Raw genomic sequence first — 60948 nt, 5'->3', positions numbered from 1 at the left:
ATTGATGCTGGGCTGGGTAATGTGCGTCAATCTGTTATTATATATCGATTCATGCGTTACGAATTTTTGAATTATCTTTTACTTTAAATATTCAAATTTTAATTATTTAATTTACACACAAAAAAAACTATCTCCGATCGAACTGAAGGGAATGGAGTAAACAAAATCGTGATGCTGTGGCAAACGAACAGATTATTTAGCTCAAGACTTGATTCGTCCCGTTATCGTTGCCATCCTCCTCAGTTCGCTTTCTTCACTCAAGTGATGCGTTGAATTGCTGTTAGTTGTGCAGAAATTACAAACATGTTTGGAAACAGCACCGCGATTTACTCCTACAGAATTCTTCCGCTGCTAATAATACTGCTCACGATCTCCACATCTGTTCGTCCAGAGGATGCGGGGCAAGCTGTAAATTTAGGATTTGGTTTGGAGCTGATTCTCGCCAAATTGGAACAGTTAGAACTCAAGTGAGTACATACATGCGCTTCGACCTTTATCAGCGCTGACGGTGTGATTCGGGGATTTTTTTTATACTCTTCCCCACAGAATGATTACGCTGGAAGTGCAGAATCGGAATCTCACGGAGCAGTTGACTAGAGCGTTAGCCGCTCCCAAACAATGCGCGGAAGAACCGGTTAAAGTTGTCCAAGTGAAGGAAAAACCACCGGCGGCAGTGGCTGTGGCGGTAAAAAATGAGAACGAAAATGCTGTGAGAAACGAGGAGGAGCAACCGGAGATTGACGAAAGTGAACTTTACACCTCGTGTTCTGAAGTTCCGGCCAAAACATCGGCCATATATCTCATCAAACCGTCCGAAAAAAGGAAGCCATTCAACGCGTCTTGTGTAACGAATTATTTCGGAGATGGGTGGACTTTCATACAGCATCGAATGAATGGTTCGGTGGAATTTTACAGGAATTGGAAAGATTACAAAAATGGGTTTGGCAGTCTGGAGGGAGAATTTTGGTATGGCTTGGATAAAATACATTTGCTGACAAGTACTCGGAAACACGAGATATATTTTGAACTAGTAGATCACAAGGGTCTATTGAAGACCGCCAGGTATAATCTGTTTGAAATCAGCAGTGAAGAGGAAGGATATGCAATTAAACAGTTGGGCGCATTTAGTGGAAACGCTGGTGACGCGTTGGGATATCACAAAGGTATGAAGTTCAGCACATATGACCGTGATAATGATGAATTCACAACGAATTGCGCTAAAAAGTACCGTGGAGCGTGGTGGTACAAATCGTGTTACAAAAGGTTGGTAAACTGGAAGAATTCTTCAAATATTTTATCGGCATTTATTTTGCAGCAATCTCAACGGCAGATACGTAAGCGGCCGCAACGATCAATCCATGTGTTGGAATACATTCAGCATGGCCAACGAAGGCTTGGCTATATCGAAGATCATGATCCGAGAACTTTGAGTCATTAGAATTTGTTCTTGGTTCGCCTTGAACTTGTCCTATGCCATATAAGGCGCTCGCTCACTTCCAAGTGGTTGTTACTTGAAGTGGTTATTGGCCGATCTTGAATAAAAAAAATAAAATAAAACCACGCTGTTGTATGTGATGGATGTGATGAAAAAAGAGGAAGAGTAAACCTCTTTTTTCATCACATCCTTCTCCGATATGCCTTCCTCAAACGCAAATCGTGAATAAAGACACCCATGTCTATACTCGCCAGCAGTCAATAGGGCTATGCTTCTTGCTTTTACTGAACACCTGAGGATTGTTGATCTGTTTGAAACCTTCGTGACTTCTTGTTTTTTTTTCTGTGGTTTAATCGAAATGGATGTTCAATCTTGAGGCGAACCAAAACGAGCAAAGTTTTGCGTTCGGCTGGGAGTCATTCTGGGGGACAGAAGATACTAATCGGAAATGTTTTCCGCATGCATAGCTGGATGTTTGAGTATTCTTCAATACCATCATAGAGAATTTTTACAAGATTCTGGGATAAAAAATTATAGGATGTTGTGTCCAAGACACGACCGCATTGTTCACGTAGAACTACGCTATAATTTAATTCAAGTCGCTTGCTTATAACTTCGGATATTATTTTATAATGCAACGAAAGCTTAGAAATAACTGTTTAGCAGAATGGTTTGGTCACCCTGAAATGCTTTTTGACATAGGACTATGTCTTTGATTTCTATATAGAGGGGTCACTCTACGAAAAATGTAACGATTCATTAAGAGTTTTCAAACCCATTGTTCACACCGCTGGGCATTAATTTCTCAATGTCGGTGTAATGGGCGAGAACCGATTACAGTGACAGAAGATGCAGTAGAATAAACAGAAAAAGAAAATCAGTAAGCTATTGAGTAATTCATTTCATGAGAATGTTATTGAAGTTTATTCAAATCGATACAATTTATTCAAATTCGACACAATTATACAATCGAAACAATTAAATATATATTTCAATTGCAATTTCGATATTAAGCTGTAAGTACCAAAAAAAGGAAATAAATCATTAAAATAATTAATAAAAAAAAAAAAGATTGGATGCAGGAAATACAGTAGGAGAGGATTCGAAGAAATTAGGAAAGGACCAGGGAAGATTAATATCGTTAGGAAGGAGGAAACTATTTGAGTGAGTATAGAAATCTGTAACGGAACCTGTAAAAAATCAATGAAATAAAAAATATATTACAGTTTTTGAGCTGCTCCAAAAGTTTGCTGTAAAATAAATAGTTCATCCGAACAATCTCAAAAATCAAATAACGAGATTTCGGTAACCTCCATCACGATGAGTAATAAATCGCTGGATCTGACCTCTACGCCTTGTACAAAATGCGGGCAAACTTCAACCCAAAACGAAGACATGATTGCCTGTGACAAGTGCGACAGCTGGTTTCATATACGCTGCGTAGGGATAACTGTGTTGCCTAAAAAGGATAAAAACTGGTTCTGTCCCGAAGCGCCATGCCAATTAGCCTTCCAGGAGTACCAGAACCGAAAGAAAACATTACGTTCCAAGAAGAATATGGACCTGCTGACAATGCCCCCATCCGTGGAAGAGAAGCTGAAAGCTATGGAAGCCGAACAGAAACGCTTGGAAGAGGAAATGGATGCAGAATGTTTAATACGAGAGAAGGAGATCGAAATGAATAATAAGTTGAAAGAGAGAAGAATGCGTAAGGAGCGTGAATTACGCGAAAAGGAGCTGAATTCAGTTAGAGAGCTTCGAGAGAAGGAAATGTAAGAAAAAAGAAGTCAATATGAGGCGGAGCTTCAGGAAAAAGGAGATCATCTTGGTCGAATGAGGGAAATGGAAGCAGAGTATCGTAAAAAAATGTCCAGCATTGAGAATCAATTAAAAGAGTTTGTAGTCATCGGGAAGCAGAAGGAACCTAGAGAGATAACCGAAGCTGTATCCCAAGCAGGCCCTAGTGCAACAAAGGACTCGCCGAAGAATCACCCTCGGCAGCACACATCAATTGGTCAACTGACGGAAAAGAATGTCAAGCGCCATTCGGAGAATGAACAAAATCCTATTAATGAAGAAGATTGTGACAAAGATGATATTGAAGATGAAATAAACACTAGCGATGAGGATGAGAAGAAGAGCGGGAATGAATCTCGAAACGGGTAGGGGCCCCATCATGCTGGACCGAGTAGAGCACAATTAAGTGCAAGAAACGGACTCACAAGAAAACTTCCTATCTTTTCTGGGAAGCCGGAAGAGTGGCCTCTGTTCTTCGGTGCCTACCAAGCGTCTAACGAAGCTTGCGGTTACTCCGATGTGGAGAACTTGGTAAGACTCCAAGACAGTCTGAAAGGTGCAGCTCTCGAATCTGTTCGTGGACAACTCCTTCTTCCCAAGTCTGTTCCAAGGGTCATCTCAAAGCTCCGTCAACTATATGGTCGCCCGGAACAGTTATTACAAAGCCATCTAGAAAGGGTTAAAAAGCTTGAACCTCCAAGAGCTGATAAGTTAGCTAGTTTCATTCCGTTTGGAAACGCAGTGGAACAGCTTTGTGAACATCTGGAAGCTGCAGATCTTACGTTTCATCTGGTGAATCCAATCCTCATTCAAGAGTTAGTCAATAAGCTTCCGGGTGGAGAAAAGCGACAGTGGGTGCAATACAAAAGAAAGAAGGATGAAGTAACCTTACGTACATTCACAGACTTCACCTCGAAAATCGTGTTTGATGCTTGCGAGGCAAATGTAAACTACGAGTATAAACCGGATACTAGGTCTACAACCGGGACAAGCGGTAAAAGCAAGCCGAAGGAGAAAGCAGCTCTATATAGTCACAGCGAGATGAACAGATCTTATTTTCCTGACCGAAAAAAACAGAAACCGTGTAGGGCGTGTCAGCGAGAAGACCATCGACTTCGATTCTGTCAAGATTTTAAATATTTGTCTTACGCGGATCGAATGAAAATTGTCACAAGATGGAAACTGTGCACGATATGTCTCAATGAGCACAGTGGGCAATGTCGATTTAAGATCCGTTGCAATGTAGGTGATTGCAGAGAATCTCACAATCCGTTGACTCATCCGATGGCTACCGTAGTCGCCATGAACACGCACATTAAACCCAGCTGCACGATGATGTTTCGCATGATTCCAGTGAAGATTCACTGTGGAGAGAGATCACTGAAGGTGTTAGCATTCTTGGACGAGGGAGCTTCCATCACACTAATAGAAAACGAGTTGGCAGATCGTTTGGGACTCGTTGGAGTGAAAGAAAAGCTTGTTCTAAACTGGACTGCAGACGTTTATAGAGTGGAGAAAAATTCAAGACGTATGAACCTTTGGACTTCTGCTGTTGGTGAAAAGAACCCTGAGAAAACTTTGCTACAGTCTGTGTACACTGTCGAAAAATTGAAATTGCCGCACCAAACTTTGAACGCTGACGAATTATCGGCACGGTACAATCACATGCGCGGATTACCAATTACATCATACGATGGTCGTCCAGGAATATTAATAGGGCTAGGCAACATCCACTCGTTTGCCCCCCTGGAAGCGAAGATCGGCACTACAAGCGAACCAATCGCTGTCCGCTGCAAACTCGGTTGGACAGTTTATGGGCCACGACGAGCAAATTCTGAGTCACGAGACAATTTACTAGGCTGCCACCGAGAGGTCTCCAAAGAAGAGCTTCATGATCTCTTAAAGAACCATTACGCACTCGAAGAATCTGTGGTGCGAGTGCGTCAAGAATCGACTGAGGACCAAAGGGCTCGCTCGATATTAGAGCAAACTACGAAACGCGTGGGTGAACGATTTGAGACAAGACTTATATGGAGAAAGGATGACGTTTTCTTTCCGGACAGTTATCCAATGGCATTGAAGCGGTTAAAGCAGCTAGAGAAAAGACTAGAGAAATCGCCGGAGTTGTATCAACATGTTCGGAACCAAGTCGAAGACTACGTTGCTAAAGAATATGCACATCTAGCCACCGAAGAAGAATTAACCAGTACAGATCGCAACAGAGTGTGGTTCCTTCCCCTGAACGTGGTTTTGAATCCGAAGAAACCTGGAAAAGTCCGGCTAATATGGGACGCAGCAGCAACCGTCCAAGGAGTCTCGCTAAATTCAATGCTACTGAAAGGGCCAGACCTTCTAGTGCCATTATTATCGGTACTGATCATCTTCCGCGAGAAGAGGATTGCATTCGGCGGTGACATCAGAGAGATGTATCACCAAATGAAAATTATATCCAAGGATAAATCAGCACAATGGTTCCTGTTTCGGAAGGACAGCAGTGAATCACCAAGAGTATTCGTCATGGACGTCGCTACGTTCGGTTCAACATGCTCCCCTGCATCAGCACAATACATAAAGAACCGGAATGCGGAGGAGCATGCAGTTCAATACCCGGAAGCGGCAGCGGCCATCATTACTCGACACTATGTTGATGATTATTTTGACAGCGTGGACACTGTCGAAGAAGCAGTAGAACGAGCGAAGCAGGTGAGGTTCATTCATAAACAAGGCGGTTTTGACATTCGAAATTGGGTGTCGAACTCGCCGGAAGTTCTCACTGCGTTGGGAGAAATTGAACCCGTGGAACCAGTCGTTTTCAACCAAGACAAACATACTTCTAATGAATGGGTACTCGGGATTATCTGGGATCAGGAGTTAGATGCCTTAGCCTTCTCCATAACACACCGTGCAGAAATTCAAGAGTATCTGTATGAGGGAAAGCGGCCTACAAAGAGAAATGTTTTATCCTGTGTAATGGGGCTTTTCGATCCCCTAGGATTACTTTGTCCATTCACAATTCATGGCAAGATACTCATTCAACACCTGTGGCGTAGCGGTTGCGAATGGGATCAAACAATTGATGAAAACTGCTGGGTCCAGTGGAAGCAATGGATAGGGTTGCTGCCTGATGTCGAAGCTTTACGGATTCCGCGATGTTATTTGGGTGATGCTGTATCTTCGATGGTGGATTCTCTCGAGTTACACATATTTACTGATGCGAGTGAACATGCTTATGGTTGCGTAGCATATTTGCGAACAGTTATCGATGGAGAGGTTAAGTGTAGTCTGATTATGTCTCGAGCAAAAGTGGCACCACTAAAACGCCAGTCAATCCCTAGACTAGAACTTTTGGCTGCTGTCCTTGGAGCTCGAATGAGCCAAACAATTTTGGGAGCAACTTCGTTGCAGATTGATCGCACTACATTGTGGACAGATTCTCGAACCGTGCTGTCCTGGGTCAAATCCGATCAATACAAATATAAACAGTTTGTTGCGTTTAGAGTTGGAGAAATTTTAGATTTAACCAACATGAGGGACTGGCGATGGGTGCCATCGAAACGAAATATTGCGGACGTGCTCACTAAGTGGGGTCGCGGTCCTCCATTACAAAGGAATTCGGAGTGGGTAGATGGTCCGACGATACTTTATCAATCGAGCTGTCAGTGGCCTTCTGCCGACCCAATCGATGAGACTAATGAGGAGGCTAGAGGATTATTGTCGTTCCATGAGGTGGTTGCCGTGGGCAAAATTTCTTGTTGGACAAAGTTACTGCGGGTTACCGCTACCGTTGTTCGATTTGTCACCAATTGTAGGCTCAGGAAAGCCGGGTTGCCAACCATTACTTCTCAGGCTACGGAGTATCAACGTTCAGTGTTGAAGGCAAAATTTCCAACTGTTCAACAGCCGCTTCAGCAAAATGAACTTCAACATGCAGAAAACATTTTATGGAAGCAATCACAATTTGATAGTTTTCCAGACGAAATGAGCGCACTCACAGAAAATCTTCAACATGAAACGGGACGCTCGCTGAGGAAGATCGAGAAGTCTAGCAGCCTGTATAAACTTTCTCCGACACTAGATGCAGAAGGTGTTCTGAGAGTTCGTGGTAGAATGGAAATAAATGAAGCAATTCCATTCGATAAAAGATTCCCGATTATACTATCGGGGAAACAAGAAATAACAAGAAAATTAATTATGCACTTACACGAAAAGTTTGGCCATGCAAACAGAGAGACTGTGTTCAACGAATTGCGTCAGAAATTCTGGATACCGAACGCGCGTGCAGCTATCCGACAGGTGTCCAAGGAATGCGTGTGGAGCAAGGTGAATCGATGTGAACCTTCTATACCGATGATGGCCCCATTACCCATTCAGCGCACTACACCTCACCTACGACCTTTCGGCGCAGTAGGAATAGATTATCTGGGACCGGTTGACGTAACGGTTGGCCGCAGAAATGAGAAACGATGGGTAGCGGTGTTTACGTGTATGGCTGTTAGAGCCGTACACTTGGATGTGGTCTATAGTCTGAGCACACAATCTTGTCTGATGGCGATCAAAAGATTCACGAGCAAACGAGGAGTCCCAGAACAAATATTTTCGGACAATGCTACGTGTTTCCATGGAGCAAATACCGTCATGAGAGGCGAAATAAACAAAATCAACCACGAGTGTGCACAGAAAATCATATCACCTGTTACATCGTGGCATTTCAACCCTCCCGGAACACCGCACATGGGCGGTGTTTGGGAACGGATGGTACGGTCCGTCAAAGAGGCTCTACGCACATTGGACGACGGACAAAGAATGACGGATGAGATTCTCGTAACGTCGTTAGCAGAAGCTGAGGACTTGATAAACTCCCGCCCGTTGACGTATATTCCACAAGAATCAGCCGACGAGGAAGCGTAACTCCGAACCACTTCATCCGTGGAACAACGACAAGTGAAGATGTACACCTGGATAACTCGGTTGAATTTTCTGAAACTCTTCGCAACGTCTATAAACGATCAAGGTATTTGGCCAATAAGTTTTGGGAACGCTGGTCAAAGGAGTACCTACCCACACTGAATCATCGTTCCAAATGGTTCGAAGAAAAAAAACCACTGGAAGTCGGAGATCTAGTGTTTGTTGTTGAGGGAAAGGATCGGAAAAATTGGAAACGAGGACTTGTACAGAAAGTAATCAAGGGAGCGGATGGAAGGATTCGTCAAGCGGAAATAGGAACAGCAGACGGCAAAGTATACAGGCGTGCTGCGGCAAACCTAGCGGTGTTAGAAGTCCAGTAAGGTAAATCCGGAACTCCAGGAAGATTGACCGGATGTAACGGGCAGGGGCGTGTTCACACCGCTGGGCATTAATTTCTCAATGTCGGTGTAATGGGCGAGAACCGATTACAGTGACAGAAGATGCAGTAGAATAAACAGAAAAAGAAAATCAGTAAGCTATTGAGTAATTCATTTCATGAGAATGTTATTGAAGTTTATTCAAATCGATACAATTTATTCAAATTCGACACAATTATACAATCGAAACAATTAAATATATATTTCAATTGCAATTTCGATATTAAGCTGTAAGTACCAAAAAAAGGAAATAAATCATTAAAATAATTAATAAAAAAAAATGATTGGATGCAGGAAATACAGTAGGAGAGGATTCGAAGAAATTAGGAAAGGACCAGGGAAGATTAATATCGTTAGGAAGGAGGAAACTATTTGAGTGAGTATAGAAATCTGTAACGGAACCTGTAAAAAATCAATGAAATAAAAAATATATTACAGTTTTTGAGCTGCTCCAAAAGTTTGCTGTAAAATAAATAGTTCATCCGAACACCCATAGACAGGAAAATTATCAAGCAATGTTTTGACGTAGGACTACGTCTTTCATTTCTATACCGAGGTGTAAAATCAAAGTTTCGAAAACGAAAGCGTTACGCCGGAGACCGAGATTTTGAGCGTTAATAGCTCCTAAACAACTGAACGAAATGGTATGATAAACACTTCATTCGAAAGATAAAATGTCTACGCGTTATATACTTGTTACTTTTTGATCCAAAAACTTGTTTCAATAGCCTTAAAATTGCTTTCAAAACAGGCTATTCAAATCACCAATCGGTATATAAGCGAGCGCCGCTCGGAAATCCACTCAGTTATAATTGAACAGCGATTGGAGCATGTTGTCGCTGTTGCGGTGAAGCTCTTCGTGTATCATGAAAGCGCGGATGAACGGTGCCACCAAGAGCCTGTTTGTGCACCTTAGGCCGGAAGGGAATCCATCAGGATGATGCCACAAACGGTTCCCCGGGAAGAGTTCGGAGCAGCTGCCACACACACACATACACGCGCGGAACTCTTTGTTTGGATGCCATTCAGCATCGAGAAAATTCCGGAAAGATTCAATCGTTGCTGAAAAATAATCTGCCAGTTCCTCTGGGAACTGAAAAATACATTCATGCGAAAGAGTTCATTTTAATGTTTTCTATCCATGTAACACTGCGACCAAATATTTTTCAATTAAGTGCTATTAACAGGTGGTTATCGAGTTAGCATTAACCATTGGTGGGCTTAGAGTATCGAGGAAAATCTGGAAAGAACTAATCGTTGCTGAAAAATAATCTGCCAGTTCCCCTGGGAATTGAAAAATACATTAATGTGAAAGAGTTTATTTTAATGTTTTCTATCCGTGTAACACTGCGACCAAATATTTTTCAATCAAGTGCTATAAACAGGTGGTTATCGAGTTAGCATTAACCACTGATGGGTTTCGAGTATCGGAGAGAATCTGGGAAGATGTTATTGTTGCTGAAAAATAATCTGCCAGTTCCCCTGGGAATTGAAAAATACATTCATGCTAAAGAGTTTATTTTAATGTTTTCTAACATATAACGCTGCGACCAAATACATTTGGTTTTGTGATTTTTCAATCAAGTGCAATTATCAGATGTTATTTTAACGTTTTCTATCCATATAATACTGCGACCAAATACAATTGGCTTAAAATACAATACAATTGGTTTTGTGATGTTTCAATCAAGTGCAATTAACAGGTGGTCATCGAGTTAGCACTAACCACTGGTGATGGACTTCGAGAAGAATCCGGAAAGATATCGCTGCTGCAAAATAATCTGCCAGTTCCCCTTGGCATTGAAAATAACATGCAAGCGAAAGAGTTTATTTTAATGTTTTCTAACCATATAACACTGCGACCAAATACATTTCGTTCTATGATTTTTCAATCAAGGGCAATTAGCAGGAAAGCTTCTGAAGATTATTCTTCCTCATCAGTAGGATATTTTCGTATCCAATATTGGATGCATAAAACCTTGTACCTCTAACATAACGCTTTCGTTTTTTTGGAAGTCCCCCGAATATTCATTTATTCTTCATTCAGAATGGATTCAGATTCAACTTCAAACAAATGATCACTGAATCAACGATAGTCCTACGTCACCATTGCGGTTATACCATAGATATAACCCACTTCCTGTTTTTGCTTATGAACAGTGAATATAGTAAAACGTTAACAATTTGACGATTAAAATGGGTATGTTTTCTTTCGATTGCACTAACCACTCGCTTCCCTCCCCGACGTAACGAGCAAGCTTTTTGGCTAAATTCGGGCGTTAGCTCACAATGTGAGTTGTGACACGCCCCGGGTGTCACCCTTAGAGGGGTGTCATGACCATCACAAGTATATTAAGGGCCCTATTATAGAAATCGAATCGAGGATTCAATACAATCACTATCACTATCACACCGAGTAAAATCTGGAATTATAGAAATCGAGGAAAACAGCTCGATTCGTTACTCTGCTCGAATGTCAGTGACGGTGCTGAAATATTTTGAAACGAGATTGAAATGTTTCACAAAGCACTATAGAAAGGACGCCAAATCTTTTTTTTGGGACATCTGCTATGAAAACTTCCAAGAGTGTTAATATGTTTAGGAGAAAACTGATATTCCCTCAACGAATGAAGCTTAATAGGCGTAATACATGCATGGATGTGTAATAAAAACGACATAATGGAACAATTTGTTTTACAAAAAAATATATATAATTAATAGAATGAATTCCACTTTTTTTGGCAAAACAATTTTTTGCAATAATTCTCTTGGCGTCAATAGCTTTATTGGGTCATCACCTGTGGCCCTAAATGCTTGTTGTGTGCTAGTGTTTTCTTTACCTTTCACCTCATGTCAATCCAAATCTGTAATTTGAAAAAAATTATTATTGTTTTGCAGGAATAAGCAATTTTAGGTAGGAAATTCGGTTGACAGTAATTCGAAGAATATGATCAAATTTACTTATGAAGTTATATGTGTCGTAGAAGAAACATTTACTTTCTGCCTGTGAAACAAATGAAAAGGTTTTCGGGAGCTAAATAAGAATACGCGTGGTCTTCTTGGTGGTTGAATATAGAACTGACTTTATTTTCAATATCACTAACATCCCAGATTCCTATATTTTCGAGCGGGTATAAGCACAGTGTCGACCGAGTGACGAAAAGTGCTACAAAAGTGCCGGAATTTTACCCCGCCTTGCCACCCGCAGGCAGCGCTGCCTATAATTTTAGCTATAATCGTACGCAATGAAAGAAACGGCATCACTGAGCGAGTATCCTTTCTCTTTCTCTCTGAACTGAACTGTCATTCAAAACAAAACAGAGAATTGATCGAGATGCAAACTGTGTAAGTATTCCGTTTAAATTCCAGCTATTCAATACTTATATGATATGGATTTCGTTTAATTTCCAGCTATTCAATAATGGAACACACAGCAACAGGAATTTGTCGTGATTTGCTGCAGTCAGGCTAAACATCATCTAAGAACAGATTCTCTACATGCCACCATCGGGTTCCTCCAAGGTTATTTGGAATTCAGGAGAATTGCAATGGAACAGGCATAAGACTGGCACAAGTTTTCAACACTAAGGGAATACGTGAAATTATACACTTCATAGCGTTATATGTGATCCGAAAAGTTTCTCATAGGTAACATTTTAGCCAATTATAAAGGATATTAGCGTCAGGTATTGATAATATCTCTTCTTGTGGAATTTGATTAAATTATATTTCTTTCAGTAGTGAAGATTTAAAAGTTAAATGACATTGGAAAGATCATCAGTCTTCAACTGGCACTGGACATAGGACAATCTTCTCCTATCTCTATAATAATATCACTATCTGTGAATATCAGGTTAGCTCTCAAAAATCATTGGAAGCTATTTAAACTATATACAAATAAAACAGCTATTAATGGTTACATATATTCAAAGTTTTGCTATATATCCATTTCTTTTTTTTTAATAATATTACTTGGTATTCCAATTTCTTTATAATATTCACCAAATCTTTCCACAGGTAGAATTCTCCAAACGCTGTCACCCTTCAACGAGAGGATCTCAATTCTCCAGTGTACATTTTCGGTCCTGTTATTAGACCCGTCGTTCATCATCTCATCGACGCTGTCGAATCAGTAAAATCGTTGCAGTGACTGAAAAGGGATTCATTCTATTGGAATAATTCAATCATTCATTCAGATCATTCAACTTCAAACTGCGTCAGGAAATTTCACTGGCTTCTGAAGGCTCAGACAAGCCGATCGGAAGTTTTTTACGTAGTTCATGAAAGAATACATTCCAAAACAGATGCAGTTTTAGTTGTGCATTTTGAGTGATTTTGTTAACCATTGAATTGTAAATTGTTATGTTAACACTGCAAACAAATTTTTATTCTCACAATGCCCAATATGAACAATTAATCAATCGAAGACTATTTCAGTGATTAATATGATATAGGGAAATAGCTAAGTGTATAACAGCCACTGTTGGCGTTAGGAATTATTTATCATTATAAGTAGTAATGTAATGTTTAGAAGTGTATGTTGAATAAAATTAAAGATTTTCCATCGATTACGATTTTCCACGATTTTTTCATTTTTAATTTTCATGAAAACAAATGCCGCCATAATAAGCGTCGAGTAGTTTTGCGTTTGGTCGACGTGGTGCCAGATTGGTACAGTGTTGGCTCGAAGTTGGTTGTCAAATACGAAGGATAGGTCGACAAAATCGTTGCAAAATGGCACGATATCGGCACCGTTGTCGACACCATTTTCTGGAACCAATTCGACACAACAAAGTAGAGTGGGATTTATCAGCCTGCGCAGGCGTTACCTGCGTTACGAACGGAGTCCGGCTCCGACTACACTGTAACAATGTTTAATATTAAAGGTAGACATAACAGTCGTCCCCTTTATTTTTTCTATTCAACCTATTCTTACAATTCAGTATAATTCGTATTAACTAACATTCTAATTTTACAATTTGATATGTCAGCCATTTCGATCACCACTAAAGGACTTCTGACAATTTCTTTTAGTATAATAATAATAATTCTGTTCTTCGAATGGGCGCTTTGTCCGTTTCGAGCGCCGTAAACTTCCCGGCAATTCCGCCGTAGAAGCATTCCTCTTTCTCGAGCCTCGGACCTTTGCCAGATCATCCCGTGTGATTTCCCACTGGATGTCCTCTGAGCCGCTTCCAGCTACACGTTCTTCAACGTTCTTGTCCAAAACATCGGCATTCTTGTACTGTGCACCCGGCTGCATTACGATGTTTGGTCAAGTCTCCGGGTATTTGCTCTGGTACATTCTAAGTTGACTTCGGTGGGCCATTAGCTCCACGTTTCCAAGAAGTACCTGGAATTTATTTTCAGAAAATTGTTTTTTAAAACAAACTTTTAACCATCTGTTTGGTAAATTATTATGGTAATTTTTGTACCACACTGTATCACCTTCCATCAGATTATCAAAATTGTCATTTGACATCTCTTTCTTTGGTTTTGGATTATTATCCATACCGTCATCCTCTGAGGTTTGTGGTAATGACAACTTATGTTTGTAATTATTTCTAGGATTTACTAGATCAAGAATCGTTTTTGGTTTAAAATTAAATATTAGGCTGTCAAAAAAGTCCTGCGGTATTTCCGCGAGGTGTCGTTGTAAGCGCGTAGTTCTAGTTGTATTCATTGTATCGAGTCATACTATAGCTTGTTGGAAAGGTATTTTTGCGCGCTATAATATAGTCCTTGACAATGTTTTGTTTGGTTAAGTCGTTCGTGAGTTATAGTGTCGCAAATATGGAGCAAAATAAAGAGAAAATCCGACATATTTTACAGTACTACTATGACAAAGGCAAAAATGCATCTCAAGCTGCCAATAAAATTTGTGCAGTTTATGGACCCGATACAGTTTTCATTTCCACCGCACAACGAAGGTTTCAACGTTTTCGTGCTGGTGTAGAGGTCGTCGAAGATGCGCCACGCTCCGGAAGGCCTGTCGTCAAAAATTGCGACAAAATCGCTGAATTAGTCGAGAAAGACCGGCATAGTAGCAGCCGTAGCATCGGCCAAGAGCTGGGGATAAGTCATCAAACCGTTATTAACCATTTGAAGAAGCTTGGATTCACAAAGAAGCTTGATGTATGGGTGCCACACACGTTGACGCAAAAAAACATCTATGACCGTATCGACGCATGTGAATCGCTGCTGAATCGCAACAAAATCGACCCGTTTCTGAAGCGGATGGTGACTGGGGATGAAAAGTGGGTCACTTACGACAACGTGAAGCGCAAACGGTCGTGATCGAAGCCCGCTGAAGCGGCTCAGACGGTGGCCAAGCCCTCATTAACGGCCAGGAAGGTTCTGCTGTGTGTTTGGTGGGATTGTCAAGGAATAATCTATTATGAGCTGCTTCCCTATGGCCAAACGCTCAATTCGGACCTGTACTGCCAACAACTGGACCGCTTGAAGGTAGCACTCATGAAGAAGAGGCCATCTTTGATAAACAGAGGCCGCATTGTCTTCCATCAGGACAACGCCAGGCCACATACTTCTTTGGTGACGCGCCAGAAGCTACGGGAGCTCGGATGGGAGGTTCTTTTGCATCCGCCGTATAGTCCGGACCTTGCACCAAGTGACTACCACTTTTTTTGTCCATGGCGAACGAGCTAGGTAGTCAGAAGTTAGCCACAAAAGAGGCCTGTGAAAATTGGCTATCCGAGTTTTTTGCCAATAAGGAAGCGAGCTTCTATAACAGGGGTATTATGAAGTTGGCATCTCGTTGGGAACAAGTCATCGAACAAAACGGCGTATATTTGACTTAAACAGATGATTGTAACTAATTTTAGGAACAAATGAAAATTCAAAAAAAATACCGCAGGACTTTTTTGACAGCCTAATATATTCTCCGAGGGAAATTGTCCACTATTCGTCACAATATTATTTCTATAATTCATTGAAATTAATCTGGTCTTCCAAATCCAAATCTATCATGTCTGGTTCCAACAAGAACTTTTTCAATATCTCTTTCACCGTCCTTACCAGCCTTTCAGCTTGCCCATTGCTTGATGGGTTGTAAGGAGGACTTTTGAACACCTCTATTCCTTGCCTTTCGAGGAATGAAGATAAGGTGAACGAATTGAATGGAGGACCCCCGTCTGATACCAGAACATCCGGTAAGCCAAATCTTGCAAAATAAGCAACCAATTTCTTCAATACCTTTGCACAATCCGTGCCTTTTTTCATCCAATCAATCTCCGGCCACTTGGAGTATGAATCCACTATTAATAGAAAAGTTTGGTGGGAAAATGAAAGAAATCTATGTGAATTCGGCTAAAAGGCTTTGTAGTAGGTGTCCATTGAGACAACAATTTTGTTGTTGGTACAACTGCCATACTACTGCACACTTCGCACCCCGTAACGTAACTTTCAATATCCTTGTTAATCCCAAACCAATATATTTGTCTTCTTGCCAATTGCTTCATTTTAACTATTCCTGCATGATTGGCGTGCAAAAGCTTTAGAATTCCGCTTTGCATTCTTTGTGGAATAACCACCCTGTCTTGATACAATATGCATCCATCAATTATCTCCAAATCATTTTGATTGGCAAAAACATGTCCATGAAGCGTTTGTCTAACTTTTTCGGCCATCCAACATGCAAAAATGTCATAATTTGTTGTAAATTTTCATCATTATTCGTCTCTTTGGCAATCATTACAAAATCTACTGGGAAATCTTTACTGAAATTGATACTCTTTATAAACTCTTGGTCAATTTCATTGGGAACCGACTTGGTCAATTTCATTGGGAACCGACAATTTCATTGGGAATCTCGAACAAAAATCCGCATTGCCCTTTTTAGCAGAAGGTCTATATTGAATTTCAAATTCATAAATAGCAAGTTCAAGCACATATCTTTGGAGTCTTGTCACGCATATTGAATTATTGCCTTCTTTCCCAAAAATTCGTATTAACGGTTTGTGATCAGTATAAACGACGAACTTGGTGGAGTTGAATACATTGCTGACGATCTGCCAGTTTTTGGTGTGGGAAACACCCTTGAGGAAGCGTTGATCAAGCACAACGAGTGTCTGAAGAATCTTTTGTGCCGGCTTAAGCAGCACAATGTAAAGCTCAATAGATCGAAGTGGAAGCTACGCGAACGATCAGTCAAGTTCTACTGTTATTACTAACGGATCAATGTTTCAAGTCCGACGAAGACAAAGTCATTGCTGTTCGCAGTTATCTAACATCGGTGAAACACAAAGAGGTTCATCGATTTATGGGCATGGAGAATTACCTCAGCCGGGTTCATTGGAAATCTCAGTCCCAACATGAACAACATGCGAAGACTCATTTCGGAGTCCATTCTCTGGCAGTGGATATCGGTAGAGCAAGTTGAGTTCGAAAAACGAGAAAATCTATTCTGACTCGGCATGAACTCACAGATCAAGGTCATCGTTAAACAATGTGACATTTGTACAAAGTTTGCTGCATCGCAATGGAATCCACCCATGCAAAATCATCAAATTCCGGTTTATTCATTTCAGCCCATCTCGATGGATGTATTCTTCGCGGAGTATCAAGGAGGTGAGCGCAGTTTCCTAATAACTATGGATCACTATTCCGATTTCTTTGAATTGGGCATCTTGAAGGATCTCATACCAGAGTCCGTGATTGTCGTCTGTAAGAATAATTTTGCTCGTCACGGTGTTCCGCAAAGGGTTGTTTGGGACAGCGGTACTAATTTTGTTAGCCACAAGATGGCGAAATTTGCTTCCGAATGGAACTTTGAACTCGTTACGTCCGCACCATACCATACCATACCGAAAAAAATATTCACAGGAGGGTTGTGTCTGAGACACGACCGCATAGTTGACGTAGGATTCCGTTAGGCTATCTGTTGATTTTGGATAGGTTTGAAGAATTACATCGTTAAACACTTGATAATGATTTGGTAGCCCTGAAAAGGACCGTTTTGTTTGGTTATTGAGTATTGTTTGTTCACTCTTCCAGTGTTTACCGAGTGATGATGACAGAAGGACAGTCGTTGGATGATGCTTATCAGATAAAAGATACCAAAGTGGAACGAGTTATAATGAAAACCGCCCTCTGTGATCATAGACGAGATGCCTACTGTGTTATGTATGGATGAAATAAAGAAAAAAAACTCATCAATGTAATACACTGCGTTTCACAACTATAGAACCACTCATTTTTTCTGAGTTTTCAGAGATATGTTAGAAGTCGTTTGAAATGAAGTATATAGTGTAGGATATAATAACTATCCTCATTTATAAGACTGGCCATTTGAACTTTATTGTTGTGTCCAGGCGCGAAGTATTCAAAAAACTAAAATTCGAGTGTTTCACAACTATAGAACCAGATGGAAAAACTCTCACTCCTTTACGAAATTAATGTCTATTTCACATGAATTACAATAAGTTTCTAATTCGTAGATCATCTTTAGTTCTCAATCAGTTCAAATAACCCATTCTGGGTGGTTTCGACCAAGTTGTGCCATGTTTTAGTGTGTATTTCGGTCTACGTAGAGGATACTGCTCGTTTAAGCTCTACAAATCACTCATACTACTTGTAAGCCGCATATACTATTCATACCAATACTCCTCATAAGTTCTTCACATAGTTTTGATCTGGTAAACAAGCTGACCAGTTCAGAATCTGAAGCCCCTATTCATTAAACCATGCCATGACTTTCCGGATTTTATGAATTGATGCCAAATGACAGAATTATCACGGTGTTTTTGATGCAAAAATAGCAGTAAATGATTCTGAAGTACTGCGTTGCACTTTTGACTGTTCATTCGTGCCTTTTTGAAAAAAGTCTCCTCAAACCATCAAACTGCCGCCTGCAAAGTTACGAGTTGAAAAATGACATGACACGTTCCGTAATCCTACGTCAAAACGGTCTGAAAGCGAAACCTCATTCGACAAATTAACACTACGAAAACATAGCACGATTGGTGAAAATAATATGACACTATATTTTACACAATTAAATTCACTTTTCATTTCATTCGAATAAAGCACTAATCATTACCGCTTAGACAAACGGGACAAAAATGTGTTTCCGTGATCATTTATTACGCAATCACAACCAACCGCGGCGACCAATGTGGAAGTGCCAAATTGTGATCGTTGCTTTTCAGGTTTACTGCAGCGACGATGACCTGGCAAAGCTTTGAAGACCACCGGGATCGAACGTAAGCTTTAATCTGTAAGCTGTTTCTCCCCAGCCTCCACGCGCATTCAATCGATAAGCTTTGTATCCCTGAAAAAGGTTTGAAACCGATTTTCTAAACTGTTTGTTTTCTTCGTTTTATGTGCCTTTCCTTTGGTGATCCAGTGCTCGGTCCGAGTCACAATACCTGTCACTGTTCGTCTGAAATACCGCGCGTGGAACAAATCGATTAGTTTTAATATAATATAATATGTTGCGCTCGCCATGTTCGCCATGTCTTGCTCTCGAAAGACCCCATGTCTAATTGTGGAATTGAGAACAAGTGGAATTGGTTTTTTTTCTCACCACGAGATTTGCATGTGTTTAATGCAGACAACATCGGAAATATGATATATGCAATGTGATTGGATTGTTGTTAATCATTCCGGTGTCTCATAATATAATAAGTTTACAACAGGAAATTTCACATGCTTTCCAGGTCTATAAACACGACGTCAATTCTAATTGTTCAAATTGGTTGAATTAAAAATCGGTCGAAGTTATCTCAAGAGTATCTTGTTTCAATCTCGAACCAGATTTCTTTGTCAATCTGGCAATGGTAAGTTTCTCGGCATTCGGTGGTCCAATTCGATGCAAACTTCTCAGCGTCAACCAGCTTATCGTGAACGTCGGATCAACTGCGAAATTTATCAACACAACACCACAAGCGTGCGGTTCTGGTTGTCTCGATCACTTAGACTATGAATGGTATTAATAAATTGCTTATGTTATCGTGTGTCTAGTCACCTCCCATTAATATATTCTAGGGAATAACTTCAATAATTTAACTCCTTCGGTTTATAAAAGTTACCGCACCGACTATGAGAGGATAGATTTTTGAAAATTACGTCAATCAGAACTCGTTGGTTCAGCTCAACCTGAAACCCATTCTCGGTAATTGCGAAGTCCGGATCCGTATAGGAAAATCCAACACAGACCTTGCAAACACAAACAGGTTCATTCCGGCCTTGCCAAAACCTCGAGCCGTCGATAAATGTGGCACAAGCCACAACTCATCGATGATAACAGCGCGAATGCCAAAGAACGACCTTTCCAAAAATGAGAATTCTCCAACCCAAAATTGGAATATTGTAATGTCCTCTAAAATCGACGTCAAATTATGCAAATGTTCCACACGAGATGACCAGGCTCGTGTAGAATGTTTACGCTATTCCAAAAAAAAAAAACAGTGAGACGATTAGGCGATTCCAGTGAGAAAGAACAGGTTTGTTCTTGGCTAAAGTTTGATGACTCGCCGATTGCTGGCCGCTGTGAGACGCCATCCGATTTCTCCGATTGGTGGCTAATGAAACGGTGATTTTGGGTTGTTAGCGTCGATCAAATTAATGGTGAATGTGTGAAATGCTGGCGCTGATGATACTAATCTCTATTTTTGGATCGAAATTTGCAGGACTTTAATTTTTATATTCTTCTGTGAGATCTGGGTAAAACGATAGATGGAAAGATAGATAGAGGAAAATATTCCAGAAAAGGTTATCCCAACTCACATCGATGTGAATATTTTAGCAATACAACATCAATAGATGTAAGCAGATATCGAAAATTATCGTAAAGGTTCCGAAAATTATTTGTTCGTTGGAATGGTTCAGCCCACATTTTCTAAAGTATTGAATAATTGAATTGTTTCTCCGGAAAATGATCGATACCTGTACAATACCCGGAAAGGCCCGGAGCTGCTTACAGAGTGTCACCATGGAAGTGAGATGACATTTGAGTGCTCTCCAGAAAAAAGGGAAATGGATTCAATTAGGGAACAAATCAGGATCTTGCACCTTGCTGAAATAAACAGCATATAGATCTGAAGGAAGCTGTTGCACTTGAATTTGAGCAGATTATTCGTGTACATTGGTGTACGTTCCAAAGAGACAGGCACAATTGTTTCCAGAAATAAACCAGGTACAAATCGAAGTGCGCGAACTCGAGCGGTTAAGGCACATATTTGGAAAAATACAGCCGATTTGTCAGGAAAAATGACTCGCAAAACGAACATGAGCATGATTCTATGCATAAAATAACCAAAATTGATCCTGTATATGGATCCATTAACCCTTTCTCTACGTCAGTGTTACCGCTGAACGGAGCACTGCGCCGAAAAGTATGCATACCGTGCTAGTGTGATCGATTTGCAGTATCACCCTGATATCGTCTAAACACGACGCTCATACGCACGACTCATCGCGCGGATGTCGCCTATAGACGACGCTCGTAGCGAAAGGGTTAAAAAACAAACCCTTGCACAGCTGTCACTAGCGTATAAATATTACATCTCCTCTGAGGGCAATTTTCAGTCTCTTTCTACACTCAAAACAGCGAACATCGTTTATTCTGCTCGTTTTGTTTCATCTTCGTTTCCCCTCGAGCTGTGGACGCGAGCGAATATTTCAATATTCTTCTGGCATTGCAACCAACACATCGAGCCGAGCCATGGCAAAGCAGGCGTAATCATAATACTTTTCGCTATATTATGAAGAGAAAAATCAAGCTCGGTCATTATCGTCGGTTCACAAGGAAAATGATTCCCCTCTGGAATGCGTGGGAAGTGTGATTTAGTTCCGCGTTCCAGTCGCAAAACTGTCTCCACCAAGGATGACATCTACGCAATACCACTGCAACTGCCTCATTGTGGCGTATTTTGCGAAAATATCTTTGGCTACATCCTTACAATAATCAATCGACTCAAGAACTAAAGCCACTTGATCATATGAAGCGCCAAAACTTCTCCGTTTAAACTCTGTCGAATCTTGAAGAAAATACTGACTTTCATCATAAAATCATCTTCAGTGATGAGACTCATTTCTGCCTAAATGGCTTTGTCAGCAAGCAAAATATAACTTATTGGTCAGATGCAAACCCACATGTGCTTCAAGAAACACCATTGCATTCGCAACAAAATACTGTTTAATGTGGTTTTCATGCCGGAGGAGTGATTGGGCCCTATTTCTTTGTCGATGAGGACGACCGTCATGTGAACGTCAATGGAGAAATGCGCTATCGCGACATGTTGGAAGATTATTTTTGGCCAGAATTGGATGATCTTGACATCAATGATATGTGGTTTCAACACATTACAGTAGATTCATTGAAAAGTAAGTTTGGTGGACGTGTTATGTCGGGGAATGGATTGGCTTACTTTTTATGGGGCTATACCAAGTAACTGGTCTATGACAACAAGCCAGCAGCATTAGAAGAGCTCAGAGATAACATCCAACGCGAAATTCGCAACATTTCGGTCGAAATGTGTAGCCGAGTAATGGGAAATTGGGTCCAACGGATCGATCGCTGTAAACGGACCCGTGGTGATCATATGGACCCGAAATCGAATTTCATTCCTGAAATGTAAAGACGCGTCCACATTACGCCAATCGGCCTTAGCCGTCCGGTGAAGCCGACTAAATGCCGACGTGCCGAAAATCGACTCAAATCAAACCGAATCCAACCCGAAACAAGTGGGTCCGGATCGAAGGAAGTCGAACCAAAACAAAACGAAGTAAATTAGCGTTGACGACATTGTGCTTCGTGTGTTCGTGACGGCTTCGTGCACCCGATGGGGCGTCCACATTACATAACGAACCGAATATGCCGCCTGGTACAGGCCGATCGGCATTATTCGGCATAATGTGGACGCGCCTTAAGAGTAAATTTGAACTCAATATCACAAAAAAAAATTATTAAAAAAAAGGTTGATAAGTCCCTAGTGAAAAACCCGTTATTTTTCTTTTTTTTAAATTCATATCTTCATTTTGCCATATTAATGCTATACTTTGTTAGATTAAAAGAGTTTTCTAATAAAAATATTTTAGAAAATATCAAAGATGGAAGATATAGAAGTTTTTAATATAAAATGCTGTATTTGGGTAAGCTTCTTTAACAGTATATTTAAAATGTCATTTTTTTTCAATCTTTTTTTTATCTTTTCAATAACCTGGTTAAACATCATATTTGAATCAGACATCTGGATTTTGAGTTTATTTTGAAATTTTCTGAATGATAGATCAATGTTTTTGAATAGGCCGTTCTTTTCGTTCTCCGGGTCTGTATAGGTTTGATGGGTAATTCAGCTAATCGCAATATAGAAATGGGCTTATAAGCTTCGCAATTGCATCATGCACGAAGATTGTTGCTACTATTATAAACTAATATTCATAATTAGAATAGTTACAAGCTGATGAAGTGAGGGGGTTCAAAAAAAAACGTTGTACCATGGCGTACACTGTAGTATATTGCACCTGACTGAATATGACACCTTGTCGATATGAAGTTACCTTGTGTATAATTAACCCTGCACCGAGTATCTGGTTTTAGTACATCTACACATAGAGAACGATATATGTGGTCGTGAGAGCGGGAGAGTCGTAGAGGATGACAGATAGTAACGGGATTCGTTTGACAGACTCGGTCAAGAGCGGAAGCAACCGTTTACTACAATCTGGCGACGAGGATTTTAAACTCACAATCTGAAATTAATAAACGAGGAAAAATGGTAAGAATCGCGGATTATGATGCGGAAAGTTTAGTGAAAAGGTTTGGCATATAAATGGGCTGCTGATAGCCGGAATATACGCCGGAAAGTTGGGGCAAACGAATGAAAAACGATGGAAAAAAGTGAGGTTATGGTTAGCGTCACCTCCAATGGCAGAGAATTTGTCAAAATTTTCTTTCCGTAGATGAGGAAAAGTGAGAAGTAGATAATTTCGTCAAAGAGATTTCTACCAAAAAAATTTGTGGCGGAAGCTATCAGAGTTTCCCTGGGGGAGGCAGAAATCTAGAGATCGATGAAGTGTGCGAAAATCAGCAGGATTTTCCAGATCAAGGGAGTGTGCGAAAATCAGGAGGATTTTCCGGATCAAGGGAGTGTGTGAAAATCAGGAGGATTTTCGGTAGAGGTGGAAATCTTAGGGATTTCTCCAGAATAATAGTGGCGGGAGTCATATGGTCTTTCCTGGAAGAATGCGCATGGATTGAAATGGATTGGAAAAAGAATCAAGAATGAATTTGCGCATGGAATGATCGAAATAGTTGGACACTGGAAAAAAAAATTCAGATTTGTCTATAGCAAACTTAAAATTGTTTTCTCGAACCTTGTTTCAGATGCAAGATTCCCGACCAGTTCCACCATTTCGATGCGATCAAATCGAAGCCGGAAAGCTCGCGAAGGAATGGAAAGCATGGAAGGAAGGACTCGAATGTTATTTCGCAGCGTATGATGTTATTGATCAGTTTGCTAAGAGAGCGAAACTCTTGCACCTGGGTGGTCCGGCATTGCAAGTCGTGTTTAAAAACCTCAAGGACCACGATCATGTTCCGTTGGTAACGTTGGAGCCCAGATGGTATGATTGTGCCATCGAGAAGCTGGATGAGTTTTTCGAGCCTCGTCCGAGAGACGAAAGCTTAGGCTGATGAAGCAAAAGACCGGGGAACGGTTCGCCGATTTTGTGATCCGACTGAAACAGCAGGTTTCACATCTACCTGTCAGACGCGGTGGTTGAAGGATGTATTTCCAACGAAGTCCGCCGAAGAGTCCTCCTGAAGGATTTATCCGTTCCGGAGATCGAAGCCCTGGGAATTGCGCAGGAAGTCGTAGACCAGCAGATAGAAGAGATAGCAGTTGGCCAAAAACCCGAGAAAGTTTTCAAGATCGAACAACAGGGCCATGTTAAAGGCAAGTCTACATCAGTCATGGCAAAACCAGTGGACAAATCTTGCTATAACTGCGGTCGGCAAGGGCATATTGCCGCCTCCCCCGTTTGTCCTGCTCGTGGGAAACAATGTCGTAATTGCAAAAGCTACGAACATTTCGAACGGTTGTGCCGGAAGTCAAAGCGATCGGTAGGCAGAGACTCGGGCAGAGATATGGGAAAATTCGTCCGATCGATGGAAGAAACTCCAAAGCCGACTGAAGTACTAATGGAGGATCCGGATAAGAGCGATGCTAAGGTGTATTACGCCTTCTATTCAGGGAACGAATCGAATGTTATTACGTGTGTGATTGGTGGCGTTTCCGTTGAGATGCTGGTTGACTCTGGCGCGGATGCCAATCTTATCAGCGGAGAGATGTGGCAGAAACTAAAAGGTAAACAGGTAGAGGTGTGCTCTTCAACGTAGCTCGCGCATCTTGCGTGCCTATGGTAGCGCAGTACCGCTGGTGATTCTCGGATTATTTGTAGCATTTATTTCGGTTGGCGATCACCGCATTCGAGCGGAATTCGTCGTTGAAGGAGGGCAACGATGTCTGCTGGGCGTGCTTAAGGTTGGGCTGAATATAAACAGCGTCGAAGTGATTCCCTTTTCGAAGATGAACGGTGTGAATGCAAAGATTCGGATGGACCCTCAGGTAGTTCCCGTGTATCAGCCAATGCGTCGGATCTCCGTACCACTGGAAGAAGCAGTCGATATAAAATTTGACGAACTACTGAAACGCGACATCATCGAGAAGAAATCGGGACCTACAACCTGGGTTTCGCCGCTGGTGGTGGTCGGAAAATCGAACGGTGAACCGCGACTGTGCCTTGATCTACGAAGAGTCAACGAGGCGGTATTGAGAGAACACCATCCAATGCCATCAGTTGATGATTACTTGGCAAAGCTAGGGCGTGGTCGACTGTGGAGCAAACTCGATATCAAGGAGGCATTTTTGCAGATAGAGCTAGATGAGGATTCCAGAGACGCGACTACCTTCATGACGCGACGGGGGCTATACCGCTTCAAGCGCCTGCCATTTGGGCTGGTCACGGCCCCAGAACTGTTTCAGAAGGCAATGGATGAGACACTGAGTGGCTGCGACGGGGTTTTTTGGTACCTCGACGATGTGCTCGTCGAAGGAAGCGATCTCAAGGAACATGATGAGCGGCTGGAACAGGTTATTGAAATAAAACTCATGATTTCTTGATAGAAAAACACGTTATTGATTTTTAGTCAGCTGGTTCCCTAACGTGTGTTGTTGCTCTTTCGTCTTGCTTTACAGGTTCTGTCTCGATTGAAAGACCGAGGCATTGAACTGAACTGGGAGAAGTGTCAGTTTCGTGTTACGGAGTTAGACTTTCTGGGACACAAAATCACCCAACATGGAATAATGCCTGCAAAAAGTAAGGTTCAAGCAATTCAAGCATTTCGAGAACCTCAATGCGAAGCAGAAGTCCGAAACTTCTTGGGTCTTGCGAATTATCTGACGAAGTTTGTGCCGATGCTAGCTACAGTCGCGGAACCCTTGCGGAGACTGTTGCATAAGGAGGTGAAGTTCGAATGGGCCGAAGAACAGGTACGATCATTCAATGCTATTAAGGATGCCATGGGTCGAATTGAGAATTTGGGGTTCTATCGAGTAGAAGATAAGACGGCGTTGATCACCGATGCCAGTCCACACGGGTTAGGTGGTATTCTAATCCAATTTGACGAAGTTGGTAACCATCGTGTTATCAGCTTTGCGTCAAAATCTCTGATTGACACGGAGCGCCGCTATTGTCAAACGGAGAAAGAAGCGTGAGGTCGTCACACATGCCGCAAATTCTTCTGCTTTGATGTGGCAGGATATTTCAAAAGCGAGTAAAGAGGACACAGAAATTCAAGAATTTCTAGAGTTTCTAGAAAAGGGTGAGGTTCAAAATTTGCCGATCGTCTATCGCGTGATTGCCAACGAGTTATGTGAGCTACAAGGTGTCCTTATACGGGGTGACCGTATTGTTGTACCGTGTTCGTTGCAGGAAAAAGTGCTGTTGACCGCTCACGAAGGACATTCAGGGATCACGATGATGAAGAATCATCTCCGGTCTCATGTTTGGTGGCCTAAGATGGATGCGCAGGTAGAAAAGTTTGTGAAAAGTGGCAGAGGATGTACATTGGTGAGTGCTCCAGAACCTCCAGAACCGTTACAACGAAGCAAACTACCGAGTTCTCCGTGGCACACGATTGCATTGGATTTTTTCGGTCCTTTGCCGGAAGGGCAACACCTCATGGTTGTAATAGACTACTATAGCCGTTTCATGGAGGTTTTCGAAATGGAGACAATAACGGCGTACGATGTAATAAGAGAACTTTCAATTATGTTTAGCCGATACGGAATCCCTTTCGTACTAAAAGCTGATAACGCTCCTCAACTTCGCAGTGATTGTGTAGATTTGAAGGAATTCTGTGAGGCAAACGGTGTCAGACTCATGAACACAATCCTTTACTGGCCACAATCGAACGGTGAGGTTGAGCGACAAAACCGTTCGATCGTCAAGCGTCTTCGTATTGCTCAAAAACTTGGACAGGATAGGTCAGTAAGTACGATATATCTGTACATCCAAGCATCCTACAACAGGAAAATCGCCGGGTGAACTTATGTTCGATCGTCGCATTAAAAGTAAGTTACCAGTCATCTCGTCTTTTCAAGAAGATGCGGAGGTTAGAGATAGAGATGCGGTACGGCGCGGAGCAAAAGAGAGTGATCTGGAACAAGGCGACCATGTGTTGCTTAAAAGGATGCGTAAATCTAGCAAACTCGATGCGGACATCAATAGCTAAGAATTTGTTATTTGTAGAAAGACTGGGACAGATACAATCATACAGTCAAGGGATACCGGTAAGCTATACAGACGAAGCTCTGCTCACCTTACGAAAATCAATAATCGACACGAAACTCCTGAAGATGGAGAAATAGAACAGGACAATCTAGAATCGTCTATGGAGGCAAATTTCCCTTCAACTGAACCTATTAAAGACCCGGAACCGGTTCAATCGTCGTCAGGTGTAACCAAGCGTATTAGACTACCTCCAGCAAAGTACGCTGACTATGTACCACATTAAACTGCCAATGATCGGAATAACTCCACCTTGAAAGTGTGATTACATAATAATAATAAATAAATAAATGACACATAATAAATGCTTGCTATTTCATTTATTCTAAGGGGGGGTTGTAGTATATTGCACCTGACTGAATATGACACCTTGTCGATATGAAGTTACCTTGTGTATAATTAACCCTGCACCGAGTATCTGGTTCTAGTACATCTACACATAGAGAGCGATATATGTGGTCGTGAGAGCGGGAGAGTCGTAGAGGATGACAGATAGTAACGGGATTCGTTTGACAGACTCGGTCAAGAGCGGAAGCAACCGTTTACTACATACACGATTCCAGCCCTTCTGGTTATCTAAAACAAAAAAAATCGAACAGATTCTAAATCAGTAAAGATGTCGCTATCGCATGAACCTCGGACAAGTCCAGGACATCTTTTTTGACATAATGGTGGCTGTTTGAAAAACAAAATGCGGTTTTAAACGCTTTTTCTTACGTTTCCCGAATTTTTAAAAATAGTAAAATTTAAAAAAAATATAATTTTGTAGAGGTCATTGTTAGAAGATAGATGAACAAATAATGATATAATCGATCGTAAAAATACTCTTTGTTTTATTTTCACGGAGTTCGGAAAAGCGTCCGAAATTCGTGTCTCTACACTAGAATACCCCCTTAATGCATCTCGAACATCGCGTTAATCTACCGAATCATGATTTTGTCATGGCTGGAAAATATAAGCTTGTTCCGTCTGTTATTGCAGGATGCAAAATAAAGCAAGGGCACCACGATCATGCTGAAGTAGTTCTATGCAGTGTTTCAATATACGTTATAGTTTGTTCAGGAAGTCGCTGTTCTTCGAATGCATTTTCTCATGGGCTCGATTTTCAAAGTCGAAGCCCATGTAGTCACTACACTGTAGTCGCTTTTTACGCGGGGGATGCGGCACGTAAACAGAAACCGCGCAAATTTCAAAATCCGCGTAAAATAACCGCGTAAATTCCAAAATCCGCATAAAAATAAACTGGGTAATTTTCAAAATCCATGTAAAAATCTAACAAACAGTGAATTAGTAGTTTCAAATGCAACCCATACTCTAACAGTTGATTACATCAATTTTTTTTGCATGCTACAACAGGGTGGCCACTCAATTTCCATATTTGAATTCCCGCATTTTTCCCGACTTTTTCCCGCACGATTTCACGAAATTCCCGATTCTCAAAAATAAAAAAATTATAGTATTGTATCATTAGATAAACATTGATTTTTGAAAGCCGAATTGCGAAAATATTTCGCAAATGGACGGTGCGTTATTCAGCGACAGACTTTGGGTTAGATGTAGGGTTCAGGAGATACGGACGAGATTGTTTCTGAAATATATGCATCTAAGACCTGAATCGCTTTGAACAGAATTGAATTGAGTGAATATGAACCGTGAGTTTCGATATCAATCTCTTCTTTTAAAACTAAGAAAATAAATCGTCTGCCAGAGCAGTGCTGACTGAAAATAAATTGTCGTTCAAGGGGTTAAAGTAATAACCCGAACTTAATTATTTCATTAACTATCGCAAATAAAATTACACAGAATAACTTTCTTGTTAAAATAACGCTGGACAAAAAAGCTTAACAGGAATAGGAGCATATGAAACGAGATGAAGTAAATAACACGAAGTGAGTAGCACTTTTTCAATGATGCTGAATCTGACTCCTTTTTCTTTGAAATGCGTCCCATTTTTACTCCAGAACCTTTATTTATTTTAAGAACTTGTTTCGGCCCATATGTTGAATCTACATTTCGACTATCAAACATTATTTTTTCCAAAGATACGAATGTTTCTATTGGATACCATAAGAGAAAAGAATGTGAATTAACACACTATGATCAGAAAGTACCGTTTTTTTTTGTTTAAATGTACCGTGCATGCGGGAACCAGTTTAGTTATTTGTTATTTGTTTTTATTAAGTTGGTACGACCTCAAGACGCACATCTGTTAGGTTTTAGTGCTATCCAATCATTAGTGTCTGCTGACAATTCAGAGATTTTACATGATGATAACGCGCCATCACACCGAGCCCGAATTGTACTGAATTATTTGACCAAACATCAAATAAATACCATCGAACAAGCACCTTATTCACCTGATATGGCCCCGTGCAACATTTTTTTTGTTCTCCAAGTTGAAGTTGCCAATTCGTGGAAAGAGATTTCAGTCGATCAAGATGATTAAAGAGAATGCGACGAGGGAACTAAAGGCCATCTCTATCCTACGGCTTACCAGGAACGCATGGAGGACTGGGTCAAGCGTTGGCACATGTGTGTTGCTTTAGATGGATCATATTTGAGGGGCTCAGAAGGAAAGGGGTGTAGGTGACTTGATCGGTTTCACTTATCCAACTTTCTCTTTAGTTAATAACTCAACTGCAAAAACGTTCCAATTTGAGTTTGCTATAGAATCCGACAGAATGGGTTCTGATCTATCTTCCAGATTATCAAATACAGCTAGGAATGTGTTTGCAGCTAAGTCGATATAGAGAAATGGATGATGTCACTTACACCCTTTTCATTTTGAGCCTCTCATTTTGAAGGAGATAAAATAAATTTGCCTGATATTTATCTCTATTTTGTTTTATTTAAAAATTCCCGGTACTTTCTGATCATAGCGTAGTATTATGTTTTTAGGCGTTATTACAAATCCAGTTCAACATTCAACAGTTTCTAATTTTCTGGGTTTTCAAGGCTGCTGGGCGTCAGCCAACATCTTCATTTTTTACGTTCCTTCGCTTCAAATTTCGAAACTAATTTTGTTGAAACAAAGAGTTCTTCATCTTGGTACATCGAAGAGAGAGAATTGTTGTATCTCGTGCGACGTTTTCATACGCTAACATACAGTATAATTTTAGATCGGCAAATAAACACTGAGCAAAAAATCCCGACTTCATGAAGCATTTCCCGCTTTTCCCGAATGGGTGGCCACCCTGCTACAATCATGTAATCTGTTTCTTCTTTTATATCTCAGCTACTAATCAGTGATACAATACAAATGTCACATCAATTAGCATATTGAATTTTTACGCGGTTAATGCGTATCGCGTTAAAAAAACCGCGTAAATTTCGAAATCCGCGTAAAAAAAATCGCGTAAATTCCAAAAACCGCGTAAAATAAAACCGCGTATAAAAAAACCGCGTAAAAAGCGACTTCAGTGTACTTGCATATAAAGAACTTCCGTGTGAACATTTGATTCCGACTTGTGCAGATATCAGATTTTTTTACGTTGATATTCTCATTACTTAAAAAAAGCTCTAAAATTTTCAAACGACTTTGAGTTTGGGTACAGATTAGTGTTACGTAACATAAGGGCGAGGAGGGGTTCCTCTTGCGTTACTTTTTGTTACATAGGGGGGGGGGGGGGGTTGGTTTCAAAAACCTCATTTTTAGCGTTACGTAATTTGTGCACGACGCCTAATCATTTACAGTGTGTTTCTATAAATCTATTCTCGAAGAATGGTTTGGTTTCTCAATGGTTTGGTCATATTAGTTTCTGGGGCCGGTGTCTTGATTTCCAACTCCGCCCAGATGGTATCCTTAGTTAGAGCAGACGTACATTCAACGATCTTCCCTGAGATGCAAACATAATGTGAAAAGATGATGACATAATGTGAAAAGATGATGATTATATGAATTAGAAATACTCCAAATTAAAATTAATTTTTTCGACTCTATTGACGAATTTACGTCAGATTTACAAGCAAATGGCGCAGCGAGTGAAATGGTGTGTTTTAACTTAAATTTTTTTTCAACTAGGTAAACGATGAGTAGCATTTGTTGCGCTAGAAATACTGCAAATCCTTCTCGTATCGGCCCCTACATAATCAATAATATCAGCCAGCTTAATATGATATCGATTTCATCGCCAATCTCAAAACTATTCATAACCTGTATGTTAAAATTTCGAAGATTATCTATAACTTTGGTAAAATCGCGTGTTGAAACCATCGTAAATATACAAAACTCTAACTTTCTTACCATATACTGAATACATTTCATGGTTGCAATGAAGCTTTTAAGTGCGAAGAATAAACAAACATCATCACTTTCGTGGTTCGGAGCTCTAATGTAGGTGTTGCATGAGCTGATTCAGCTTAGCGTAATACGAGAAGAGGGTGGTAGAAAGGGGTCGTGTTTGCGTTATTTACTGTGATTTGAGATAGGAATTTCGTTATGTAAGGGAGGGAGGGGGTCCAAAACTCGAATTTTTAGCGTTATGTAATTTGTGCACCATGCCTGATGAACAAGCGAATTGAATGTATAATTTCGTAGTCCTACACCAACAATACGGTCGCGTCTTGAAAACCACCCCACAAAGCTTCAATAAATCGCTGGGACATACCACATTTTTTATCTGTTAGAACACAAATAAGCGAATTCCAAAGTTCGTCTGTCCGAGCTATATGTATCAATCTATGTTAAAGTTAGTCACAATTTCAACTGCTCGAAATTCTTCCTCCTTTCTTTCTTAAAGTTGCTTTCTTTTATTCCATAAAAAAACATTAATGTACAAAAATATATAATTAATGATTAACCAAAACGTGAGAACTTCGATGTGACGGTGTGAGTCTCTTGATACAAAACTTGCATACAAGTCGGGCACTCAGCTGCAACTCACCCGCATTCTCGCACGTATTTTGCTGATGTGATATGCACACGAAGAGCAATTGTTGCACAGCTTACTGTGATTGATGTTAAGATACTTGGAATTCTGACTTATGTTCTTTGCTTACACAGCGCGCTTAGTAATTATTCACTAGGACTTATGAACACCATACACGAAGGTGCCGGGACATCCCGACAAATGCCCAGACGAATGTGCGTAAATTCCCAACCATTATTCAGTCTTTTTCAATGTCAATGAATTCTGGTTCAGGAATTTAACATTAGTTTTAAATAAACGAATTGCTAACATGTTATTGACATCATCTAATTTAAATTCAACGATATTCCTAGCCGGATGGCGCTTTCCTGAGGCACCATAAAATAGAGATTTCGGTTCGATGGACCATTCATTACCATACGTACCTCAGCAGGCTGTTAGTTTTTGTCGATGTGCTGCGATTCCAGTCGAAGGAGGACATTTGAAAAACAAAATCAACGCTTAACGTAATAGTTTTTTTTTTTTATCCCATTTATTTATTTAAGGCTCATTAGCATTTTAGCTGTAACAGAGCCGAATTTTAATCGTGTACATGTCACATGGTTATCATATATCTATAATTAGCACATTACACAGTTGCCATTCTTCGGCGCTAGAGTCCCTTCTATACCATCGCATATGATACATATTTACACAGTAGCCATTTAGGCGTAAGAGTTTTTCCTTCTGTTCATACATTATCCAGTTAGACCGGACAGCGGAGACAGTTGTTTGATCATTGTTGAGTTATTTATAGAACAGCAGTCCGATGTGTCTTGCAGAGCAAAGCAGTTGCACGGATGAATCGATCTTATTTCGACCGTGGATCGATCTTCATCGCTGATGATTGTTGCGTGGACGTAGTTATTCTGTAACAACACAAAGATGGTCAATGAGATAATAGTTATTTGTAGTGAATATATTTATAATGCATTATAGTGACTTTTATGATTTTATGTCAGTGAGAATACAACTCCAATATGTTTATAAATTGATTGCATAATCGCGCGGGATGGGCGGACTACATATTCGACATAAACAACGTTGGAACCGATGATCCCGTATCCTCGCATCAATCCGTTCAATCCACTCGAGACGTGTAACAAAGAGCACAAATAACGAAAAAAAATCGCAACCCGAGGTCCACCGTTCCGCTGCAGCATTTCGCGGACATCAGCGTAATGTGTGTATTGTACTTTGTTTTGTTTCCTCTCTTCCTTCACCTTCGCTTCCTACCAAACTATCGCTGGAATGGACTGCGGGCGGTGGCGACTGTTTGGCGGGTGCACACCTGCATCGTTTTGTATAACACATAAACCTTGTGAGAAGCACGGGGGATCGCAAAGACGGTGACGACGCCCGACGCTGATGTTAATCTTTTAACTCTCCCGCGACTTATTGGCTGAGCCCCCGGTCCGGTGTCCGGAGGACGACTTTCAACGAAAGTGTTTCCAGAGCAGGATGGGTACTTCGGGCCAACAATACACAAATGCAAAATGATTTCGGATTTTGTTTCCATTGATACTTGGAACCGAAAAGCTTTTAGCATTCGAGGTCGTCGCACAAAGGAAGCTTGCAATCTGACGAGTTTAATGATCTCCACGAGCGCTCACCTTTCGGGGTGATTTGTCGGGTGAGGAATGTCCGCATGTCGCCGGAGGGTACAGGAGATTATGGAGTGGCCAGCCAGCCAGCCAGGCCGGTTGTCTGCTCACACCCACTCACGATCGCGCGCAAGCTCGTTATTCAAATGAGCCGTTTGTTTTCTCTCACCTGGTCGCGGACTGTTTGGCGTTTCTGCTCCTACACCTCGCACATGCACATGGTTTCGATTTGCGGTAAAAAATTCATATTTTACTGTCTATAAAGGGTTAACTGGATTGCTTATCCTAGGAAAAGGAAGCTGTCCTTCCAACCTCAAGATGATTCGTTCGGCGTCTTAAGGGGATATTCTAGTGTAGAGACACGAATATTGGACGTTTTTTGAGCTCCGTAAAACATAAAACAAAGAATATTTCTAATTTCCATTAAGCGCCCCATACACGCACAATACTATTGTACGAATTTATTGACATTTTGATTGAAGGTTGTCCACAGACGTACAATATTATGGCGTCACAGTCATATTTGTGCAATGAAATTGAATCATTTGGGAATGATATTGAAGTCGGTCCTGAATATTGTGCAAGGCTGGCTACTGACGTTCAATATTTCATCGCAAGTACTCGTTGGTACCTGACACTTGATATCCCATAATGCCGGAAGTGAACGATTAGTCTCAATAAACTCGATAATAACATCCCCGTCGGCGTTTTTGATAGCCATCGCGACACATGCGTCCTCGAAAAACAGTATGTGAAATTTTTAGGATAACACTCACTTTACACCCGAGACGATGTAAATGTAACATGAGTATGAGCTTTGACATTGACTGACACCATATTGCACAACGTCACACATAGATAATGGAATATTGTAAGCATTGCACAATAAATATCTAAAGTTTTTGATATCTTACACTATATTGTACAACATTTCAATATCTGAAACACACCCTCAATATTATTTCACAACCACCTATGTTGTGCAATAATAATGTAGATGTATGGACCGCTTTATATCATTACTTGTTCATTTATCTTTTAACAATAAAAAAAATTGAACGGAGAAAAAAGAATTAAAATATAGAACAGTTACAAGCTGATTAAGTGAGGGAGTTAAAAAAAAGGTTGTGCCATGGCGTACACGATTCCAGCCCTTCTGATTATATGAAACAAAAAATCGAACAGATTCTGAATCTGTAGAGATGCCTCTATCGCATGAACCTCGGACAAGTCAAAAACATCTTTTTGTCAAAATTTCTTACGTTTCCCGATTTTTTTAAAATTGTAAAATTTTAAAAATATAATTTTTGGAGGTTTATGCGATAGAGAGATGCATGCAGATTATATTCATATAAATTCGACATAAGTCTGTTCAGTAGAACTTGTGATATCGTGTACGCCAGTTTGAAAAAACTAGTTTCGAGAAAAACGCGTTTGAAATTCATTGTTATGGCCGTACTAGGTTAGATACCACTTCACTAAAATGGCTCTAACTCAGTAAATAATAATTTTCGATAATTCCTTTCTAGAGTATATTCATGAATGCCTAAACTACAGAAAAAAGAAGAAAAAAATTGATTTTTTCCAAATTTCTAGACTAGAATACTGCCTTAATAAAATTGAGCAGTGGAACACATGGTTTATGTGTCAATACTAATCTAGAATCCAAGTTATAGATAGTTATGTATTCATACTTGTGAACAGAACTGCACTTTTTTCTCCAACAGTAAGTAGAATGGCGGGTAACAGTAAGTAGAATCCTCACATTCGGTTTAATTTGATGAACTCTTTTAGCCAACTTTCATTAGAGAAAACTCACAATAAATCTTCGAACGATATACAGGTCGGACTCGATTATATACATACTCGATTATACACAATTTTGGACTCGATTATATACAGTTTGATTTTTTTATGCTTCAAATACGACTTATTTCAAGAAATCCTTTAAACGTTAAGGTGAAATTTAAGTGGCTGTGATATGTACAGTGGGGTAAAAAAAGTGATTTTTGAAGATTTAGCTTGAATTTTTTTTAGCAGGAATTTTTTATATCGATATTGCTGCGAATTTAAGAGAGATAAAAGTTGGGTGTCAAAAAAACAAATTGTAGAGCGGTTAGAGATTTTTAATTTAATTGATAGAAACAATCAAGTGTGTTATGGATTTTAAGGATAAAATAAATAATAACACATTAAAAATTACTAACTTTTCAGTATTTCACTTCCAAAATGTTATTTCAATCCCCTAATTAAGATGTTCTACTACTAGGGTAGATAGGGACATATGGTCCCCCTAAGAACGAAACGTCCTAAATCATGTAGGAATATTTATAAATCATGCTACACATTAAAACCTCACGATTTAAAACCTTACTGATCGATGTACATTATATGAATATGCTTTAGAAATAATTGACGTGGAAAATTTACACTTATAAAAATGTGCTCCATTTCCGTCGATCGAGAGCACTACGGGGCAAAATGGGACCCCATGCGGGGCAATATGACCATGTTAGTTGATGCAATATATTAAGCTAGGAAATAACGTAACAAGTTCATAAAACAAAAGTTTATTCTTTTTTGCAACTATCACGTATATTTGATTGGATTTCATTCAGATTGCATGTACACAAAGTAACAATGCAATCAAAGTGATTAGACCGCAAATTTTACGTTACTCAAAACAAGAACAGAGAATATCTGTGCAGTTATGTACCCACGAGTGGCATCGATAGCATTGGTTCCATCCATCGCCGTACGTAGAGGCAGTAAATTGTAGCAACATGGGGTGTCCTATGGATTATCTATATAAATAAAAATGTAAGGCAAAATCTGTTGGTAAGCGGAAAACCCGAAGAAGGGATGGTCCGATTTTGTATTCGTCTCTTCCCGTAGATCAATATAGTGGAGAGAAAAATCGGAAAATTTTCGGAAAATCCTGAAGAAAGGTCGGAAAACTCGGAAAATTGAATTCCCACATGCTAGAAAATAACATCATAGTAAGCATTGTTAGTCCATTCGATGTTTGTGCAATCGAAATTGATCTTTGTTCGTAAGTGGAAATGGATTTTCAGGCGAAATAACGCATTTCCATATCTTATATCTATAAATAAAAATGGAAGACCAAATGTGTTGGTAAGCGCAAAACCCGAGGAAGGAATGGTTCAATTTAAGTCATCTATATTTCGTTGTATTCGTCTATTCCCGTAGATCAATATAGCGGAGAGAAAAATCGGAAGATCCGGAAAATTGAATTCCTATATGTTCTACAATTAGCTAGGCGTTGTTAGTCCATGTGATGTTGGCGCTAACGAAATTGATTTTTGTTCGAAAGTGGATGGAAAGGATTTTCAGACGGAATAACGCATTCATATATCTTCTATCTATATAAACAAAAATGGAAGGCCAAATGTGTTGGTGTGCCCTAAACCCGAGGAAGGAATGGTCCGATTTGAGCTGTCTTTATTTTGTAATATTCTCTGTATCAAACATGTATTCCATGCAACGGAGAAACACGTTATTTCCAAATGCTTGAAGAATCTTGAACGAGAATTGTGTCTGAAAATAATTTTATATTATAAGGACGAATTTTTGTCGAAGTACTAGACAATTTATAGTAAAAGGAAATTTTAAAGGGTCAAAGGGTGATCAATCAATGAAGAGTTCAATGATTGGACTCACTAACGTTCACTTAGTAAGAAAACGTGGATGTTTGAAAGTATTCAAATCAAAAAATCTATTTTGGGCGGGACGAATTTCGTCGGGTCAGCTAGTATAATTATAATTCCGTTTTTATCACCCAGCGCTAGGCTGAAGTTATAGTTATTATATCTGCCTTTTTCCCCGCATTGCTAGGATTTTGGAATTTTTGGTCTGCATCTGCTGAATGAAGATAATAATTTTTATTTAACTTGCTTTTCCTATTGATGAGAAAATAGTTACTGGAATCACTCATCGACGTTGAATTGCCTTACAGGTGGAATGTTGTATTTCTGCTGTACGTCCTCCAATAAATCGTAGAATTTTGCAACTCGATTGAATCCCTGTGCCCTGGTGGCGGAGATGGCTTCTGATGTCCGAAGTGAGAGTTGTGGGTGGCGCCTTCCAAAGCCAGCTAACTCATCTATTCCGGCTAATTGCTTTTGGCTATTGAAAAGGTGAAAAATACCATTTCTTTCGGCCAAATCATCCGCCAACTTCCGGATTTCTTTCGCGTTACCGTAGAACCGTTGGTCCATAGAGAGAATATAATCTGCAACTCGTTCTCTTGCTCCATCGTTAAAACACTACTAAATGATCCGAGCTGTAGGAGCTGCAAAGGATCTGCACAACGTGAATAACGTTTAAGTGTTTCTCGCGGGATACAATGCACTAAGGTTACCGCGTTCAAGCTGGTCTGTGACCAGTTTTTACAAGATGATCTGGTATAATTCCGCACCATGATTCCAAATCTAGCTGTTTCCAACTATGTTTACAAATGTTACAAGCCCAAACGAAGGGTGGTCCATTTCGTCCCGCCTAGTCATATTGTCCCTATCTACCCTTAATTCTGTACTAAATTTTCTCATCTTTCAAATGGAAGCAGAATTGTCTTCCGTAGCGTACTTTTCGATGCAGAGTTTGAAGCAACATACGAGGTATGGCTATTAACACTTTGCGAACCGCTCACGAGATTTCTCGTGTTTCGCGTTCCGTCAGTTAGGCCAGGCGCAAGTTGAGACGCGTATAGCGCGAGTAACTTGCCGCGATATAGCGCCTGTTTTTGTGGCTAATGAAAACAGATAGAACGGCGCAAATTGGCCAGATGACGCGAGATTGTGGAGCGCTCGTGAGACACGACTCGCGTGACGCTGTGGCTGAACCACAGTTTCTCGTGCCGGTACGGGTGATTGTGTTAGTAAATAAATATATCGCGCAAAACTGTGTGAATCAGACATTGTATGCGAGTTGCACGTTATTTACACCAAACTGCGACTGAATATGCGCTCCACCACGCTACGTTTGTGGCACGTATGAGTCGTGTTGGTGGTCTCGTGTTCGTTTACGAGCGCTATACGCTTCTCAATTTGCGCCTTGCCTTACGGATGGAACACGAAATAACGCGTGTTTTCTACACTTGATGGTTCAATCCATGGTCTGCCAAGAATCTCACAAGGCCTACCGATGATTCGCCTTCATCTCATCCACACCGAAGAAAACGATCTCATTCGTAGCATCCGAACAAATGAAGCGTACAAGTTTGCCCCGAAACGTGAGGTCCTTAATATGTTAAATAACGAGACTGGTTACGCAAAAAGGTTCTATTTTCAAGATTACGGTACAACGATATGCTCCCCTTCAATATACTCCCCTTGGTTTCTCACACACCTTTTCATACGTTTTTTTCCATTGTTGCATTGTTCGAAGCAGTTTCCCTAATATTGTTAGGGAAAATTTCATGCCTACCTTTAAGGTAATTCATCCTTTTGGTAACTTAGTTATTTTCCAAGGCCTTTTGAAAGGCTTAACCGTTTGAACACGGGGGAGCGCGATAGCGCTCCTCTTGTTGTATGCGAAAAGTGCGAGGAGCGCAATAGCGCTCTTCTAGTTCTATGTTATTATTTTTGACTTAGCACCTCTTAACGTAGGATTTCGTCTTTCGGGGACATTTTTTAAAGATGACTTCACGCGTTTTGTGCAGCAAACCATAATTTTGAATGAAATTGTCGTGAAGCCTGCCAACGTCTGCATTTGCTTGAGAATGATACTCATTGGGATCACACTCTTGCTGACACCATTATTTCCGCTCATCCAAAGCAAGTCCGAACATTGTTTGCAATCGTTATCGCAACATGTTTAAACACATTACATTTTATATCGGATGCGCATCAGAACGATGAATCTAGACTTACAAAGGCATTGATGATGTCAAACAAATTGTAGATTCGATTAGACAAAATTAGACATTGCATTGAAAAATGGACAAATTTTACCATTTTTTCAGCGTTCGCTTTAATCCCTGGTGTGCATCGTCAACCATAGGAACCCATGAATTTTCAAACATAATTCGACAGCACTATCAGTTGAACTGCGGAGGTTATGACGAAAACAGAAAAGCAACTGCGCTCCATTGTTTGTGCATACTGGGAGCTCCCTACCGTTGCGAAGAAAGTGCACAAGTACTTTGAGTCCGCCGGATACTCCCGTTCCGGTATCTATAATGTCCTTACACTTCTGGAGAAGAATCTGGTTCTGGTTGTCCGACGGATGAAAAGATGGCTACATTGTTCCGGTCTTTGGGCCGGGTTATCGGAGCAACGGGCCAGACAGTGAAAAAAAAAATAGCGGAGATGGACATCATCATCAAACGTTAGTCAAGACGGGCCGTGTCGTAACAGCAAGCTGTGACTCAGAAACAAAGACTGAAAGTGATTCAGAATGAAAGTTTTCTGTCGAAGCGAAAAGTGGCGGTCGGCATGGACAACGAGACGTATTTAACGCTGGATGGCAACGACTGGCACGGAATCAACTACTTCACCTCCCTCACCAAGAAGGTAAGTTCCGACGTGAAGTACATTTCCCACACTAAGTTTCCGAAGAAGGATCTTCTGTGGATAATAGCATCAATCATAATTTATTTGGTGGCGCAATGATCCTATTAACCGGAGATTTTCGACAAACATTACCTGTTATTCCAAGATCAACCCCAGCAGACGAAATAAATGTCTGAAGTCAACGAGTTTATGGAAATGGGTAAAATTCCTATGGATATTTTCACCGGTTTTATAATATTTCCCACAATTTTTCGCATTTTTCATGGTTTTTTAAAAACTAAACGACAAATCAAATATGATGGTCAAACAAAATAAAGACAATACAAAATTTATCATCTACGAGTAAGACGTCTGCAAAAGGTGTCCGAAGAGATATTAAAGTCAAACAGGTCGAACACGTCGTTGAAACGGACTGACATAAAACGATCAGGATTGTACAACGCATAGTCCACACTGCGTCCTTCAAGATGCAAGATGTTATAGTCTTGCTCCAACAGTGCAGGGCAGCCGGTCAAAAGTTCGGCGACAAACATAGCCTGAGCGTTGAAACGTCTTCTTTCCGGCGTCTCCAGCCCCAAAAGTTGACAACTAGCCTCGTACGGTGGCACTCCCGAAGGATTAATGAAAGTCGCAGACTGCGCAGGTCCAATTTTGACACATATCCGTCTATCTGTTAGATACGAGTTTAACCATGTAGTAAATCTGAATGAAATCCCGAGCCTTGCTAGAAGGATTTTGTGATCGACGTGGCCGAAAGTAGCCTTAAGATCTGTATACACTGCCGTACCTGTGATGGACCAAGACAGATGGAAACGAAGTAGACCAAATTGGTAGCGACAGGCCTTTTTGGGAAGAAACCGTGTTGATCCGATGACAAATAGTTCTTGCAACAGGAAAACACAGCGTCATGGAAAATTATTTCAAAAATTTTCGAACAGGCGCAATACACAAGAAGCGATACCATCCGGGCCGGAAGTCAAAGAATACTTCAATTTACGGATCGCAACCTCCACAACGTCAATGGTAACTCGAAAGATATCGAGATGGACGAACGGCAACTGAATGCTCGCTTGAAGTGAGCAGCGAAGAGATTGCATATCTCGAGTGCAGTGTTAACCGAGTGGTTCACCAGAAACATCTTTACGGGCAAGCCTTTTTCCATTCTCTTGGGGTTTACAAAGGACCAGAAAATCTTCGGGTTTCTACGGAGACTTCTCTGCATACGCCTCCTATACTGCTTATACAGGTAGCGATTGTACAAACGGTACTCGTTGCTCGACCGGTCCAGCTCTTGTTTTTCAAACGGACAGCGCAGCCTACAGAAACGCCGGAGAGCAGAGGATTGCAATCTCTTGAGTTCTCCGAGTCGTCTATTGCCCCACACTGATTTCTGTGCATCCTCGGGGTTCCCATGGTGCTTGTGGCAGAATTGCGTCCCAGTATTTGGCTGCATCCCAGTGTCCGGTGTTCATGTTGTTGTGGAGAGTATCTGCTGGAACTAGCAGAAGTATCACGGTACGGAGTTCTTGAGGAAACTGGGTACTTGCCTGCAATTTCTTTTTGGAGAACCCCTTCTCCGATCCCAAACACAGGACCGGGACGGCTGCAAGTCAAGGGCTCGATTGTGCGTGTGGCAAGTTTGCATTCCGGTATCTGGCCTGAAGATGTAGTGCATTGTAGTCCTAAAGTATAAAGCGGTGGAAGTAGCGGTGATTCGCCGGATATTAAGCCTTAGTTGTACAATTGGGTCTGGGTTGTGGTTCCACTGGATGAATTCGATTGATCCTGGTAATGCTGAGCTGGTATTTTGAACGATTTTCGAATTCTCGAAATATGACATTTTCCGGCCATGAATCTCGTGACAACGCTGAGCATCTTAATTAAGAACTGATCCCGATCTTAAAGGACACGAAGTTCATTGCGCTGAGCTCCTTGCCCTTAGGAACCAATTTTATAACTTTAGGCTCAGTACAAGAGCTCAGATTCAAACATTCACTAACAAGAAATTTCAGCTTCAGTCGTTTGTGGGTCAAAAGCAAAAGCAAAAGGTAAATCTATTGGTTTGGTTCCACAGGATCTGGTTGGACTGCCGGTGTCACCGCGTTTAGGGGTATTTGATTCCATAGCAGACCATTTCGCGTTTACCCACGCTGTCGACTTGTTAGTGTTTTCGCATCGACTTTGGTATTCGCATCAAAAAGGTATTCCCGAATATTGCGCAAAATTATAAGATCTACGCCTGGTTAAGCGAACGAGCAATTTTGACTGCTCAAAATAAAGATGTTGATGAATTGAATTTCATAATGCAAAGCGGAATTGATGGGTACAAATTGGTGGATTCTATCACGAGCCTAGATGATGTTGTTGAATTTTCGCCACACAATTTGCAGTTAAAAGTTGGATCGCTGTGAAAAAACTTATGAACAATATCATTGAAATGACGATTTTAAAATGAAAATACACAGTGTAAGACGTTTTGATTCCGCGTATCCCAATGATTCCCACCGATTTGCCGTTCGATTCCAAACGTCTGCAATTCTCCATGCGTCTTGCATTCGCGATGACTGTCAATAAAGCCCAAGGACAGTCATAGGAAATTTGTGGCATACACTTCGAATATTCATGCTTCTCGCATGGACAGCCTTATGTTCACGTATCGGAAAACATTCGGCATTTGATGTATTTGTTCCTGACGACAAAACGAAAAATATCGTGTAACTAGGGCATTTTAATAATTTTCGTAATCTGGATTTAGATTTGTTATAAATAAAAGCTTTTCAGATTTGGTGAGCCACATTTAACTTAATACTTTTGAAAATTTGGGTAGAAGTAGTTTAGAGTGTATTGTTTACACTGTACTTAAAATTATAGTTACGCTGTCAGTTTTTCGAAAATTGGAAAAAAATGGCGTCACCCGAAAAGCAACGTTGCGAATTGATTTTACACAAGCACCTGGAAAATCCTCAACTCTCTCATCGGGACATCGGAGCACAACAGGGAATCGTGCAGTCAACGGTGAGTCGTGTGATTAAACGTTATGACGAAACTCTGAGCATCGAACGGAAAAAGAAATGCGGTCAGAATGGATATTTCATTAGTGATCAGGATCAAAGGCGTGTCGTGAAAACGTTTAAGTGGAATCCCAATACTTCGGTCAGGGATGTAACAAAAAGGTGGAATCCGTCCAAGTCTTCGTTTAGAGAGCCAAGGGCCGGGAAGAACTGCATACGTACAAAGTGCAGAAGGCTCCAAATCGTGACGAACGGCAAAATACGGTGGAAAAGTCACGGGCCCGGATGCTGAGGAAGCCCCATTGTCTCATGATTATGGATTATTAGACTTACATCAAGGCGGACTTCAGGTAGCTTCCGGGGATACTGTTCTTCACCGCCCAGCACAAGCTTGATGTTCTGGACGAAGTATGGAAGCAGAAACTTTCAAGGTTTGTCAAGAAATATATGATTTGGCGAGCGATCTGCTCATGTAGCAAACGGAGTGCGCCGTTCGTGACTACCGGGACTGTAAACGGACAGATCTACCTCAAGGAGTGCCTACAGAAGCGTCCGCTTCTCTGTTGAAACAACAAAAGGGCCCCACGATCTTATCCCCCCCGTCGAAAAATACTGAGCTATTAGCTGAGATCAAAGGTCAAATCTGAGGAAGACATGATGAAAACGTGGGTTACCGTACAGAACTGCAGCCATATGTTGTACAGAACCTTATGATTGGCGTTAAGCGTAAGGTGCGAACATACGGTTATGGTATTGAAGTTGAATGACATGAATATGCCAAAACCTTAATAATAGGTTATATTTTATTGTCTGGAAGTTTGAGAGGGATCGGTCAACTAGGTCATTCTCTCCGCAGTTCTGTCAATTCTTCCGGAATTTACGATATAACATTTAGTTGAATTTTAGGCAGTCTTCGTTTAGAGAGCCAAGGGCCGGGAAGAACTGCATACGTACAAAGTGCAGAAGGTCAGCTAGCTATAGTATATTTCTGGATATCTCCGTGCAGAATAAACGATTGTTTCTTCCGAGTAGATATCGAGGCTACAACGAAACGAAAATAAAAAAATAATTATCTCGAATGATAATGGATACATGTACGTACGCGTTCAACTTTACCAGAACACCACCCGGACACCACTATCGATGTCAAGCGGTGAGGTATAATTTGGTGGTAAACCCCGCTTCTGCACGGACGCCGCAAAGATTTAGGCCATGAGGTTCACACGATCGCTGCAGTGATGACATTTGCGCCCAGGTGTTGTGTTTTTGTCCGTTAAAAAAAAACTGCCGTAACCAGAATGTGGCTTTTCGTGGTGTGGTGGTTTGAGTCGTGTTTCGAGGTGCCACAAAGGCACCATAGCGGGACAACTTTCATCGCGCATTAAATCACAGCTCCATGCCTTCGATTTTGGGGGGACAATTTTCTTTCTCTCAGTACAGATTCGTGGTACCCTTAAGGGGAGTTGGCTTCTATAATTAACAATCGAGTTTACAATTTGTGATTATAAGCGAATGGTGCTATAAAAGGTTGAAATAAATCAGACAGGAACAAACATCTCTTTCTTCTTTTCGATGATGGAGCTATTTTATCCCATAGCATGAATAATCAAACACATTTACAGCCCTAAACACAACCTGCATTCCAACGCATGAGAACAGGTTTGGTCCGACTAGCTCGAGGCTGATTAATTCTTATTTTTCACAGTTCATCTCCCACAAAGTCGACGAGTCACTCCGCACCCTCAAATATTATGATCCTGTGCATCTTTATGTGCCCTTCCATGGAGATCTTCGTTCGTCATGGATCAGGTTTTCTCCATATATCTCATTATGCTACCGGTAAATTGGACCTTTTTTCTACCTGTGTATTTAAATGGAACACAGAGAAAGATCAGAGAAGTTCGATAAACATAATTTCTTTGCTCTTTTGCCTATTGTAATGCTCGGTGCCGTTCCTCTAGGATATACACTTGACCCTTGTAGTGGCATGGGAGGAAACCTAAATCAACCAACAAGTTGCCCTCGTACAGGGACTCAGTGAGTGCAGTGATTTGGGGGTAATGCTTTTAAAATACCTTTTAAAGGGACAAACATTCCCACAGCGATAGCAGACGAAGGAAATATCCATTTCGGTACCTTTTTTTTTGTTGTTCGTCAGGTGGTCACCATCTGTGAGAAAAAGCGGTGCAGTTTGCAAATTCCAACCATTTTACAGTTGGATGCGCTTCTGAATCAAACTAGCGCGGTTAAAACCGAGACCCGAGTGAAATCTTGAATGAAAAAGTATCAAATTTCTTTCAGGTGTTCATCTGTCGGTTTTTATCTCGTAACCAGACAATTTTGCCGCAAGGAAATAAAAACAGATTGTGGATGGAAGAAAGCAAGTATTAATTACCACTTTCCGCCTACTGAATATTGATACCGGTTGATCGAGGTTGATCTCAACGCTTATGACATATTTTTTGTTGTCTAGATATTTCAATCAGTTTTATGGCTCACATTTTCAAATATAGCCTGATATTCAAAGCAATTCAAATGAGTTTCCACTATTTTCGAAATGATCGAAAATAATGCCACTGAAATATTTCGATCCGTCTAGACGTCCCGGGGAAGGAGCGAAGGACCAGAAGTGATAAAATTGCAACAAGATGAAACTTCCAACAATGGGATAAACTTCTGCATACCTCCGAAACTCGCAAAAAGGGCAAAGAAAGAGCCAAGAACAAAACTCTTCTTTGGCGCCTGTGTGTCGCGATTCAAATTAAATACGTTTTTTTTTCGCCACAGAAAGAAACACAAAAATCGCGTATCGAAGCGGTGAAATCTTCAGCAGAAGGTAAAAATATGGTACAGCTAATGTGGAAAAATTTATCTCGTATTCCGAGCCCTTCCGCTTCCTCCATATATTTCTGAATCATTGGGTCATATATGAAGCTCATGCCGGTTCATGGCGGTGTCCGGTGACCGGAAACAATCACTGTAGTTATGTATTAGTTTGGTTGTAGGAAAGGGAAGTACTCTATCTATAGTGATCGTGGATAGAGCGGTCAGTGATCACGAAATAGTAAATTCAACATAAATTCATTAATTTGGAGGTAATTTCTCCGTTTAAAATGAAATAAAGGTTGTTTAGATCTTATAAGAAGATGCATGATAATGGACCACAAAAAAAAGCATGTGAAACTGCCAAAATTTGCTAAGAATGATTTGGTTCGGCTGGCCATTTCTACATGTGGTCTGAGTAGCGACATTTTCATTGCAACCGGGACCATCTACTAGGAAATTTGCATGCACGAGTGTTTGGAAAACGTTTGATGTTTTTCCTGAAGTAACACGATTCATCCGTGCTGTTTGGCCGGTATCCCGCCATTATGAAACAAATGCCATGAAGTGGTATGTCACAAACAATGTCGGTGATGTTGTTCAAGAATAAGAACATTCCCAACAGGCTTCATTGTCAAGCGGAACCTGAAGAAGACCGAAAAATGTTGAAAGATTGTATCCGAGGAAGGAGCGCATATTTGATGTAGGATTGTGTTATGATATCTATTGAATGTTGTTTTGAAAATTCATGGAAAAGTCACGACGCAGTCGCAGCCTACCGCTTTCAGTCAAATTTGTCAAGTTCGTTCATTTTGAAGTCTGTGTTAAGGAAATACAGGGTTTTCCAACTTTAAATTCCGAAAGTAAATTGAAATAAAACACACTTAGAATTCGAATTTCGATGAAACTTTTATTTCAAATTAAAGTTTGGTTTATGCCATTATGTGTGAAATACAACATCATTCAAATGTCCACCTAGGGCTTCCTCGCACACCTTGATCAGGAACAGGTAATTTTCGATGACCTTTCGGCGGTATCTCGGCCATAACTTCACGAATGTTGTCTTTCAAATGTTCAAGAGTTTGCGGAGAGTTGGCATAGACACGGTCTATCGCATAACCCCACAAAAAAGTCTAGCGGGTTCAAATCGCATGATCTGGACGGCCAATTGGCATCACCAAAACGCGAAATTATGCGTCCCTCAAATTTCGTTCGCAATATGGCCATGTTCGGTCGTGTTGTGCGGCCATAGCGCTCACCATTCACAGTTACCGTCTCGCCGTCCTCATTTTCAAAGAAATACGGCCCGATGACTCCACCAGACCATAATGCGCACCAAACAGTGACTTTTGGCGGATGCAATGGCCTCTCAACAATCACGTGTGGATTTTCTGAGCCCCATATACGGAAATTTTGGGTGTTCACATAGCCACCGAGTTCGAAATGTGCCTCATCGCTGAAGAAAATTTGATGCGAAAATTCAGCATTTTGCTGCTGTTGTTCGTTCACCCAATCGACGTATGCCCGACGCATTCCATGGTCACCACGCTCTAATTTTTGTACCAGTTGGACTTTATATGGATGTAGGTGCAAGTCCAAATGCAAAATTCGCCACAATGATGTGTTTGACAAGCCCAATTGCTGAGCACCCCGTGGAATCGAAACATTCGGGTCATCCTCCACACTGGCAGCAACAGCAGCAATATTTTCGGCCGAACGCACATTACGATGATGCACAGGTTTCACAATATCCGCTACGGATCCAGTTTGTTCGAATTTACGCACTACATTAGCGATTGTGCTCTGTAGGCCGTCCATGACGACCAAAATCCGTCCGTAATGCTCGAAAAACATTTGCCGGCTTTTCATCATTTTTATAGTATAATTTAACAAAATTAACAAGTTGTGCGATGCTAAAACGATCCATATTGTAAAACGGCAGACATTAAACTAACGATATGACGCTTTGGTTGACAGCTATGTCAAACGGTTGTCAGCGTAGGGCTGTATACTTTCGGAAGCCCGAAATGGAAAACCCTGTACAACTTAGCATTGGCAGCTCTGTCCATGATTGAAAAGGTGACGTAATCACCAACACCACGTTGGGAAAACGCATGTGTGGTGTTTTTTGATTCAAAAGCATAACTATTACTTATTATAATGAACCATGGACATTCTCAATGAGATAATCTGTCCAGTTAATAAATATCTTTATATATATATATATATATATATATATATATATATATATATATATATATAAATGGATTTTTGTCTGTCTGTCCATTCATTCTTTGTGTGGACACCGACTGGACAACATCGTTGCTGGACGGGCTGGACGGCAAGGGATCGAGTGCCTTTCTCAAGGCAAGAGGGCGGAGGTGGTAGCGCTGGAGTAGAATAGAGTAGAGTTTTCAAAGGGCCTTTCTCAAGGCTAGAGACGAATGAACTGCAAAAGTTTAAAGTCTCTATAATACAATACCTTCCTTCCTACCTTCTGTCTGTCTGTCTGTCTGTCTGTCTGTTACTGCAATACAAATGAAACACAGATTTCTGCATTACTCGAGAATTAATCAAGCAAACGAAATCAAATTTGGCCTGTGGCGGTTTGAGGGTACAATAAATGATTCTATGGTGGTTATATACACCTCCTCCCTCTCTTAGGGGGGGCTGCCATATAAATGAAACACAAATTTCTACATAACTCGAAAACCCAATCTAGCAAATGGAGCTGAATTCGTCATGTGAAGGTTCTAGGGGGCACGAATCGTTCCTATGGTTGATAGACACTCCTCCCCTCTCTCTGATGGAGAGGGGGCTGATAGTGTGATAAAACGCACTCCTATATCTTCTTCTATCTATATAAATAAAAATGGATCACAGAATGTGTTGATGAGAGCAAAACTCGAGAAAGGAATTGTCCGATTTAGGGCTGTCTTTATTGTATCATATTTTCTGTTTCAAACATTTATTCCATTTAACGGAGAACATGTTATTTACAGGTGGTTGAAATACCAAAACCACAACAAGACACCAGCTTCTTCATCACGCCAGCAAGGTTTTTCATTCCGGGACGCGAGATGCCATTCTGTTAACCTTATGGAAGCAACAACCCTTCTCAGCTTCCGCAAGACGCATGTTAGGTAGCATCCAGGAAGTCTCCAGTTCTTCCGACTCAGTCGCGCTATCAATATCACCTGTGGCATCGTCCGTCGTGTGTCCCTGTATAGCAGATTAGTCTTGGCTCTGTATTAGCGGCACATGCGGAGACCTTCAAAAGTCTCTCACTAGGCGAGTATTCTCTAGCTGGAACACGTGCTCTGTCTGATCTATCTCACTGTTGTCGAATTGAAACTGACCATCCTGTGAAAATTCTGCTAACAACCAAACACTCAACATTAACTTTTTAACACCAGAACGTACGCGATCATCGCACAAAAACAAACGATCTGTTTTTCGCTCTGTCCAATAATGACTATGACGTAATTGCATTCATTTTTAAAACGGTAAACACAGGATTTAAGAAATATTATTGCCTTAAGACACGCTTTTGCGCCCTGGTACGCAGTGTACTAGAATTTGGAGTAAAGGGTGTGTCACATCAAATTGCATCACGGAAAAAACACTGTAGAAATTTAATTTTTAGGAATTATATCTTCAGCTCTCGCTTATAATCAGATAAGAGTGTATAGATCACGTTGGCCATGCTTCACTGTCAATTTTTCGTAAATTTGGAAAAATGTCGTCGAACGAAAAAGAGCGTCGTGAATTAATCCTGTGCACTCATTTCGAGAATCCGGAGTTGTCACATCGGGACATCGGTAAGATGCTGGGAATCGTCCAATCCACGGTCAGCAGAGTACTAAAACGATACTTCGAGAACCTAACCATCGACCGGAAGGTGAAGAACGGCAAAAATGGATGCTCCGTCAGTGAAAAAGATCACAAGCGCGTAGTTAAGCAGTTCAGACGTGATTCGAGAAGTTCGGTCCGGGATGTCGCCAATAAGCTGAATTTGTCAAGTTCATTCGTCCAGCGGACCAAGCAGCGGGAGGTCCTGCGTACATACAAGGTTCAGAAGGCTCCTAACCGCGACGAAAGGCAAAACATGGTGGGGAAGACGCGAGCCCGGAAGCTGTACACCGAAATGCTGACGAAGCCGCATTGCCTGGTAATGGACGACGAAACCTACGTCAAAGCGGACTTTCGTCAGCTGCCGGACCTGTTGTTCTTCTCCGCAGAGGACAAATTCAGCGTTCCGGAGGAGATTCACAAGCAGAAACTATTCGAGTTTGCCAAAAAGTACATGGTGTGGCAAGCGATCTGCTCTTGCGGAAAGCGGAGCGCCCCCTTCGTGATGACCGGCACGGTAAACGGGCAGGTTTACCTTAAGGAGTGCCTACAGAAGCGCTTACTACCACTATTGAAGCAGCACGAGGGCCGGACCATCTTCTGGCCGGACCTCGCTTCGTGCCACTATTCAAAGGACGTGTTGGAGTGGTACGAAGCCAACGGGGTCACCTTCGTGCCAAAGGAAATGAACCCGCCCAACGCGCCGGAGCTTCGCCCAATAGAGAAATATTGGGCGATTATGAAGCAGGCCCTCTGGAAGAACCCAAAAGTTGTCAAATTGGAGGCGGACTTCAAGAGAAAATGGATTTCTGTTCAAAAAAAACTACAACCTGACGTTGTACAGAACCTTATGGACGGGGTAAAGAAGAAGGTGCGAGTATACGGGCTTGGGCTCGAAGTATGAATAAAAAGAAAATGCCAAAAGTTGTTTAATAGTTTTTATTTTACTGTCTAAAATTTTCAAAAGGATCGGTCTACTGGGCGAATTTCTACAGCGTTTTTTCCGTGATGCAATTTGATGTGACACACCCTTTACTTGTATGGGCGCCATTCCGTGCTACCATGGAATGATCCCATTCGACTGCCGCCTCACGGACAACGTTGTGCTCGAATCAGGGCTCGGCCAAATCATTTTCAACTAAGGATAGTCTGCGGACTATAAAGAAATTCGCCTTCGTGTTCAATTGGAAATGAGTTTTGGCTTCCAGCAGTTTATCCGTCAACATGACTCAACAGTCATTCGGGCGTTTAGTTGCTATCTCACTCTACGACTCAACTATCTCATTTTATTCTTCACCGTCAAATGGAAAAAGCATATTGAAATGATTCCCCCCCCAAAATGAATTCATTTCTCGCTCCCATGTATCACGTATGCATGTATCGATGTATGAGCTCAACGTGGTTTGACATATACTACAGGTGAGCTAGCTTTTTTGCATCGTACATCAAAATTATTCATACATAGAAAATAGCGTGTAGTGTTGTGTTCAGAAACATTGACAAGTTTGTGAATTTTGTTGATATAAACCCGTTTTTATGTGTTTTTTTTTTCACAAAATTGAACTCGGAGACAAAGTGAACTGAAATGATGTTTAGAATTCCTCCCAAACTACACGCTATTTACTAATGCTAATGCTAGGACATTTATAGCATACCTGATAACTGTCGTTGGTTGGAGTTTACGGTGTATAAACAATAAACCGTCCATTAATGGTGTAACTACTTTCAAGTTTTCGTTTCACGTTTCGGGTAACGAGACTCGTGTCAGGGGGAGTAGAAGTGTGGATTGAAGTCAGGTTGAATGAAGAGGCAGATTTGTATTCATTACTCAGGTCAATTATTAGAATAACCAATTGCTAGATAGTTCATCAGTCATCCTCGATCTCAACGCTCATCATTTTCTAGTCAATTCAAATCATGTTAACGGCGAATGCCGAAGTTGTCCTAGTTGAAGCGAATCTACTGAGAGGAGAATCGATTTTCATTTTTCATCTTCGAAGATTTCGGGCTTTGGCTCTGATACTTCTCCCGCGCTTGGCGAGTAGAAGGATTCTGTTGCAGCGGCTATTGATTTTTGACACTCTTTACGACAACATTCGACACTGCTGGAAAACATTAATTTCAACGTTTCGACCAGAACAACGAATTTTTCTTCGTCTACCGGTGCATCGTACTCGCATTGGGCTGAATAAACCGTTTGATGTTTGTTGTCGTCGTTTCTACGAAGTGTTTGTAAATTTTGATTTTGTTGTATCCAAGGACGTATTCAAAAATAGGATTAGTTAATCTGTCTGTACAAAACAAAGATCGATTTTCGCGATTTTATGGAGTACAAAGAATCGATCAAAAGAATTGGAAATCGAGATGAAAAGATCTATTTTTTTTAATATCGATCCAAGATCGCCCAATCCTATTACTAATACTTCGTACCTACCTTTTTTTTCTGTATTATAGTGACTTTCAACTCATTTGGCTGGTTCGTCACTTTAACTTCCATTTTTGGAAGAATGCCGGGAGTGAGAATTGAACTCGTGACCTTTAGCGTGAGAGGCATGGATGTTACCACTACGCCAGATCGGCTCCACCTATTCGTACCTACCTGTCTGTACAAACATATGCGATATGATATTTTTATGCTCGGGTACAAGACACCCTTCAAAACATTCGGGAAGCAGACGAAGTTTGAAGCAACCTTGCGTTTGGAAGCAGACAAAATGGACGAGGTAGCTTTACATAATTTGATGATAACAATCAAGCGAAGGCCTGGCAATTTGGCCGGAAGCATTGTTGAATATTTTTTCTGTATATTATACTAAACGAAGTATGTTTTTTGATTGATTTTTCATTTAAAAAATTATAGGAGGTTGTGTCCAAGATACGACCGCATTGTTGACGTAGAACTACGCTGTTATTTTATATAAGTCGCTTGTTCATACCTTCGGATATTATTCTATAATGCTGTGAAATTTTAGAAACAACTGCTTAATAGAATAATCTCTGAAATGGTTTTTTCATTGTAGAATCAGTTGACGATAATTAATTGATGATTCATTCTTGCCCTCGCAAAACAATACACCAGCTGATCGTATGTCGCAATTTATTTCATGTCATTGCATTGAAAATTTACCTCGAACGCTATTCCGGTGGCCTTTTGGCCTTTTTCGCAATTGACATAGACTCGGCTACAGTCGATTATATACATGTTACACCAGCAACCATTATTCTACATCTCATCTCAACATCAATATATCTTTGGCACCGCATGGAAACAACAACAATGACAACACTTGCAAGTATCAAATATCATGCTACATGTTATTTAGTATTGCCTCGAAGGAATCGCACCTCTAGGCATCGTTCGTACAACGTAAACCAAGCGCCAAACAAGCGTTCGCCATAGCATGCATACAGAGCCATATATTGGTGGCTTGAAACTACTAGGAATATAAACACTTCTCATCATTTTGCGCTATTCTCAAAAGAAACGCTTCTGTTAAAATTACTGGTCTCGAAAAAAGTTGCATTACTTTCTCATGCTCGAGAGAAGCTCAGCTGTCACCCTTAGTGGAGGAAGTTTTGCTACTGGTAAGCGAAACCTAATCACATACAAAATTCCAGAACGACATTTACTTTCTTGATGACTAAACAAGCGAAATAAACTCTTTTTGTTAATAACAACCTCGAAAACAGTAGCAATGCTTCATTATGATCAATATTAGCGCAAATGCAATCCTAGTTGAGGATATTTTTGCGACTGGCACGCGAACCTGAATAACTTATAACATTCCAGTAAAACATTCAAGATGCTTGGTATTCCCAAAATAACGTCAGTTTAATACATTGATGCATTCGCAAAGGCACCAACGAAGCACTTATGATGACGGAAAACAAACAATGTTAACTGCTTGGAAAAAGACTGAATTACAGCTTGTACTCTGCTGTAACACCCATCGATGCGAATTCGCTGATGAGTTTGTCAAGAGCGACCGCCTCCTCCACCAGCGGGGGGAGCTTGACTTTGGTTGTTGCCTGGGTAACGGCGTTTACATTTTCGACCGACGCGTCGAAATCGCCTACTTCGCTGTTGTTCGATGCGGTGTCACACTCGCGAAGGCTCGGTTCAGTGCGAGCGCTTTTCACTACACCAACATCGCGTGCATCATTAGATGACGCTTGCCTCGAAATTTTATTGCCCCTGGCAATGCGTTCGTTTTTTGCAGGGATCGAGCCTGCCTTCCTCTTCTTCTTGCTCATCGCACATCGCACACTACGCGAAGCGTCCAATTTATGACGCGGGAAGAAAAACACACGTTACGAATAACGCGAAAAACGAACAGAACAACCAAACGACGATATCCAAGTTGGATTACCACTGGTGGGGTCCAATCTTTGATCGAAGCGCAGCGAAAGCAAAGTGAACTGGATTGCTCAACAGTCCGATGCCGAATGAAAGTTTGCCTGAGCGAAATCCACTGTTTATACTCTAAGCAAGTATTCCCCTTCATTATTCTACTTTTATTTTGTTCACGGAGACTTCAAATCCTACGATTTCCCCTTCGTTGGTCGTCGATAAGTTGCTCTTTATTGACAGCTCTGTTCGGGAAAGCACACAAATGGACAGAACAAATGTATAGGAAAATGGAAACGCTTAAAGTTTTCATGAATTTTAACCATTTACAAACTAGGGGATTCTAATGTATAGCATATTGAACAAATTTTAGGAAATTTCCGATTCGTTTGGTATGTAAATCGTCAAAATCCGTTCACGGCAAAAATAGTTATTAACGTTAACTTTATTCCATAAAAACGTGACCTGTTTTCTGTTTTGGCACCCTTAATGAAAGACGTAGTTCTACGTCAAAAAATGAATCAATCTATACGCAATCTATTACAAATGCAAACACTGATGAGCAAGGAGATATTGTAACTTAAGTTCCATCCGTTTTCATTTTATTGTAACGGGCGAATATAAAAATGTCATTTACGATGTCTATAACTCGGTCTCGCTTCAGACAACGAGCAGTCAACAATCTTTCTCGAGGCTAAGAGATTATATAAAAACCATGTCAATGTCAACAAAGAAACCAGTCTACAAGAAATATTAAATAGATGTAATGCCATTGTTCAAAGCAATTCGAATTCCGCGACCAATTATTTCTAGTAAATTATCCATCTCTTCAGCATTAGTGAATTCTCACAATGTCGCTATAATATTCCTTCTCTTCATCAGTTAACCATTGTTGGATGAACCGAATTATACTATTGAATACCCCGACACCATCGTTCAAATCCAGAACTGCAACTCAACAAGTGTCTTATAGCATTGGTTGTTTTGCTTCAAATAACATGTTTCAAACGCCGAAATTGACCCATCAAACAACGCTGATTCGCTGCTTCCCTGAGGGTTATTTAGTTAAATTGTTGCAAAACCACTACGCTATGCAATCTTCTCTCCGACGTGGCCACGGGGAAAACTGTGAGTGAAAATCGATTATCGAGACCCACCTCTTCGATTATCGCCAACTGCCCGAGCCTGGGTGCTTATTTTATGACCCTTCGGCAAAAAGCACAAAAAGCAACAATTTCAAATAAATTTACCCCGTTTCACGCTGGCTTCGTACTCCTCCTTTTCCTCCTCCTCATGCCACCTAACAGCTCGATGACATGTTAATGTCAATTCTCTGCACGTTCTTGCGCACCTTAGAACACAGAAAAGACCAGATGTTTCCCCACAGCATCACTTGTCGATACTCGCCTGTTTTTTTATGAAATGTTTCAATTCATGATCAGGCTCGAGACTGAAATTGGCATGACAATGACTCGTTTTTATTCTCCCGTCCTGTTCCCCTGTCGATATTGATATTTGATCAAGAAAACACGTTGTACCGTTAGTCATAATAAATATGTTAAATAGAAGTCACTTTGCGCGGCTCACAAATGTGCGCGTCGAGTCGTTCCTGTTGGGTCCTGAAAGTGCTTGTTCCGAGAGGCTGCAATGGATTGGACCAATTTTCGGCGCCTAAGTGAAAAATAACGGTGTACCACGCGACATTTCGTGTGTGCATTTTTTCGGTGGCATTTAAAGTGCTTATTACACGAGTGTTTGAAGCCGTGGGTTATAATTTATTCTGCTTTGATAACCCACGTTGCCCCGGAGAGCCACCGCATCGAGATTCCGAATCGTTTGAAAATACAGTTATTCCGGTGCCTTAGTGCTTGAACTTGTTCGATTCAATTGGTTATTTTTTCTCTTTTGTGTTTGATTGCTGAGTATTCTAGATTGTTTAAAGTTTTGTCTCTAATATAAGCAAATGCCCATTTTATTATGAAAAAACAAATATCGATTACAGATTCCAGGACAGCAGGCATAGTCCTCTCTCTCCATCCTCATGGCTAACAGTACCGAGATCGCCGAGATACACATAATTGTTACATTAATCATTTCCCCGATCAGCATTGTTAAATAACCAACCATGCCAACAATTATAATAATAAAAAACCGAAAAAGGGAGAATGAGCGAAAACGAAAATCCGAAGCAAAACATGGTTCAAAACACAGAGAGATGAGACAGCCGCAGCATCAGCATCAAGAAACAGACTTAATAAAAACAAGTAGAAACTGACATACAAAAGGAAAACGACAAGTTTCGAACACCTGAGAATTTTCAGTGTGACCAAAATAAAAAAAAAAACTTTCGGTTCCTTCGAAAAACGAGAACCACAAGAGGCAAGCTACCTTTAAGGTTTCTTGCCGAGAAACGAGGGGCTACAGGCAGCGGGTAAATCATGACGAAAAATCGAAGTTGGAGAGGAAGAAAAAAACCCAAAGGAATGCTCAATCTCGTCAAAGTCTTTCCTGTTTGCCAGGTCTGTGACGGAGGAAAGTGTTTTCGGTGGAACATAGCGTTCGTCAACGGAATGATGTCTTCTCGTTCGGTTGCTTATTTTTCGTGATAAAATATTGAAACTGCATGCGAGAAAACCGTTGCTGAGGTATAAATCAAAATATGGCATACATTAAATGGTAAAACATGAGACATTCCTTACCATCACGATCTTCTTGGTTACAGATAACAACAACACATTTGTTTTATATCGTTGAATTATATATACTTTCACCATTTATTGTTGAAATTATTAGCTAAAATTGAAGTTATTCGTAATCCCACGGCTCAATTTTTCATTTTTTCAATTTTTCATCGCATGTCTTCCCGTTTTAACCTATGCATTTGAAAGGTGAGTTTCACTTTTTATCGCAATTTCCATAATTTACAGAGATTTCTTTAATTGTAATATATTTGGAACATTCAAATGAAAATATTCTCTTCGCTTTACCTGTATATGACATATTTTTTTCTTTTCAAAATGATTTAAAAATATATAAAAGTAGAAGGGTCTGAGCCTAGTTTGACGTAGGACTGTGATTGTTATGATTGTTATTTAAATGTAATTCTTTCCTTGTTCCGGGATCTGTTATTTTCAATCTTTTGAAACTCCAAATGGGGGTTATGGAAAGGGCTGTTTGTTATATGTACTAATAATCGTCAAACCGGTTGTAACGAACAAAAAAACAAAACTTATTTTTTGACAGGAGGTTCAACGGTCTAACTGAAAATGATTAATGAATATCATTGTGGCTCATAACAGGATGGAATTCACGAATGTACGTTAATTTTACAACCAGATGGTGCAGCGAGTAAAATGATGGTTGTTGGTTTTTCGGGTTGAAATTCGCTTGAATTTTTTAGTAAAATCAGATTTTGGAAGATTTGTTATAAATTGTAAATTATCTTTTTTTACACTCACAAATCCTAATTAAATGTTCTCCTCTGATTTGCTTCTGTGCGTCAGTGCAAACTCTGCACTGGAATTGCTTTGTTCACAATTCTGAGAATGCATCAGCAAGCAAACAATTTGTCTTTTCCGTTCATTATGATAGCAAAACATAAACTGTCGGTTACCCGGAGTGAACTCAGTATTTGTTGTGTGGCTACGTTTTCTTTTTTCCCCTTGAATAGAATAATTTAGGATGTTTGGTTACGATTTAACAAATTGTGCTTCACTGTTATGTATGTTGCTTGTTACGAACGACGCATTTTTTGTGTATGCTCGAAGCTGGTCTTCACAAAAACTCACTCAATATTATAATCGTGGAAAAAGCGATCAGTTTGTGAAGAAAGCTAGGTTTTGACAAAGCAGGTGTTGATCTTGCCGCTTTGTGTCATTGTAAACAAACAACGTCTCAATTTAAGTTCAAGTGTATTGGTTTGGTAACTACCATACACTGCATGATTCTCATATGTGTGTGTGCATGCGCTGAGCTTAAACAAATGTTTTCTTTTCTTCCAGTGTGGTCAGTCAGTGGTCACGGAGAGAGAAAAAGGACAAATCGATGCATTTCACAAAGAAAATTTTGGTATGAGAAAAAATGGCAGGTTGAATTGGACGATCCCATCAAGCAGTGCTCAATTATTTCTCGTAGATCGAAGCTCTTTGACCTGGATAAGCGAGAAATAGTTAGAACAGATTCGAATAATTTTAATTTTTTTGATTTTTTTATAGCAACAAGGGGGAGTCAATAGAAGAGATCATCCACAATTAACCGCTGATCGATCTGACTTGATCTGTCGTTCGCATGTTATGTTCTTTTCATAGAGTACATGAACCATAGATACCGAAGAAACAGACTGATTTTGGAGTGTGTTCTTCCAATAGATGCTATTAACTGAACATAATCTCAATGCATGTCATTTATGTCGTCTCTCTAACTTCGCACGGATTTTTAAAACGAGTAAGACACAGAAGTATTATGCAAGACCAGAGATGAACCAGTCTTCGGTTGAAAATCTCTTTAATAAAGAAAGAAAGAAAAATGGTTAGGAAGGATAATTTTTGCATCGATGGCCGTAAACATATCTTTGCTGTTGGAAGCATTACGAAACAAATAAGAGCGTTAACATTTCTTCTTCGATGACAGACAATGTCTCCTCGAGTGAAAGATAGATCGAATGTGAACCATTGGTTGTTTCCAGCGGTTGTTTCCTTCCCGCCCAAACCGAAAGGAAAAGCCATTCAGATCATGAAGAGTCTGACATGGTATTTCGTAATACTTTATATTGTAGGAAAATGAAACAAAAGCGCGTTTCAAGTAACTTTTCTGGTTCAGCCCTTCCGAAGTGGTCTAAGTAGATATTCAAATAAGGGTTACCTCTGCGACGTGTTGTACCATGCCGAAACTACAAAATATACAACGGAAGCAACGGAAACAGCAAATGAGTGAAACCTACAAGGCTACTGTGAAAATCGCGAGGTAACTCCACACGAGCTAAACAGAAGCGCTATTCGAATGAACTTCGTTTCGCTACGAACAAACTTTCGCAGAGATCCTGAAGAACAGTTCTTTACTGGTCCAAAAATAACCTCTTTCAATCAACACAAACAATGTCTTCGTCATGTTGCCACTTCATGAAATGGTCGCGGGCACAGTTAAAGATTGCATGTCGTTTATTTTCAAATATTTTTTTTTTTTTTATCTGTATTATAGTGATTTTCAACTCATTTGGCTGGTTCGTCACCTTTACTTTCATTTTGGAAGAATGTCGGGAGTGAGAATTGAACTCGTGACCTTCAGCGTGAGAGGCATGGATGTTACCACTACGCCAGATCGCCTCCCAAAATTTTCAAAAGGAAATCCGACGTCAGGAGAATGTAGAGCCGATACTCCAACATAAAATGTCAGTCAGCAGCATTTGCATTTGTGTGCTTACGGATAGTCACGACAACTCACAGTCTGTTCGGTCTAATCTTATATATTTCTGTCACAGAGTTATACCTTGCCAGATCCTTCATAATCTGAATGACGTTGAGAATGGATTTACCTCTTGGTTTTGGTGGAAAGAGAACAACCCACGTACTTTTTTCAAGAGCGTTGTCTTCATAGTCTTCGACACGGGGAGTAGAGAGAACAGAACACTTTCTGTTAGGGTGTTTTAAAGGATTGAGAAGAGAGATTTTCGGATTTCATAGATTATTGTTTTTAACGGATTAACACTTCCTCGCAAGACATATCTTCCGATGTGGGATTTCGCTTGGACAACTTGACAGTTCCCGTTTGAGTAAGACAGATGAAGTTTTATTGCATTATTCTTCCTAAAGAAAAGTGCAGTCATCGTTTGTTTGTCGAAGCTTTGGAAGAATATGCTTCATTGGTAAGCATTTGTGAACAGTGGTTTGAAGATTCAGAAGCATTGATTCAGATTTAGGAGAGAAAGAACATGGAAACACATGTTCATGAATCTGTCAAGAATTGCCTCGGAAGAGTGAACTTTTGTCTCAAAACTATTGAGAATGGCGTGAAAAAAGATGAAAAGATGCATTTTTCACCATAGATGATATGGTGTACCACACAAGGACTCAAATATATGGTACTACTGCCAAAATGTTTTATTTAGTACCCTATACAATATTTTCCATACAGCTGGTGATTTGGTTTGGGGGACTTTTTACTTTCTTACCCAGCCAGACCCTTTGGAAATATAAAAAAAAAATTTTTGCACCGCGCAACACTGAAAAAAAACACACATATCTAGAAAAGCCGTAGGAACACATTCAAATATGAATTAGAGTAGTACTGAATCTCCAAATAAAAAAAAATCAAAATTTCAATATTTTTTAGTACCAAAATTTTTGATGAAACTTTTGACGTAGGATTACGTCTTTCGGGAACATATTGGGGTACAAATTGAAAATCGAAAATCGAGCACATCGTGAAAATTGTCCAATTTCAAACGCTTATTGCCCAGCCATTTCATGATGGATTGATGAAATTTTT

General features: G+C 40.5%; 3 protein-coding genes and 1 long non-coding RNA gene across 6 annotated transcripts; all 4 read left to right on the top strand.

Annotated features, from left to right (window-relative positions):
* Positions 1-227: 227 nt before the first annotated feature.
* On the top strand, positions 228-1525 carry LOC129770101 (microfibril-associated glycoprotein 4-like). The gene is made up of 3 exons (XM_055772731.1): positions 228-467; positions 547-1263; positions 1316-1525. The coding sequence occupies exons 1-3, from the start codon at positions 304-306 to the stop codon at positions 1428-1430; spliced, it is 996 nt and encodes a 331-aa protein (XP_055628706.1). The 5' UTR covers positions 228-303; the 3' UTR covers positions 1431-1525.
* Positions 1526-3301: 1776 nt separating this feature from the next.
* LOC129767160 (uncharacterized) lies at positions 3302-8140 on the top strand. The gene is made up of 3 exons (XM_055767781.1): positions 3302-3597; positions 3661-3763; positions 3833-8140. The coding sequence occupies exons 1-3, from the start codon at positions 3302-3304 to the stop codon at positions 8138-8140; spliced, it is 4707 nt and encodes a 1568-aa protein (XP_055623756.1).
* A 3730-nt stretch (positions 8141-11870) lies between these two features.
* Positions 11871-12995, top strand: LOC129771310 (uncharacterized). 3 transcript variants are annotated; one of them, XR_008742335.1, is made up of 4 exons: positions 11871-11919; positions 11986-12222; positions 12313-12427; positions 12592-12995. It is a non-coding gene; the product is annotated as an uncharacterized LOC129771310 (long non-coding RNA). The 3 variants fall into 3 exon arrangements; XR_008742334.1 differs by having other exon boundaries at positions 11986-12260; positions 12316-12427; XR_008742333.1 differs by having other exon boundaries at positions 11986-12260.
* Positions 12996-26346: 13351 nt separating this feature from the next.
* LOC129767159 (uncharacterized protein K02A2.6-like) lies at positions 26347-27144 on the top strand. The gene has a single exon (XM_055767780.1). The coding sequence runs from the start codon at positions 26347-26349 to the stop codon at positions 27142-27144; it is 798 nt and encodes a 265-aa protein (XP_055623755.1).
* Positions 27145-60948: the final 33804 nt, after the last annotated feature.

The sequence above is a fragment of the Toxorhynchites rutilus genome, chromosome 2 (assembly GCF_029784135.1).
Source record: "Toxorhynchites rutilus septentrionalis strain SRP chromosome 2, ASM2978413v1, whole genome shotgun sequence".
In the NCBI taxonomy this organism is placed as follows: Eukaryota; Metazoa; Arthropoda; class Insecta; order Diptera; family Culicidae; genus Toxorhynchites; species Toxorhynchites rutilus.
Note: the sequence above shows the minus strand (reverse complement) of the source record. Positions and strands in the feature narration are given on the sequence as shown.

What these genes read in the sequence shown, in the direction of transcription:
- LOC129770101 (XM_055772731.1), top strand. Translation starts at nt 304, where the DNA reads ATGTTTGGAAACAGCACCGCGATTTACTCCTACAGAATTCTTCCGCTG. An exon ending in TTGGAACAGTTAGAACTCAA is followed by an intron (nt 468 to 546) that starts GTGAGTACATAC and finishes TCTTCCCCACAG; the next exon opens with AATGATTACGCTGGAAGTGC. An exon ending in TACAAATCGTGTTACAAAAG is followed by an intron (nt 1,264 to 1,315) that starts GTTGGTAAACTG and finishes TTTATTTTGCAG; the next exon opens with CAATCTCAACGGCAGATACG.
- LOC129767160 (XM_055767781.1), top strand. Translation starts at nt 3,302, where the DNA reads ATGTCCAGCATTGAGAATCAATTAAAAGAGTTTGTAGTCATCGGGAAG. An exon ending in GGGAATGAATCTCGAAACGG is followed by an intron (nt 3,598 to 3,660) that starts GTAGGGGCCCCA and finishes CGGACTCACAAG; the next exon opens with AAAACTTCCTATCTTTTCTG. An exon ending in ACTCCGATGTGGAGAACTTG is followed by an intron (nt 3,764 to 3,832) that starts GTAAGACTCCAA and finishes CTTCTTCCCAAG; the next exon opens with TCTGTTCCAAGGGTCATCTC.
- LOC129767159 (XM_055767780.1), top strand. Translation starts at nt 26,347, where the DNA reads ATGTGGCAGGATATTTCAAAAGCGAGTAAAGAGGACACAGAAATTCAA.